Below are 72,089 nucleotides of genomic sequence, written 5' to 3'. Positions count from 1 at the left end.
CAAAGCTTTATTCAAACGTATTGTTCTAACAAACCATCACACATTTACAGACGGTGAAGCCCACATCTGCTGCCATCTCAACACAGCTGTGCCAATTCTGTGGCTTTATGTTGATGAAGCAGTTGACCACCGGGAACACCTTCTCCTGTCCTAGCCGTCCATCATGTCCCTCCTGTCCCTTCTGAACTCCACAACCTTGAAGCAAGAGTGTGAGAACATGTGCGGGACAATCTCTGACTGCTGATGTCTGCTCCAAACATCCATCTGCCTGCTCTCCATCAGCATGACTACTTAAAACCTTTTACAATTCATGTTGTCAGCATCCCATTTCTTGCCATATTTGATTTAATATTTTTACAATTACATGCTATTTGTATTGTAGCTTTATGACTTTTGTGGTGTAGTGGGCTAAAGCACTGAACTGATAAGCAGAAGGTTTCTGCTTGGATCTCCGCAGCCGTCACCACCAGTGTGTCCTTGAGCAAGGCTCAACCACAGAAGCTCTGCAGCAAATGCACAGACATCAAGAATCAGAAAAGTGCTAAAATAACTCTGTTTGAAATTAAAATAAAATACAACTTAAGATTTAAATTGATGTTTTATTCATTTCTGTAGTATACTCAAAGCCTTTGATGACAGGCTTCCTTCATCACCCTCTCTCCAGTCTCCACCAGATAAACACACACATGCTCTTCTGCCTCTGTAACATCAGACAACTTTCATGTTACCTGTATCTTAAACAACACCTTGATAAAAGCATAAAAGTTTATGTGCTCAATACTACATTTAAATGTTGAGGTAGTTGCTGATGTGTTAATGTTCCTCAATTCATTAACAGTATAATGGACAAATAAAAAAGATAACTTATGTTTAGTTACTTTATGTAGATCTATTAACATTACTGACGTTCATGTAAAGCAGTGTTGACCACAGTGAACTCTACATTATAGCACACACACATCACTCTGATCAGATGTCTATTTCATGCTGTGATGTCATCTGCAATACTTAACGAAAATGTTCCAGTCAGATGTTAAATAAACATTTAGTAAGCATTTTTATATGGTTTATGTAAATCCACTTTGGAGACGTGTGTGTGTTACTGGAGCTCATACATAATAAAACGTGTTTTTACAGCCCAATCACAACTACACTATACTGTCTGTCGTCTTTACACTTTCAACAATTCAACAGTTTAACGTTACTCTACAGTAGTCCAACAAATGCGATTTTAACACAAGGAACCGTGATTTTGGTTTGTAATACTCACATTTGATTGGCTTTTCTCCGCCTGACGTATCCTTTCCTGTGGCCTCATGGGAAGGCAGAGATAGAAAAGTATCCGACGGTGGGTGCTTCACAATCTGGGCGGAATCAGTAGGCCATCCGGGAACTTCTCGCCTACTTTTTTATGATTACTGAGGTTTCGAACATACTACTCCTTTCATGTACTGTTTTCGCCTACTATATAGTAGGTAAGTTGGCATATTCGAACGCAACATCAGTATACGCACGTCCGAATCTCGCGAGAAATAGTCCAAAACCCTGGTAGTTCTCACCTACTCTTTTATGAATACTATGGATTCGGATATACTATTCTCTCGCCTACTGCTTTTTACATACTATATAGTAGAGAAGTATGCGGTTTCGAACGCAGCCTGAGTCACTGTCCGGTATCGTTTGCACATGACCCTACATGCTTGGTTCCTCGGACTCACCTGACTACTTACCTGATCTCCAACGAACCCTTAGTGTCTCCTCGTCTCGTCCTGTCTCCTGGTCCTCGACTCCTTCGATCCATTGTTCCTGTGTTCAAGATCCCAAGACGTATTGTATTACCAACCATTCCAGCATTACCAGATACTCTCACTCAGACTCTCACCGCACCTGCTCACTTTCTGGTTCCGAAATAAACTCTGCTTTCACCTGCCTCTGTTATCCATGTCTAACTCTGTTTGTAACAGTGACACTGCCTTAACCCTTTGTTCCAAAAAAAAAAAACACTGCTGTTTTAAAATATGACAACATGGAAGAGGGGGTGATATGGAACATAAACCCTTACAAAGAGAATATGATCTGAAGTCATTATATCCTGTAGGCATGAATTAATTAGTTATGAACAGTTTTTTGTGAATTATTTTGACAAATTTTTGTACATGGATTATATTTTTTAACTATGTTTAGTTTTTTTGTGGGGAATATGTATATTATTTATATTTGTATGTATATGTGTACATAATTGTATGCATTTATACATTTAAGGTTATTTATGGATTTAACAGTATAAATATGACTTGTTTATAGCCTATATGTAATAATGACATTGTTCTAGTATTTATTGTGCTGCATATATTAGGATGTCTACGGTGTTTGTGCACTTTAAATGGACACAGATGTGTATCTTGCGTCACTGATGACAAGTTAATCTCGAAAACACTTTGCACTGCACTTAGAACTTTATAGCACCTATAGTATTTCCCACTACGGGTTGTTGTGATTAGGGCTATTAGCTCCTCTTGTGATGGGCACCCTTCGCAGTAACACACGTGATTGGACTATGTTCCCCATAGCGCCATCGATGAGAGGCCAATACAAGCTGTGTCCCAATTCAGAGGCTGCATCCTTCAAAGGACACGAAGGTTGGACCAAGCGTTGTTAAATGGGACGGTCTAGTCCACAGAGGACTGTTCAGGTCACGGAACCGAGGTTATGTCAGTAACTGGAGACGTTATCATGTAAACTTTTATATGTGAATAACCTGTAATAAATAAATGATCAGTGATCCATAAAATAAATGACGCATTTAAACACACTTATGCAATGCTAATTCGCTGAACTTTCCCTTAAATGTTAGATGCTGAATAATTGTGTTCATGTTTGGAAAAAGAGTTTGTTTGATACGGTATAAATTACCACCATGTGCATTATTTTTCAGATATGTACAGTCAATTTGCTCATAATGTTTTGAATGTATGCAGCTTGAAAACACCTAGGCTATCTGAAAATGATTTCTTTATTCATCATTACCTTATATTTTTGATAACCAACTTAATAACGTAAACTCTTTTTTGGGCCATTCTAAAGAATTGGTTCAAAGTCAATGTTGGAAACATCTTGAGGAAAATAAAAATAAAAATTTCACAAATGTTGTATGTATGCAAATCGCAAAATATCCAAGGTACACATTTCTAGTAACTGTGCAGTTAGTTCTCATATTGTATTTTCAGAAAGTTTTGTAATATTTTTCCTCTCCCCACAAACACAATATTATATAAATTAATATGAAGGGTTATATTAGGATTTTGTTTACATCTACCTTGTAAATATATTTTTTTATATTTTATTAATACGTTTTCACAGGAAAATCAATAACAGTTACAAATATTTCAAGTGTAATTTTGAATCCAATCTTTTAGTAAAAGTCATAAAGTTTATCATACTGATTTCAAAGTTAAGGATTCATTAGTTTGACTATACATGGAACCAAACACTGTCATAACATCTTAGTGGACAATTCAATATACTTTATTTTTGACAAAACATAATTGTGTGCCAATGTGTGTGTGGTTAAGTTTTCTTCTGTTCATTGTGATTCCTGTCAGAATTAAAGACTATTTCATTTGACTCCTTCGTCGTGAGCTTCATCTTCAGCCACAACCCATGACAATATTAAGCTTCCTGAAATATTACTGTGGGTTTCAATAGATAATAGAAGGATCTTAGTACACATCTAAGATTTGAATACTTTTTAAATGTTTTTGGTTGTGAGACAGCAGTTTGCACCAATTCTATAGTTTATATTAGTATGTTTAATATTGTGTTTTCGTATATTTTTTTTTATAATTGTAGTTATTAATATTTTTGTGGACCACACAACATATGTGCAGGATTTTATTCTCTAAGGAGACAGGGTCTCTTCAAAACTTTGGATAAGAAAATAAGTGCAAAAATGAAACATACAAACAAAATAACCTGATATGATGGCACCTGATTGTGTTGTCATGGCATCATATCACTGACATAATTAATGTACTCTTATAGTTCATTTAATGGTCAGATTTTTATTATAGCTCAACATCTTTACTCTTATACAACAGCAGTTACTTTGCTAGAGCTATCCCTATTTATTTAGTTTTATTAATAGACAACATTATGTAATTACGAATGGAAGTTAAATCAGGGCACAAAAAGGAGATAAGCTAGCATATCACACTGTTCCTAATGTTGAAAAATTCTAGATAAATCCACTGTATTTTGCCATGTTGGGTAATATTATGCATTTAGGATCAACAATCATGATTTGTAACTAAATGCTTGTTAGCCATTTTTACCTGTCACATACCTGTTTTTCTCATCATAGTCGTGATGTTGTCCATCACACTTCGGTACAGGCAGAAGCACAGATCTGTCTTTGTGTGTGTGTGATGGAGGGATTTCTGCCGCTGTTTTGACTCCTTTACACATTTTATAAGCTCTTCACGAGTTCTCAGCCGGTCAAAATACCATCATATGCAGGATACGCACATACAGCGAGGGCATTTAGCCCAACACACAGCAAAAGCCGACCATTCAGGTTCTGAACATATCCCTATGCCTTTAGGTTTGGTATCTTTAGGTTCAGTGTTAAAATGCCAATGTGAATGCTAAGTGGACCAGGACTAAATGTTTTTTTTTTGGTCCGGACAAGTGAACCGAACTACACATGTGAATACACCCTTAATGACTGTCATAATTTGTATCATTAGTTGGATTAAAGTTAAAAGATAAACCACACTGTTTTTTTGTCAAAGATGTTCTAATCTTTAACAAAATGTATGACAAATATTTGAAAAGCATACATGCACACAAAAGACACCAATGCACAGAAACAGACATCTATACAACATGATTAGTCTGAACAAACAAGTGTCCATGCCTCGACGGGTCAGGGCTGTTTTGGCAGTAAAAGGGGACCAACACAATATTAGTCATTATGTTATGCCTGATCAGTGAATCTATATGTATAGCATGTAGAAGTCTGTCATTATTATCATAGGTACACTTCAACTGTGAGAGACGGAAAAATCCAGAAAGTCACATTGTATGATTTAAAAAAAAATTATTTAAAATTAATTTTATATATATATATATATATATATATATATATATATATATATATATATATATATATATATATAATATATATATACACAGTGCCTTGTGAAAGTATTCGGCCCCCTTGAACTTTGCGACCTTTTGCCACATTTCAGGCTTCAAACAAAGATATTAAACAGTAATTTTTTGTGAAGAATCAACAACAAGTGGGACACAATCATGAAGTGGAACGAAATTTATTGGATATTTCAAACTTTTTTAACAAATCAAAAACTGAAAAATTGGGCGTGCAAAATTATTCGGCCCCCTTAAGTTAATACTTTGTAGCGCAACCTTTTGCTGCGATTACAGCTGTAAGTCACTTGGGGTATGTCTCTATCAGTTTTGCACATCGAGAGACTGACATTTTTGCCCATTCCTCCTTGCAAAACAGCTCGAGCTCAGTGAGGTTGGATGGAGAGCGTTTGTGAACAGCAGTTTTCAGTTCTTTCCACAGATTCTCGATTGGATTCAGGTCTGGACTTTGACTTGGCCATTCTAACACCTGGATATGTTTATTTTTGAACCATTCCATTGTAGATTTTGCTTTATGTTTTGGATCATTGTCTTGTTGGAAGACAAATCTCCGTCCCAGTCTCAGGTCTTTTGCAGACTCCATCAGGTTTTCTTCCAGAATGGTCCTGTATTTGGCTCCATCCATCTTCCCATCAATTTTAACCATCTTCCCTGTCCCTGCTGAAGAAAAGCAGGCCCAAACCATGATGCTGCCACCACCATGTTTGACAGTGGGGATGGTGTGTTCAGGGTGATGAGCTGTGTTGCTTTTACGCCAAACATAACGTTTTGCATTGTTGCCAAAAAGTTAAATTTTGGTTTCATCTGACCAGAGCACCTTCTTCCACATGTTTGGTGTGTCTCCCAGGTGGCTTGTGGCAAACTTTAAACAACACTTTTTATGGATATCTTTAAGAAATGGCTTTCTTCTTGCCACTCTTCCATAAAGGCCAGATTTGTGCCTACAGCCCCACCTGAGCTGTAGATCTCTGCAGTTCATCCAGAGTGATCATGGGCCTCTTGGCTGCATCTCTGATCAGTCTTCTCCTTGTATGAGCTGAAAGTTTAGAGGGACGGCCAGGTCTTGGTAGATTTGCAGTGGTCTGGTACTCCTTCCATTTCAATATTACCACTTGCACAGTGCTCCTTGGGATGTTTAAAGCTTGGGAAATCTTTTTGTATCCAAATCCGGCTTTAAACTTATCCACAACAGTATCTCGGACCTGCCTGGTGTGTTCCTTGTTCTTCATGATGCTCTCTGCGCTTTAAACGGACCTCTGAGACTATCACAGTGCAGGTGCATTTATACAGAGACTTGATTACACACAGGTGGATTCTATTTATCATCATTAGTCATTTAGGTCAACATTGGATCATTCAGAGATCCTCACTGAACTTCTGGAGAGAGTTTGCTGCACTGAAAGTAAAGGGGCCGAATAATTTTGCACGCCCAATTTTTCAGTTTTTGATTTGTTAAAAAAGTTTGAAATATCCAATACATTTCGTTCCACTTAATTATTGTGTCCCACTTGTTGTTGATTCTTCACAAAAAATTACAATTTCATATCTTTATGTTTGAAGCCTGAAATGTGGCAAAAGGTCGCAAAGTTCAAGGGGGCCGAATACTTTTGCAAGGCACTGTATATATATATATATATATATATATATATATATATATATATATATATATATATATATATATATATATATATATATATATATATATATATATATATATATATATATATATATATATATATATATACAGTGTTGGGGGTAACGCATTACAAGTAACTTGAGTTACGTAATAATATTAGTAACTAGTAAAGTAACGCATTACTTTTCAAATTTACAACAAAATATCTGAGTTACTTTTTGAAAAAAGTAACTCAAGTTACATTTTCACATTTATTTGTCTGACAGCTCTCCTGCCCCCATGTTGAGAAAAATTGAGAGTAAGTGTAGAGGCGTTGTGTGTAAATGTGTTATTGTAGTTCTAGACTAAATGTGAGCATTTTTTTCATCTCACTTGCACAATAAAGATTCAGTACTCCTCAAAATGATTAAAATCAGTCAAATGCAAAATCAGAATACTCTGCAAACCTCAAATATATAAATGTTAAATAAAACAAATATTTGTATGCATTTAATCTACCTTTATTGACCAATGTCTTGCTACTTACCTTCGATGATTCAGTTAAACCATGAGCAAATATTACTAGATTGTTTGTTTTTATTGGTAAAACTTTTTTGCTCCTGCGTTCTACTCTTCCATTATCCAGAATGGCAGCACATCTTTACCTCAGCCTGAGGCTTATTATTTCAATTTTGGTATGAAGAGGTCGCTATTAAAAAACAAAACAAAAAAACAAGCCCAGCCCAGGTGAGAAAAAGTAACGCAAAAGTAACGTAACGCATTACTTTTCTTAAAAAGTAACCAAGTAACTCAATTAGTTACTTTTTAAGGGAGTAACGCAATATTGTAATGCATTACTTTTCAAAGTAACTTTTCCCAACACTGTATATATATATATATATGATGTTGTCAAGCTGCATACATTCATAACATTATGTGCAAATTGATTGTACATATAAGAAAAATGATGCACATTGCAGTAATTTAAATCAACTGAACATCGTTTTTTCAATATGAACACAATTATTCATTATACAAGCAACTTGTAAGGGAAAGTTTAGCAAATTATCATTGTATAAGCACATTAATGTACGTCATTGATTTTACAGATCACTGATCATTTATTACAGGTCACTTTATGTGACCACTGTGGGGAGTTTTATTAAAGCCTTGCAAGCACACCTACAGTACATAACAGATATAACAATAATAAAAAAAGGAGAAAGCCGACAGATTTGATATCTTTGCTTTGTCAGATAATGCAGCATAAACACATTGATATTATGATCAATAAAGTTTAAAGGCAAAGTTCATTGACAAATGATTTTTTATGTAAGATTGCTGTTAATGGTAAAACGGATCAACGTTATGCAAAGGGACGTTGCTAGGTTTTAAAAACATCAGGGGCTGGGGGTGGGTGATAAGATAACATGATTTGCAAGAGCGTTTCTTTTTTTTTTTGGCAATATAGTAGTGTATATATATATATATATATATATATATATATATATATATATATATATATATTTTTTTTTTTTTTTACAAAAGGCTGGAAAAAAAGGCTGTCTGGATCAGATTCAGAACAATGATCAAAAATAGATGAAGTGCACTGAGTCCATCAACACCCCCAAATCTTCACAGTCCTAACCACTTCCTTGGTTGACATTTCATTCAGTAATATTAGGCCGTTTTTAATTATACTGTATGCTGTTTATTGTTGATGATCGCATTATAGCCTCAATCAAGCCCCGAATGATTGGTCCTAGCGACTCCCCATGTTATTTATTCCAGAGTCAATGTTTAGATTTTTTTCTCAAAGACCACATTTAAAGATTTAGACAAAACAAACAAACCAACCATTTGAACCTAGTGTTAAAAATAATAATGATGTAGGAAGGGGAAAAGATCAAAATAAATGTCATGCCATATTAGTAATGCTCCTGTGTCATTGTTCTATCATCAATACAAATAAATGTATTACATTACATTCATCTTATTGTTTTCTAAGACTGAAAAAGAATAATAATCCGGTTTTGTCATTATATGCTTATGACTTTAGTTATACTAGATGATAATCATCACTTTTAGTTTTCTTTTCAGTCCAATATATAAAGTATTGTCCAGGGCCAGCCCAGGCTCGGTTGGTGCCCTAGATGAGATTTAGATTGCAGCCCCCACAAGCCAACTAAACAAATTAAGTAAATAAATATGTTGATAAACAACAGCTAATAAATCTGGATAATAAGAATCACTTATGTCTCTTATGTCAAGGGCCGGCCCTGGTATTATCTAACAGAGCTCCCTGTATTTTTATTAGAGTTATTCAACATTTGCCACTATCAGAATCTCTTGTCTTGCTGCTATCTGCTTTTATTACAAATTGTACTTCTTTATCACTGGATATGGTGTTATTATTACATTATGAAAGCATGTTGTTTAATCAGCCGCAGTGAACTGTAAATGGGTTGTGATGGTGAGTGTGAAGACAACAATGAGGCCTTGTTGGATTGCTATACGAGCCAACCCCTTTTTTTTTTATTGCAAGAAAAGAAACAGCACTGTATTGGGTACATTAACATCAAATTAAAAGGCCAAAAAAAGAAAAGAGTATTTAAATTTTTTACAAAAAAAAAAAAGTATTGTTCTTATTGTTATCAATGAGCTTAAGAGATTTTACAATAATGGAAATATCTGGGATTAAGACATCAAATCTAGCCAAAGTCTTGAGAAGTTTAGTTTTGTGAATAAAAAATGTACACTGCAACACAAAGAAATGAACAACAAGATCAGTAGAATAGTCACTCCTAGAAAAACAAAGAATATAAGTCAATGAAAAGTTACATAACTTGGAGACAAAGCTTTCATAACAGAATAACTGCAGAGGAAAATTGTACAAAATCATAAATTCTCCTTAATCCAGTAAATTGCCATCATCATCACCCCATTTTGTCTAATAGACATTCTGAGATCTGTTCTTCCAAATAAAATTCAATAACATTTTGTCAATATCGTCACAAATTTTGTCACTAACAAATATAGACAGAGAAGAATAAACACAATGTGACAATCCCTCGGCTTTGCATATAAGAACTCTACCATAGATTGACAGATCTCGTTGTAGCCAACAATTAAATATCATTCTAGTTTTCATTATTTTAGGTGAATATTTTTATTTAGTTTAGGCTCGACCTCCTCTCTCAAGCGAAGTGCTTCATCTGGCATCCCAATCCAGAATTGTTGAATCTGCACATCTGGCCGCTCAGCCACATTGCCTTAGCACGTGGCTACCGTGTTAGCGTTTCACAGTGAAGTCAAAGGCCAGTTGTTTGACAGGAATGACCTGGTGGTCGGTTGAACCCCTCTCACACTTCTATGATCCCCACTTGGGACTTGGCCTTAGTACTCAAAGCACTGATGTGTTCGCCATTTGAGCTGCTCCAATTGGCTTCACTAAAAGTGCGCTCTTTTAAGACTGGCACTTATGTCAGTCAACGAATCAAGCATGGATTTTGGCCCGAGCGACTGGAGTCATCCTCAGACCGAGAGACGGTTAAGTTCTACTAAAGTGTTCTACTCGGAGAATATCAATCTAGAGGTTTCTTCACTAACTTCTTGTATTCTCTCGATGCAGTACGGCTAGTATTACAGTGCGTAACACCCTGCAAACTCTCAGCTGTCAGCTTGTCTGATGTGACAGTTGGTCAAGCACTAAACTGACTCGTCCATCAGATCGCCAGACAGAGAAGCCAGTGATTCGTCACTCCAGAGAACATGTCTCCACTGCTCTAGAGTCCAGTGGCATCGTGTTTTACACCACTGCATCTGATGCTTAGCATTGCACTTGAGGATGTAAGGCTTGGAGCTGCTCGGCCACAGAAACCCAAACCATTAAGCTCTCCATGCATCACTGTTCTTGAGCTAATCTGAAGGCCACACAAAGTTTGGAGGTCTGTAGCTATCGACTCGGCAGAAAGTTGGCAACTTCTACGCACTGTGCGCCTCAGAATGCTGCTCTTTGATTTTACGTGGTCTGTCACTTCCTGGCTGAGTTGATTATAATACATAGCATTGTATAATAATAATACTAACAGTTGACCGTGGAATATTTAGTAGTGAGGAAATTTCACAAATGGACTTGCACAGGTGGCAACCTCTCACGGTACCACGCTTGAGTTCACTGGTCTCCTGAGAGCGACCCATTCTTTCACAAATGTTTGTAGAAGCGTCTGCATGCCTAGTGCTTGATTTTATACACCTTTGGCCATGGAAGTGATTGGAACTCCTGAATTCAATGATTTGGAGGAGTGTCCCAATACTTTTTTCAATATAGCGTATCTTGTGCATAGCTTCATCTTTTGTATCATGACATTTTGATTATAAGATTTCAACAGGAAGAAAACTGAGTGTCCATATAGTAACAGTAAACTTTATATCCTGTATATAAAACTTAATGCGATGCACTGAATGCCTCATATGCGGCTATTCCAGTGAAAGACAAAATATATTTGTGCAGTTTTGTTATATTTTTATATAGTGGTGTGCCGTGGGAATTTGTACTTTTCAAAACTGCAGTGGCAAAAGGTTGGGAAACACTGCCTTAACCCTTTAACCCCCCCCCCCCCCCCCCCCCCATACAAATAATAATAAAAAAACACATTTGGAAAGTTTTGCTGTTTTAGAACAAATATGACAACATCGAAGAGGGGGTGATATTGAACATAAACCCTTACAAAGAGAATATAAATGGATTTTCGATCTGAAGTCATTATATCCTGTAGGTATGAATTAATTAGTTATGAACAGTTTTTTTGTGAATTATTTTGACACATTTTTGAACATGGATTATATTTTTGTACCTATGTTTTGTATATTGTTTTGTGGGGAATATGTATATTATTTATATCTGTATGTATATGTGTACATCATTTTATGCATTAATACATTTAAGGTTATTTATTATGGATTTAACAGTATAAATATGACTTGTTTATAGCCTATATGTAATGACATTGTTCTAGTATTTATTGTGCTGCATATATTAGGATGTCTACGGTGTTTGTGCACTTTAAAGGGGTGGTAAACCACGATTTCACTATTCTAACTTTAGCTAGCGTGTAATGTTGCTGTTTGAGCATAAACAACATCTGCAAAGTTTCAACGTTCAAAGTTTAAAGCAAAGGGAGATATCTGCTTTTAAAGAAATCAGTTTCTAAGAACTACAGCAAACGGCCAGTAGGCGACTACACACATTCCTCCAGGGTTGGTGACATCACCAGGCTCAATATTTACATAAACCCCTCCTCCGAGAATATTAAATAAGGGGGGTGAGGCCATTTTGTATCGCAGCGCTGTTGTGGTATAGTAGGCTGGAGTGTTGTTGCCGCGATGCCGAGGAAACGCTGTTATTTTCATCCGGATTGCAGGTCTGGGGTACTTGCTCTGTTCAGCAGTCCTTGGGATGGGGGTGCGTTGCAGAGCGTTTAACATACAGCATGTTATATGCACGTGTGTTTGAGACGGGGAACAGGCACGCGGGGCTCCCGCAGCACATCTCACGGAGGAAAACATCCACCGTCTTCGCAATTTCAATGCCAGATTTGCACAACGTCAGCTGCGTGAAAAAAACACTGCCGGTGCGTGGATGCACGACGCGCGCGCTGCACATTTCACGGAGGACAACACAAACTTCCACAAACTTTGCGAGTTCAATACAGGATATGCACAACGGCTTGTCCTGAAAGCTGGATTTACAAACAGAAGCTGTTCACGGGCCACAACCTGTAAGTCTGATTTATTTTTCATCGATGTGTTTTCCTGTAATAGGTTGTAGCAAGGAAGTAAACAGATGACAGCGCTGTTCTGCAAACCAGTCTGTTAAAAGCTCATTCATACTTAACGTTATCCGACGAACACCTAACGTTACAAACATTAACGTTAAAATCTCAACAGCGAACCTGGCATTAGTGTAAATGATTCTTTGAGTAGAGCTTTTATGTATTGTTTATCTACAGGCATGCTAAACATGGTTCTGTGTGTGATTTGGCTAACTTACTAGTTAAAGCCAGTGCTTAGTGTTCGTTTTGGGTTAGTTCTTGCGACAGATATTTGGCTATAATCGTTCTAAAAATACAAAAGTTAAAGTGCCATTCAGTAGCGATCATTATAGATCCGCAGTCTTTACTCTCGAGGACTGAACAGGTTCTGCTCGATCATCTTCACTCAAATGTTCTGGGTCTGATTCGGGCTCAGATTGGTGTGGTTTTATTGACGCCGTTGTTTCTAATGCTGCTTTCACGTGCTCTCGGAATTATCGTAAATACGAGTTTCCTAGGTAAACATTGCACATGAACGCCCTCACATTTTGAAACTTGAATGCTATGAGCTCGTAATCACGACTTCAGAAATCGGAATTATCAAATTTCCGATAGCACGTGAAGGCAGCATAATACTGAACAGCCTCCGGTAAGGGGCGTGACGTTTCCGACGTGCACTGCGGTTAGCGAATCACAACACACTGGGCCAGCTAACCAATCTGAGCCCATTGCGTATTTTTGAGGGACTGGCTTCATACAACCCGGAAAGCATCAGACCGTTTTACAAGGAGGGACAGAGCAGTGTAGAATAAAGGTCAAATATATGAAAAATAAGGCAATTTTTTTTTAAACGAAGCATGAACACATGTTACAATGCACCCCACAAACACAGTCAAGCCTTCAAAAGAATGTGTTTTACCACCCCTTTAAATGGACACAGATGTGTATCTGCAATCTTGCGTCACTGATGACAAGTTAATCTCGAAAACACTTTGCACTGCACTTAGAACTTTATAGCACCTATAGTATTTCCCACTACTGGTTGTTGTGATTAGGGCTATTAGCTCCTCTTGTGAGGGCACCCTTCGCAGTAACACACGTGATTGGACTATGTTCCCCATAGCGCCATCGATGAGAGGCCAATACAAGCTGCGTCCCAATTCAGAGGCTGCATCCATCAAAGGACACGAAGGTTGGACCAAGCGTTGTTAAATGGGACGGTCTAGTCCACAGAGGACTGTTCAGGTCACGGAAACAAGGTTATGTCAGTAACTGGAGACGTTATCATGTAAACTTTTATATGTGAATAACCTGTAATGAATAAATGATCAGTGATCCATAAAATAAATGACGCATTTAAACACACTTATGCAATGCTAATTCGCTGAACTTTCCCTTAAATGTTAGATGCTGAATAATTGTGTTCATGTTTGGAAAAAGAGTTTGTTTGATACGGTATAAATTACCACCATGTGCATTATTTTTCAGATATGTACAGTCAATTTGCTCATAATGTTTTGAATGTATGCAGCTTGAAAACACCTAGACTATCTGAAAATGATTTCTTTATTAATCATTACCTTATATTTTTGATAACCAACTTAATAACGTAAACAGTTTTTTGGGCCATTCTACAGAATTGGTTCAGTAAGTTGGAAACATCTTGAGAAAACCAAACACTGTCATAACATCTTAGTGGACAATTCAATATACTTTATTTTTGACAAAACCTAATTTTGTGCCAATGTGTGTGTGGTTAAGTTAAGTTTTCTTCTGTTCATTGTGATTCCTGTTAGAATTAAAGACTATTTCATTTGACTCCTTCGTCGTGAGCTTCATCTCCAGCCACAACCCGTGACAATATTAAAGGAACTGTATGTAAGAAATGTATTTCAATTAATCATAAAATGGCCCTGATATGTCACTAGACATTAAGAAATCATGTTAATTTCAAATACTTATATCACTGACAACGGTTGTCCGGCCAAGATATTGTCATTTTAAAAGTGAAGTTGCAGCCCTCAACTTATGTTGATGTTGACATGTGTTTTGGCCTGAAGCGCCACCCTCCACCTATCTACCAATCACGAAGTCAGTAGTGTTGCGGCATCCGGGTTGCCAGCTCTGCTCTAGTTACCACAGCTGCAGCTACAAACTTTTTGGATAAACAATGTCTAACTTTACGAAACCTAAACGACCTCGTTATGAATCAGAAAAACGTTGTGACAGTGTCCGAAATAAAACAAGGATTTGTATAAGAGATGCCTTTGAAAGATGGAGACGGCTGAAAACGGAGAATAATTTGAAGACTGATGCCAACGTTGCTAATTTTCTCCTGGACAGGTAAGGTTCATTTATGCTTGGCTAACTTGTACTTAATGTAAATGGACATTTCAAATATGCTTGGCTAACTTGTACTTAATGTAAATGGACATTTCAAATATTCATGACAGTCGAACAAAGTTATGCATGTTCGTGCAAAATAATGTTAGGTTAGCGCAGATGGAGGAGGTGGGTCATTGAATTGAAAAGGTAACGTTAAGGAATTGTTTGGTAAATAAAAACGGCGAGTCGTCATTGCTAACATTAGTGATGCATTATCAGAGCCCGTTTCTCTGTCATTATGCTGGGACGCTGAGGAAAACAACATTAGCACGCCTATTATGGCAATGTGAAAACGTATTTGAGACAGTAGCCTAACGTTACCTCGGTAAAAATTATTCCTCATTCGTTCTTCGCATATATAGTGGACAAAACATGCTGCAAGTTGACCTGTATGACCATTGCTAATGTTATTTAGCTTTGCTGTAATTTTACTATAATATACTATAGTATTTTTTCATGTAGGAATGTACTGTCACATATGAACGTTCATATTTACGATTATATTTGGCTAATCGCCATTAGTACATTTTTGCAATTCATAATTACTTCACAAAACATCGCTCTTGAAGCATAAACATAATTAACAGAAAGAAAAAAACGTACTGTGTAGGACTCGTCACTTGCCATTGAAAGCTCCTTGTAGCAGCCTACGTTCCTGCTGGATCCTGCAGCCTATCTGGCAACCTCGAGTCAGGGGGAGGGGGAGAGGGGATACACCGCTCTACAGTAAATTGAAAGTGATTGCAGTACCAGTTTTGGCCACAGTCCTATATACAGCTCCTTTAAAGCTTCCTGATATTTGAAATATTACTGTGGGTTTCAATAGATAATAGAAGGATCTTAGTACACATCTAAGATTTGAATACTTGAATGTTTTTAAAAGTTTTTTTTTTGTTTTGGGACAGCAGTTTGCACCAATTCTATACTTTAAATTATTATGTTTAATATTGTGTTTTCTTATATTTTTTAATAATTGTTGTAATTAATATTTTTGTGGACCACACAACATATGTGCAGGATTTCTCTAAGGAGACAGGGTCTCTTCAAAAATGTGGATGAGAAAATAAGTGCAAAAATGAAACATACAAACAAAATAACCTGATATGATGGCACCTGATTGTGTTGTCATGGCATCATATCACTGACATATTTAATGTACTCTTACGGCGCATTCACACGGGGCGTCGGCGTTAACGCTTCTCGTTTACTTTGAATGGGTGACGTCATGCGTTGACGAACTGAATTGTGGGTTCCGTCGCGGCGCTTCACTCGCGTTGCAAGCAGCAAAAGTTGAAGTTTTCTCAACTTTTCAAGCGCCAACGCAGGCGTCATCCAATCAGGTCACCCTATGCAAATATCCTAGCGCTAGCCAATAGCGTTCGTTTAAAACACCGGTGAATGAAGAGAGTGAATGAAGAGAAGAACGATCTAAAATGGAGGAAAAACTAATAATTGCGGTTTGTTAATCACCCGGTCCTTTACGACCAATCTTTGTTTACATACCGGGACACAAACCGGAGAGACCAGGCCTGGAAGGAGGTGGCAGAGACGGTTGGAGAATCTGGTATGTATCATGCTTGTATTCTGTGTATCATTGAATGACAGGCAGCATATCATATCATGTGTGGTTCAAATAGGCGCTATCCCCCAGCCAAATGAGGTATAAAATATTAAAGTGATCAGTTTTCATACACAAAATAATGAATTACATTTGAGTGGAAGGTGAATTGGACCGTTTATCTGTCAGTTGGCTGGTAGATGATAAACACTTAACAAAATAAATATATTATGAACTGTATTATGAACCTTGCATTATAGAAATCTATTCCAGAACCTGTTTTGTTTGGCATGTTTAATTCAGTTTTTATTTTAATAAATAAACAAGTTTAAACACTTGAGCAACACTTGTTGTATTTTAATGAATTGTTTATTTAAATTTTTGCATGTCAGAGAATACATGTAGGACCCGTTGGAAGTCATTGAGGGACAGATTTAGGAAGGAGAAGAGAAAAGAAAGGGAAATGACAAGGAGTGGGGCAGGGTCATCTGGGACCCAACCCTGGCATTTCATGGCGGTGTTGGGATTTCTCACACCATTCCTCACCGACCGTGAGACGTCCAGCAACATCCCCAGGCGACCTCTGCCCCCTTCACATCAGTCCATCAGTCCAGAGCCAGAGGAGGACAGCCAAGTCAGAGAAGACAGCCAGGCCATCACCCAGCAAGCCCCTTCAAGCAGAGGAGATGAGGCAGGCAGAACCTAACAAAGCTCTCAAATACATTATTATTTCAGCACTATCAAGGAGGGTTAAGTCATTTAGAAAATCAATGTCAATCTGTGTAGAGCTGAACCATATGCTGCAAAGTTTAGGCCACACATGTTGCACAACCGTTGACACCTAATGCGTAATAACATTATATAATAAATTACTTCAAAGAATGATTTGACATTAAAATCATGCCATGTTCATTGATTATCAATTGTTGCTGTAACTATGCAGACAGACAGACAGAGCAGGAGGAAACTTTCGAGAGCAATGACAAGGGTAGGAAGAGGAAAAAAAAGGAAATGTCTTCTTTTGAGAGAGGACTGTTGGCAGCAATTGAGCCCCTGACGCAGATGACCACACTGCCACATCCACCACCACCACCACCGCCGCCTCCAACACCAGATGAAGATGAGGTTTTCTTTCAAAGCCTCTTGCCATCCCTTCGTAGGCTTTCTGTGCTGAGGAGGGCCAGGCTTCGGTTTGATATACATCGTCTGGTTTTCCAGGCTGAAGAGGAGGCTGCTGAGGGTCTCCCGTGAATTAATTAATTTTTTTTTAACTTTTTTTTCTACACATACTGATCTACATTTTACTTTTTACACTCACAACTACACACACACACACACACACACACACACACACACACACACACACACACACACACACACACACACACACACACACACACACACACACACACACACAGCACTAAAATAAACATATTAAAATAATCGTATGGCTGTATTGCTTTCTCATGTTCATATAGAATAATACAGTAAGTATTTTAAATTTGTCGTATCATACAGCGCTGTCGACGCAATACAATCACTTAAAGGGATAGTTCTCCCAAAAAATTTAATTCTGTCATCATTTACTCACCCTCAAGTTGTTCCAAACCTGTATGAGTTTCTTTGTTCTGTTAAGGCTTTTGTATTTTCTCTCCAGTGAAAATCTGCTCAAATCATGAATGTATTAGTTGAAAACAGGGCTGAAAGGGCAAAGGCTATGTACATTATAACATGGTAATGAAATATAAAACAAACATGTTAATGTAATGTAAAAAATTATTTTTATGACACTTGGAATCTGCACTTCAGAAAAATATAGGTAGCTCTTAAAAGAGCTTTTGGGTTTTGTGGCTCTGAAAAGAGCCTTTAGCGTATTCTATGAACTGGGCTGCCATGGCACTGCACCGTCCTGGTTGAAGTAGGCACAGTACGTCTCTCGGAGTTGGATAGCTCTACGGGTGGCATTGTTGGAGCACATCCTTGGTGCATCTCGCAGGGCCTCAGGAGCTGAAGATGGCTCAATGGTGGGTTCAGCTCTGTGTGCGCATCTTCTCCCCCTTTCCAGTGTCTTCATGCGCAGGAAGTTGTGCAACACACATGTGGCCTTCACACACACCTCTGCAACCTCTGGACTGGTTGCAATGACGCGGCGGTACATCCGCCACCGAGCTGAGAGGATGCCAAAGGCGCACTCAACTACCAACCTAGCCCGGCTGAGGCGGTAATTGAACACCCTTTTCTCTGGTGGGATGTGATGTCCAGGGTATGGCCGCAAGAGGTTGGTCATCAGTGGAAAGCCCTCATCCCCCACAAACACATATGGGAGAGGCCCATGCTGCTCTGCTCCTGGGACAGCAGCATCTGGTGGTAAACCGAGTGTGCCATCTCTGAGGCCTTCTCCAAATGCCGAGTTGTGGAGAGTTCCACTGTCACTGGTCTTGCCATAGCCCCCAACATCCACAACCCTAAAAAGATAATTGGCATCGACAATGGCCAGAAGAACCAGCGAGTAAGTTGACTTGTAATTAAAAAACAGGGACCCAGAATTTGAAGGCGCTAGTAGAACTACATGTTTCCCATCGATGGCACCAAGACAATTTGGAAAATTCCAACGCACAGAGAACTGGTCAGCGATGGCCCTCCAGTCATCCATGTTGGGAACTGGCATAGTCTCCTCCACCAGGGCTGTCCAGATGGCACTGGCCTCCCTCACAATGCCTGAGACGGTAGAGTGCCCAACACGGTAACTGAAGGCAATTGTTCGGAAGGAATCTCCAGTGGCCAGGTACCTGGTGGAAAAAAAGAATGAACAAAATTCATAAAATTTAAAGTGTATGTATTAGGGGTGTCGCAATATACCGGTATTGACGATAACCGTGATATTCAAAGCAAGAAAAATAGACATCGTGTTAATTTAGGGTGTGGCAATGTACCGGTATTGGCGATAACCACAATATTTAAAATGAACAGGACTGGTATGATATGATAACATGACGCGTAAATACTCCGGTGTCCCGAGTCTACTGTAGCTGTGTTTTTTCCTCCCTCTCTATTACACACTGTTGCAACCATAAAAATGGTTCAGCCTTCTTTGTAATGTCAAATTTGTTATATTTCCTTTCGTTTCTTTATTAAGTTAATTTAGAAAAAATGTTTGGGGCAATTTCTGTTGGTTAAATTAAAGTTTTTGTTTTTTCCTAATGACCAAGCGGCCAGCGGCCGACAGTGAGTTAACCGCATGTTTGATCAATTTATCCTCTCAAATCAACACTTGACTTGTCCTGCCTATAATAAAATCCATATATATAAAACACTTCAAGCAAATCACAATGTAAGTTTAAATGTTTACTATCAAAACCACAGTAAAAACGCATTTTTCAGGCAGGCTCGCACGCAACGGCGCCTTGCAAACGAAACGGGCTACACAATCTAAACTATAAAAATAAAAACATGCATTGTCTTATCTTATACCTCTCCGCAAAATGAATATAAATCCAATCTTCAATTTCCACTCTATAGGCTATGCAAATTCAGTTCACGACAACGAAAGCAACAGATATGAGTTGTATTTTATTTATCGGCTCATTTCAAGTTAAAAAATCGTAATAGGAGAACGAGCGACCTGAGCACTGGTAAGAGCATTTAGTCTCATTCGTTTTAATGGAGATTATTGTGTTTTTGAGCATCTGATTCTGAGCCTTGGGCTACTTTCAGTTACACTGGCGGCCGTTTGCGTCTTTTCTTGCATCTTCTTGTTGCCTAGTCCCCTCAGCACTCGGTGCTGGGTGGGAGCGGTGGATCTGCGTGATCGGATTTAAATCCGCCTCGAAAGAATTTCGGAAGACATTTACTCCTGATCTCTTCACAATATTATAGATATATGATCAGAGAAAACGAATGAAGTGAGCAGGTGTAAAAAGGCCATAACTCTTGCAGCTGTGCTGAAGGAACGCGGCGGTCAGAGTCACAAGTCAGAGCCAGTCGATGGTCGCGTCTCAGTTTCTTTTAATTAATGAATAATGTCTATTCTTGTATTTGTATTTGTATTTGCAATCTAGTCATGGCCAATAACATTTATGTTAATATTTATTCATCATCATACTGTTGAACTTGACTCTTGTACTCTTGTTATTTCATAGGAGCTTCAAAGACAATTTATCAGTAACAGAGTACATTACCCTGTGTTTATCATTATCCAATTATGTTTGTTGGGTAAAAAATAAAACTAAATGAACAAATTAATTGGTAACACTTTACAATAAGGTTCCTTAATTAACATTAGTTACATTAGTTAACATGAACTAATAATGAACTGCACTGATTAATCTTTGTTAATGTTAATTTCAACATTTACTAATGCATTATTAAAATCTTGCTAAAATGCACTGTGAACTAACATGAACAAACCATGAACAGCTCTATATTAACTAACATTAACAAAGAAGATTAACTAATGCTGAACAGCTGTTGTTCATGGTTAGTTCGTTAACTAATGTTAACTAATACAACCTTATTGTAAAGTGTTACCAATTCATTTGATAACTTTCTCCCCCAAGGTTTCCATAGATATCGCGATATATCGATATCGTGATTTTTTTTGGCCACAATAACCGTGGTGTGAAAAATCGAATATCGTGACAGCCTGTCACATGTCTGTCTTGTCCTGTGTAGCACATGGTGTTTTGGTTTATTTCTGTCCTGTGTGCGCCTGTCATCTGTCTTGACCCCACCCCTCGTTATCTGATTATTAGTTAATTTGCTCCACCTGTTGTCCCTTGTTACCTGCCTTGTTTGTCTGCTATTTAGTCTCCTTCCATTTTCAGTCCTGTGCGGTTATGTTGTCTATGTTACGTGTGGAGGTATTCTGGTTCCTGATTCTTGTCCCTGATCTCGGTCCCTGATCTCGGTCCCTGGTTTGTCTCTGTTTGATGTTTGATTTTTACCCCATAGTGGGTTTTTGTTTTGTGTTTATGTTTCTTTGGTTAATAAAATTCATGTTCACCTGCATTTGAGTCCTCACCCCTTTTTTCACCATAGCGCTCGTGACAGAACATAACCGCCAGTAGAGGACTCAGCAGTTGTTTTTTGCCCTTTTTTCTGTTTCTCTCCATGGAACCTGTCACCCACCTAGAGGCTATGTGGTATGTGAACTCCCGTTATCTACGTCAGCAGGGAGCTGATGTGAGGAGGTTTGCTCGGGTCTTCCTCATTGAGATCGATCACTTGGACCTTAGTGAGGCAGAGACCAAGGAGGTTTTTAATCTTTGTCTGGACATGCCCCTCACTCCGGAGGAGATGGGGAGGATGGGGGTTTTTGGCTTCTGGGAGTTCATAGACTATCTTGACCCCAGCCCTCCAATGACCATTGTCCCTGTTCCGCTGGTCCCTGTTCCGCTGGTCCCTGTTCCGCTGGTCCCTGTTTCGGTGGTCCCAAAACGGAGGAGGAGGAGGAGAAAGGCTCCCTCCATGCCTGTTCCGGTGGATCGTGGTCCGGTGGTCCCAGGTCCGGTGGGTCGTGTTCCGGTGGTCCCAGGTTCGGTGGATCGTGGTCCGGTGTACCTTATTCCGGTGGTCTGTGTTTCGATGCTCCATGTTCCGGTTGTCCCTGTTCCGAAACGGAGGTGGAAGGCTGTTCTGGTGGTCCGTGTTCCATCCACGCCGACCCGGCGCCCTGCTCTGTCTGCGCCGCCCAGACACCCTGCTCTGCCCGCGCCGACCCGGCGCCCTGCTCTGCCCGCTCCGACCCGGCGCCCTGCTCTGCCCGCTCCGACCCGGCGCCCTGCTCTGCCCGCTCCGACCCGGCCGCCTGAACTCTGCGGGCCGTCTTCCCGGCCGCCTGAACTCTGCGGGCCACCTGAACTCTGCGGGCCGTCTGAACTCTGCGGGCCGCCTTCCCGGCCACCTGAACTCTGCGGGCCGTCTCCCCGGCCGCCTGAACTCTGCGGGCCGCCTTCCCGGCCACCTGAACTCTGTGGGCCGCCTGAACTCTGCGGGCCGCCTGAACTCTGCGGGCCGCCTCCCCGGCCGCCTGAACTCTGCGGGCCGCCTGAACTCTGCGGGCCGCCTGAAATCTGCGGGCCGCCTGAACCCTGTGGGCCGCCTCCACGGCCGCCTGAACCCTGTGGGCCGCCTCCCCGGCCACCTGAACTCTGCGGGCCGCCTGAACTCTGCGGGCCGCCTCCCCGGCCGCCTGAACTCTGCCGGCCGCCTCCCCGGCCGCCTGAACGCTGCAGGCCGCCTCCCCGGCCGCCTGAACTCTGCGGACCGCCTCCCCGGCCGCCTGAACTCTGTGGGCCGCCTGAACTCTGTGGGCCGCCCCCCCGGCCGTCTGTCCCTCCCGTCCCGCCCTGGTCTGTCCCTCTTTGGGTTCTGATGGAGCGTCTGGAAGCCGCTCCTTGGAGAGGGGGTAGTGTCACATGTCTGTCTTGTCCTGTGTAGCACATGGTGTTTTGGTTTATTTCTGTCCTGTGTGCGCCTGTCATCTGTCTTGACCCCACCCCTCGTTATCTGATTATTAGTTAATTTGCTCCACCTGTTGTCCCTTGTTACCTGCCTTGTTTGTCTGCTATTTAGTCTCCTTCCATTTTCAGTCCTGTGCGGTTATGTTGTCTATGTTACGTGTGGAGGTATTCTGGTTCCTGATTCTTGTCCCTGATCTCGGTCCCTGGTTTGTCTCTGTTTGATGTTTGATTTTTACCCCATAGTGGGTTTTTGTTTTGTGTTTATGTTTCTTTGGTTAATAAAATTCATGTTCACCTGCATTTGAGTCCTCACCCCTTTTTTCACCATAGCGCTCGTGACACAGCCCTATGTACTGTGTATTTTACTATGAGCATGTGATAATCAGATTGTCTATGGTCATCATATCTAATCTCCTTTTACTGGTTACCATACAGGCTAGAAAAACAAACGGGTCATGTGTACAGTATGTATGTGTAGTGCACATATAGCATTACATAATTTTTCACAAGCTCAAATAAGCTGTTAATGAGTTAATGCTTGTAGTAAAAACACTGCTTCTAACCAAATAAAAAAGTATGACTTTTAAAACACTTAACCACAGAAGTATTATGTTCTATAAATATAGATTAAAAAATAGGGTCTGAAGAGGTGTGGGGGGAGGGTTTTCCTATATTATCTTATTATATTAGTGGAGTGGTGGTGGTGATGGTAATGAAGATGGTAATAAATAATAAATAGTTACTTTGCTTATGCATACACCCACCCACACACACCTATACATTTACACACTTTTATTTCACTTATGGAATTATGGAATTACTAGATTGTTCGTTACTGCACTATTTTGGTATGTCTGTCTGTTAAATAAAACAAATAATAATAATAAAAAAAAAGATCCTTACCGTAGGCAGATAGCGAGTCGCTCGGCAGGTCCAATTGCCAACCGCATCACTGTGTCAGCCTTGGTGATGAGCGGACCCAGGGTCGTAGGAACGACTTTGACTTTGGGGGGGACATTTTGGCCACTATGAATCAACGTCCATCCCACCATAATAGTAATATACAGTATGGTGACATGGTACAACATGTATGTTTTGCTCATGTGACAATGTAACGGGAAAACAACATTCTGTATATTGAAATAAGTGCTCATTTATTTCACCCCCATTTCCTTTAAAAAAAATCTATTTTGCACTAGGTACACAAAATACTTCCTCTCAGCGCCTTTTGGACAAAAATGTCCCCATTGGAACCCACATAATTTTTAATCCCATTGCCATTTAACTATAAAATGATGCAATCTTTGTTAATAGGCTTTTATTCTGTTGGCAGAAAATAGGCTAAAACAAACTTGCCCTCAAATAGAATAGATAGACAAAACAGCATATTAATAGCCTAATAGAGATTGAACAGGCTACTCCAAACTGCGATTATTCTGGTTAAAATGTGTTTTTTGTTGTTGTTTTTTACAAATGAAAAATGTATGCATATAACATTTTATATATTAATGTTTATATATTAATGAGAGTAATAATAATTATTATATTTGATAAATACAAATATTTAACAAAATTTGAAATATTACTATTACAATAACATTTTAATTATTTAAAAAAATTGAGTATTTAAGAATAAATAAACAATATAATAATATTAACATTTATATTTTACAGAAAACTGCTGGGTTACCTGTTAATATGCAGACAGCATATGACTAAATATCATTAGAAAGGTCTAAGGATTTAATGTAAAAAAATAAATGAAATTCTGTGCTTTTTATCTGTGATATCAATTTCTTAAAGTATATGTATTTAATATGCAATATGAGCCTCTAATGCATCCACTGTGGGGGAAAAACTGTACATTGGAGGAAAACATGGATTGACATATAGATTTATTTAGAGATAAGTATTATTTGTCTTATTTGTTACCCAAACGTTTAATTCATACTGGAAGCAAGAGGGCGCCCTTGAGCAGAAACTCCACATTTGCCTCAGAGAAGTAATCCTAAAGCTAGCGATGTAGGCTAAACAGAAGATAGAAACGCTTTGACTGATGAAATAAACAAGACAATAAACACGACTGCATCAAGCTATGGTGTAATTGAGTTCTTCAAGCCTTCACTATTTTCATAATAATAAGGTATGCAGTGGTGATTGAGTGCAGACTTTATTACTGTATAGAATAATATAAAACAATGCTTGTCTGCCTCATTCTGTCCAACAAAATACAACCTTATTAATCGTAGACGTATTTTGCGGGCAGGTAATTGCCTTTATCACGAGGATTTGTGGTTTTATCACCGCATACGTGTACCAACACCAATATCCCCCAGAAAGAACTACAACACAGCGAACGAACGCTCTGAGGGCGGTGTAGCAAAGACTCTAGACCTCCGCTTTGTAGTTTACCATTTTGCTACTGTGTAACGTTAATAACTTTCTGCGGCCAGCGTTTTTGGAAATGAACAAAGATAAATAAAAAAAAGGTTTTAGACCGAATGAAATTTAAGACCTCGGATGAAAATTTGGCCGTTTTTAAGACATTTTAAAGCCTTAAATTAAATTTTTTTTTTTTTTTTTAGACATTTTAAGACCCCGCGGGAACCCTGTAATTTCAACCGCTTGACTGAGACTAATTTACCTCATACAAAGTCGAGTCGTATTCCATTTAAAAGCTGGTGCGCACCGGTAACGTATTTGTATGTTCCTAGTGTAATGTTAACTTCTCTCTGCCAATCAGATGCTCCGAGTCCGACTATAGGTGAAAACTGAAGAATATGAAGCTGGTGGGCGAATGGTGATTATTCAAATACTGTATAGCATGAAATGGGACCTATCAATCTGGCTTTGACTTGCTGGCAAAACCGAATATCATCTTTGTCGCACTCGCGCTTTCAAAATAAAAGTTCCAAATGTCCAGTTTTTGTCCCTGCGGTATAGGCTAATTTTTGGGTGGGACACATGCAGCATTTTCAAATATTGAGGGGGACACGTCCCCCCCGGTTCCTACGCCAATGAGTGGACCCACCTTGCCGAGCAACTCGTCTCACACAGACTAGCTGTCAAAAAAGGCGCGTTGTGGTCCAAGCGGCAAGTAATGTGATTGGCTGTTGTCACTATGATGGTCGCATCAGCACCAAGCTTCAGCCACGCCCTCCGTCAAGCGTTGACGCCGAAGCCCCGTGTGAATGCGGCGTTATAGTTCATTTAATGGTCAGATTTTATTATAGCTCAACATCTTTACTCTTATACAACAGCATAGTTACAGTTACTTTGCTAGAGCTATCCCAATTTATTTCGTTTTATTAATAGACAACATTTATGTAATTACAAATGGAAGTTAAATCAGGGCACAAAAATGAGATAAGCTAGCATATCACACTGTTCCTAATGTGGAATAATTCTAGATAAATCCACTGTATTTTCCATGTTGGTAATATTATGCAATTAGGATCAACAATCACGATTTGCAACTTAATGCTTGTTAGCCATTTGAATTAACTAATAAATCAAAGGGCCCAGATTTAGGGCCCTATTATTTTGCCAATGTGTAAAATGTGTATGGAAGTAAATCTTTAGCATGAAATTCTGATGTAGCCATTGTCCTCATTCTTTAATCGTCGAACATCAAGATGTGTGATTTAAAACCTTTGCTAGTTCTCACATTTTAGTATCAGGCTAAAAATAAAGCACAGGTTGACAAGACAAGGCAGGTTCCGAATGAACTGATCGTAAGAAGTATGAAAGGTTTTATCACTGATGTTTGTGGAACGTTTTTTTTCAGGTTTTAATAACATATTCCGTACTTTTGAATAGTAGATATCTGTCCTTCTCTCTTCCTCTCACTTATGTTTTGTTAACACTTTACAAAAACATTTTTATGAGGGTTATGCGTTGTAATATATTTTCTGTCAGTGCAAAAATATATTATTGAAATCACATTTTGTTACTGAATTTATTCAAATTAATTTGAATGAACCTGGTTGCTACCATCTGTTGTACATTAGGTGGTGATGTAATGCCACTGTCTCACTTCATACAAACCTTATCCATTATCTGAGAATTATGTCTGGAGAGAAATACTAATATACTTTTTATTATTGTGCAATGCTTTACATAATTTCATTAGATTTATTATTAACACGTGGAAAATATATAAAGTATGATTACGGCAATGAGTGTGTTCTGACGTGTTGACTAACTTCCAATAGAGTGTTATATCCTGGGCTTTCTTCCCCCTTTTCTCTGTCTCCCTCTTGTGGTCACTCACACAATCACGCACACTCATCCTCTCCTCCGCTCATTATCTCTTACAGCGGTTTCCCCTTCCGTTCCCATTTCCTCACCTGTTCCCTTTTCTCCCTTGATTGTCTCAGCTTCTTATTCCCACTCCTTCTCTGTCTTGCTGTCGAATTATTCATTCACTACATATGAGAGACGTCCGTGACTTCACCCTGTCCTGTCTGCTTGACGATATACTATTTGTTCAAACAGTGAGTTACACTGCCATCAGACTGTGTGTTATCCAGCTGTGCCTGTTTGCAGAGTCCCTGGTCAGCGCCTGCTCGTGGCGGTTCACCCTCTCTGCTGCCAAAGCTTTCCCTAACTGGCTGTAGGCATCTCTGGGATCCTGGCCTCCGTCCTCATGGGAGTTTGTGTTATCATTATCCAGCAGTTTCGGTTCTGGCTCTGATTGACGCCTGTTATTTATGTTCTGATTTTGCATTGAGGACGATATCATTTGTTTATTAAAGACTGTGAATTGCACCCCACCCTGGTCTTCCATCATCCTTACTTATAACATAGAGTTTATAATGTGATAAACGCATCTTTTTCAGTATCTTTATGGATAATTAAAATCACCAAACAATTAAGACTTGATCTGCAGCCAGTACTAACTCGGATAGAAAATCAATAAATGCTTTTCATGAAGCCTGTTTAGACATTGGTATCCGTGTCAGCCATTGAAAAATCAGCTTAAGCAGCTGAGAGCTTCATAGGTAAATAGTAACCTGTGAAAATCATGTCACTCTAGTACAAAGTGCTTGAATACCAATTTTGCAAGATAAGGTTTGTTGGATAAGATTTAATATCATTGCGTGCACTGGATCTATCTTCTCTGATCTCTCTTGTGTGTTTGATAGGCATCATTTATGAATGTCACAATTACGTCAAAGAAATTTGTTTCACATGTTTTGTACAAATGGAAAGGTTGGATTTCTTTTAAGATTAATGCATTGAATGTTTAAGTGAGGACAAACACTTGGCATGTCTGGTTGGATTAAAACAAACCCTGGTGCGATTGCACTTGACCTTGTCTCGGTCCAAATGAACTCTGGTGCAGTTCGAATTACGTATGAATGCAACACAGACCAAAGACATGTAAACAACCCAAAAACAGGAAATTATGTCACAAGATGCGACCCTAAAAAAGACAGAATTCTCAAGCATACCTGTTTTTCCTCATCATAGTCGTGATGTTGTCCATCACAGTTCGGTACAGGCAGAAGCACAGATCTTTCTTTGTGTGTGTGACAGAGGATTCCTGCCGCTGTTTTGACCCCGTAACACATTTTATAAGCTCTTCACGAGTTCTTCATGATCTGTCTTTGTGTGTGTGTGATGGAGCGATTTCTGCTGCTGTTTTGACCCCGTAACACATTTTATAAGCTCTTCGCGAGTTCTCAGCTGGTCAAAATACCATCATATGCAGGCTACGCACATACAGCGAGGGCATTTAGCCCAACACACAGCAAAAGCCGACCATTCAGGTTGTGAGCATATCCCTATGCCTTTAGGTTTGGTGTATATATATATATGTATATATATACATCCCCCACAATGTATTAAACATTGATTGCATTAAACACATTGCAAGTAGCCTAAACCAAACAGAACAGTGTTTTAGTAAGCCTACAACTGTATGCTTATACTAAATATTTTAGCGGATATATTTTCACTCTGCATTTAAATGCCACTCTTCTGAAACTGCAGTGTAAATGTTCTCTTTTTACCAGCATGAAAAAAAGGCTAAAACTTATATTCATATTGTAAATAGATTAAATACAGAAAGCAAGCAAAGCACGCTCCCTTTAATATAATCACTATAGCTGTCAATCAGATGCAGCGCGACTGGCTTTGATTGTCTTGTAGTTTTAGAGTAAAACATGTTTTGTAAAATACATATTATTATAAAACATATTTTTTACATTTTCTTTTCTTAAACTTTTTATACCTGTTTTTCTATTTTACTTTCATAATTTATTTCACCCTTATTTCAATAATCTGTCAAGTGTCTTCTTTAAAACAAGACCAACAATAGGTCTATATTCCAAAGCATTCCTGAATAACAGCCATTTAAGTTGGGAAGTGCATTTTCATATCTATGCGAGAGAAAAAAGGGGGTGACGGTTATTTAAACCCGTTTTTCTCAAAATTCCATTCCTAAAAACCATATCGATCAGCCAACTTCAGATAACCATAACTTTTGTTTCAGACAAGCCATGAAAGAAATACAAATATATTTGTTATATGATATCAAAATCTGTAAGATGTCAAATTTCACCATGTGATGGGTTTTCGTAGATCACATGTTTTTTTTGGTCCGGACAAGCGAACCGAACTAAACATGTGAACACACCCTTAATGACTGCCATAATTTGTATCATTAGTTGGATTAAAGTTAAAAGATAAACCACACTATTGTATAACTGATATGACTGTATAATTTACACTCTTGTATAACTCTGTAACTGATTGTTAAACTGACACTCTTGTATAACTCTATATCTGATTGTATAACTGACCTTCTTGTATAACTGTATAGCTGGTTTTATAACTGACAGCAGTGGTGGTTATAAAGCGCTTTCACACTCTCCCCACTCACAACTGTCATGATGAAGGTCTTAGAGGGATTTCTTTCTCTAAGTTTGTTGGCTGTTTGTTGGAGCACCAGTAATACAGGGCGGCAGAAGTTCAGGACTCCTGTCCATCAGAAATCAGCTTCTGCAATCTCATACCAGAAGGTGTGGGAGAAATTCAGAAGTCAAACAGAAGCTGAGCGTGATGAGTTTCTGAGTGGCTCGTTCCCAGTTGATTTTGAATGGTCCGTTTCCAGTGAGAGTTTCAAAGTGGAGGGTGGATGGGCTGAACACCGGAAGGGTGAGACCATATGGGATCGTTTTAGCCATGAGGGTCATGTCTCTGACAGCCAGACCACTGATTTAGCCTGTGATAGTTATCACAAGGTGGACTATGATGTGTATCTGCTTAGGGGCATGATGGCACCTAATTATCAGTTCTCAATTTCCTGGGCTCGCATTTTCCCCACTGGACGCAGAGAAAGTTTGGTTGACGAGGGGGTTGCTTATTATGACAAGATGATTAACACACTTCTTCAATCAGGCATCGAGCCCACTGTTACTCTGCATCATTGGGACCTTCCCCAAGCTCTGCAAGACTCAGGAGGCTGGGTTAATGACTCTATTGTGGAAGCTTTCAAAGAATTTTCTGACTTTTGCTTCTCTCATTATGGAGACAGAGTCAAAACATGGATCACTTTCGGAAGCCCTTGGGTAGTGAGCAACTTTGGGTATGGAACAGGGGAACATCCCCCAAGTGTGAAAAACCCAGTAATAGCCTCTTACAAGGTGTGTTTGTCAATCAGAAAAAGTACAATCTGTTTTATGATTTCATAAAGTGTATATTGTCAATTATTTGCTTGTTTTTGCAGGTGACGCACAATATTCTCAAATCTCACGCTGAAGCCTGGCATATTTATAATGATAATTACAGGAAACTGTACAATGGAAAAGTGGGCATTGCTCTTAACTCTGATTGGGCAGAGCCGAGGAATCCCTTAAGTGAACAGGATGTAGCAGCAGCTGAGCGTTATCTGAACTTCATGCTGGGCTGGTTTGCTCATCCAATATTTGTAGATGGAGACTATCCAGCCGTGCTGAAGAAACAAATAGAGAAAAAGAAAGCTGAGTGTGGTAAAGAGCTGGCAAGACTCCCCGTCTTCACTGAGGCAGAGAAACAAAGAATCCGAGGCACAGCTGATTTCTTCGGACTGAATCACTACACTTCCCGACTGATTAGTGAGAGCTTGGGTAGATGTGATGCTGGACCCAATAGTGTTGGGGAATTCGACGCTTATACTGACCCCACATGGCCCTCCACAGCTTCTGACCAGATCCAGTCTGTTCCGTGGGGGCTTCGGCGGTTACTGAACTACATCTATGTAGAGTACACATCCATCACAAAGGTGCCCATCTATATCACAGGAAATGGAATGCCAACTGAGTACTTTGGTGATCTGCTCAATGACATTCAGCGTGTCGACTATCTCAAAGCTTACATTAATGAAGCAATGAAAGGCAAGTATTTTAAAGAAATATTCACTCAAAAATTAAAATTAGCCCATTATTAACTCACCCTCAAGTCATCCTAGGAGTATATGACTTTCTTCTTTCAGATGGATACAATCGGAGTTATATTTAAAAAATGTCCTGCTATTCCAAACTTTATAATGGCTGTTTCTGTTTTGAAGTCCATAAAAAAAAAATCCATCATAAAAGTAAAAAAAAAAATCCATCATATAATTAATCCACACGGCTCCGGGGATGGGGGTAATAAAGGCCTTCTGAAGTGAAGCAATGCATTTGTGTAAGAAAAATATCCATATTTAAAACTTTACAAACTGCAATCTCTAACTGTTGTCCGCGGAAGACTGGCGTTCCAGCGAATGGAAGAGCCAGGACATTTTTTATATATAACTCTGATTATATTCGGCTGAAAGAAGAATGTCATATACACCTAGGATGACTTGAGGGTGAGTAAATCATGGGCTAATTTTCATTTTTGGGTGAACTATCCCTTTAAGGATAGGATCATATTAATATTTTAGTGGTAACAGGTCAGTCTGTGTGAAATTGGAGAGTTAGTGACCTAAATCCAAGATTTGTAAGGTATTCCTTGGAGATTCTAACATTCTTATATTTAGTGTATTCATTATTTTGAAGCCAAAAACCCCTTATATGGGAAGCCGTGTATAGGGAATCTGATCTCTCAAAAAGTTTGTTTGCCATACTTTCATATCAAGAGAGCCTGGAACAAATGTCTTTTGCATGAAAACTTCCAAGCCACTTTCAAGATTCTCCTAGTTAGTCAACACTGATGAATGTGTCTCATATTGTATTGTCCTTTTGATTATAATCATAACAGGGACTTAAATGTTTGAGCTTTTAAGTTTTGTCCTTGGTCTTTTCATTGATGTAATTAAGGCTCCAATGTCAGCCACATCTACAAATCTTTCATTTATCACAACTTTATGGGCCACGTCTGAAAATATTTTCACCCTGAGGAGACTTTTAACAGTGCACCCTTGAAGAAATCAAACTTTTATCTGTTCAAAAATCAATAATACACTAAACATGAGTTCCCAAACAAGATGTTTATTGACTTGGAAATAATTAATTCTTCAGGGGGCTGAAAATATATGAAAATGTTAGACTAGCAATAATTTTACGGATCTTAGTTTTAGATCACCAACAACATCAGATTTGACACAGACTGACTTTAAAACAATCTTCTACCAATGTAACAAAACCCTTGCCAAACCTTAACATCAGACTATATATAGTAATACAAGACCACTATATATTAACTACTTCTTTCTACTACAGCTGTGCATTTAGATAATGTTGCTGTCAAGAGGTTTACAGTCCAGTCTCTTATGGATGGTTTTGAAGGTCCTCAAGGCTACAGTCAACGATTTGGATTGCATTATGTGAACTTTGATGATCCTGACAGGCCAAGAATCCCCAAAACATCAGCATATTACTATTCAAAGGTGATTGAGAGTAATGGATTTGCTGAGACTCCATCAAGCCCTAAGATGCAAATCTATGGAAATAAAATTGAGAGCGCAAAACTTCCTAGTCTGCCACCATCTGAAATTCCTTCAAAATCCAAGGTTGTTTGGGAAAAGTTCTCCCCTCAGACCAAGTTTGAGAGACAGCTTTATCATTATGGAAGATTTCCAGAGGGATTCCAATGGGGTGTCTCATCTTCAGCATATCAGGTTGAAGGTGGCTGGAATGCAGATGGAAAAGGACCAAGTGTTTGGGATACTTTTACTCAAAAACCTGGTATCATCCCGAACAATGAAAATGGTGACATTGCTTGTGACAGCTACAATAAAATAGATGAGGATCTATACATGTTGCGAGCCTTAAAATTGAAGACTTATAGATTCTCCTTGTCATGGTCTCGAATTTTTCCCAGTGGAAAAAAATCTTCTCTTAACCAGAAGGGGGTGGACTACTACAACAGGCTCATTGATGGTCTCATAGCCAACAATATCACACCCACGGTGACGCTCTACCACTGGGACCTGCCACAGGCTTTACAGAACATCAACGGTTGGGACAATCCTGAATTAATTAACATATTCAATGAATATTGTGACTTCTGTTATGCAACATTTGGAGACAGGGTGAAGTTTTGGATCACATTTAATGAACCCCAGACAATTGCATGGTCCGGATATGGACTAGGTCAGATTCCACCTAACGTGAAGCAACCCGGAGATGCTCCATACAGGGTTGCACACAACCTCCTGAAAGCTCACGCACAAGCGTATCACACCTATGATGAGAAATACAGGGCATCTCAAGGAGGTCTGGTGTCCATTAGTCTAAATGCTGAATGGGCAGAGCCCCTGGACGTCAACATCCCTCGAGAGGTGGTGGCAGCTGATCGAGCCCTTCAGTTCCAACTAGGCTGGTTTGCACATCCCATATTTAAAAATGGTGACTACCCTGATGCCATGAAGTGGCAGGTTGGCAACAAGAGTGAACTTCAACGTTTGACAGAATCCCGCCTGCCTTCTTTTACTGATGAAGACAAAGCCTTTATTCAAGGAACAGCTGATGTATTCTGCATTAACACATACACAACCAAAGTTGTGAGCCATGTGACCAGTGCACTTGATGTTGAGTCTTATCTGACTGACCAGGACGTTGAGAAGAACTTTCCAGAAGGCTCTGAAAATACTTATGTTGAGGACCAGAAGGCTGTATCTTGGGGACTCAGGAGACTTCTTAACTGGTTAAAGGAAGAGTATGGAGACCCTGAGATTTATATAACAGAAAATGGTGTGGCTACAGGATCTCCCATAACGGTTGATGACACTGATCGAATATTCTATCTTAAGACCTATGTTGATGAGGCTCTTAAAGGTATGTTAACAATGGTTCTCATTCACTTACAGTGCTAAAACACGTATTTGTCTGCTTATAAAACATTTTTATGCAGAAATCATGATTCATCAATACATTTGCACTAAAAGTCTTTTAAATTTTGAATCAACTATAAATATGGAAAAAATAATATAAATAGAAAATAACACACATATACAGTATATAAAAAATATTATGATTCAGTGTATATATTTTAAAAACCCGTTTTTGGACTTTGGACTGTTTGTGCGTGTGTTATGCATACAGCTAGCTGTGTGAATGTGCTCCCTCATTTAGAATAATCCAGTTTCAGCAACATTAATAATGCAGTTATTAATCATGTGGACATTTTGCATGGAATTCTTTGCTTATGAACACACAAACTGTACAAAATGAATTAGTGAACCTGGCTTAATGTTTGTAATAGTGTTAAATTGTGCATTTGACACATTTACATATATTGTCTTTTTAGCGCACAACCTGGATGGAGTACGCATTAAGGGTTATATTGCGAGCTCTCTGATGGATTCCTTTGAGTGGCTAAATGGCTACATTGTTGGCTATGGACTTCACCATGTGAACTTTTTACTTCCAAATCGGCCAAGAACGCCAAAACGCTCAGCTCACCTCTATTATGATATAATTAGAAATAATGGCTTTCCACTCACAGAGGAGGAAGAAATGTTGTATGGACATTTCCCAGAGGGATTTATGTGGAGCACAGCAACAGCTGCATATCAGGTACAATCCATTTCAACAAATTCATTTTTTGTCACATTTATGTATTTTTTAATCTGATTAAAATGATTATATTTGTTTCGGGTTATGCTCCAACACCACAGATAGAGGGAGCCTGGAGAACAGATGGAAAAGGTCTCAGTATTTGGGACAAATATGCACACACTCCTTCAAAAATAGCGAAAAACGACAATGGTGACATTGCCTGTGACAGCTACAACAGGATCGATGATGATGTCGAAATTGTCAAAAAACTGAAGGTCGGCCACTACCGGATGTCTGTTTCATGGCCCAGAATTATGCCAGATGGAACAAACAGGAAAATTAATGAAGCTGGACTCAACTACTATAATAGGCTTGTAGATGCACTTTTGGCAGCCAATATCCAACCACAGGTAAACTGTTTTTAAAATAATTTGCATGCTAAGAATGCACCCTGGTAGCCTAAAAGAATGTGACTATATTTCTGTTCATCACTTTGATCTGACAGGTGACCTTGTACCACTGGGATCTCCCACAAGCACTCCAGGACGTTGGTGGCTGGGAGAATGACACTGTTGTCGATAGGTTCAGAGACTTTGCTGATGTTGTATTTAACAGTCTGGGGGACAGAGTCAAGTTCTGGATCACTTTAAATGAACCCCTCAATGTTGCTTTGGCAGGATATGGCTATGGAAATGCAGCACCAGGTATCATTCGCCATTAAAAATGTTATTGTAAAATATGATTTAGCCTACCAGTTTCAGTGTTAGCAGTTAATACATGGAAAATAAGATTATTGATGGTCTATCTGTGTCCAGGTATAAATTCCAGACCGGCCACTGCCCCATATGTTGTGGCACACAACCTCATCAAGGCTCATGCTGAGGCCTGGCATCTGTATAATGACAAGTATCGTGCAAAACAAGGTGGCCTTATCAGCATCACTCTAAACTCTGACTGGGCACAACCAAGAAACCCATACAAGCAGGAAGATGTGGATGCTGCCGTGCGTTATCTCCAGGTACAGATTTGTGGTTTAATCATATGAACAGTGTGTAACGATAACAATAAAAATAAACAAGAATCCACACCTCTTCTTGAAACAGTTCATGCTGGGTTGGTTTGCTCATCCTGTGTTCAATGGAGATTACAGCAATATAATGAAAGACAGAATACGAGAGAGAAGTTTAGCGGCTGGCCGACCTCAATCGAGGTAATTCAAATGTTATCTTGTGTGTGAGGAATTTAAAGCTTCGTATTCAAAAGTGTCAGTGCCTAAAATGCGTTTACATTTCACATCTATCAGGCTTCCGGAATTTACCCCTGCAGAAGTTGCGAGGATTAAGGGTACTCATGATTATTTTGGATTCAACCACTACACCTCTGTCTTAACCCATTACTTGGACTACAAAGACTTCGAGGACTATGATGCAGACAGGTAGCCCTTTAGTTTTATTCCACATAGTCATTCTGTTTCAGCTCCAATTTGTTTGACACCTCTATCAATATTTATTATGTATGTCAAGTTATATTTTGTTGTATAGCGCTTTCACAATACACATTGTTTCAAAGCAGCTTTACAGAAAATCATGGTGTTAATGAATATAATATCTTAATATCTTCATGCGTTATAATCACATTTAGAAGATTAGTGCTGTGCAATAATATAGTTTACATTTTGTATAGATACAATCACACAGTTGAATTTTCCTATATACTGTATACATGCATGCAGATAAAGTATTGACATACTTATATTTCCAACTTTTTGTAAAGAGTTTCTTTTTGTAAATAAATGATGTTGCCATCTATTCCAGGGGTGTAGGAGTTGTATCAGATCGTACATGGCTGGAATCTGGATCCTTCTGGTTGAAAGTAAATCCTGCGGGATTCCGAAAAATTCTGAAGTTTATTAAAGATGAATATGGAGACCCTCCTGTTTACATTACAGAGAATGGTGTATCAGAACGAGGGCCAATTGCTCTGAATGATGTCCACCGTATCCACTACTATAATACCTACATCAATGAGGCCCTGAAAGGTAAAAAGATCGAGAAGGGTAGAATTACATAGATTTCTGTGAAGCTTTTTCGTGCTTTATTAGTATTATTGATTGTTTTCATTTTATTCCTAAGCGTATTTGCTGGATGGTGTGGACGTTCGTGGCTACACTGCTTGGTCTCTAATGGACAATGTGGAATGGGGGGCTGGTTTTGAAGAAAGATTTGGCTTTTTCTATGTAAATCGATCAGATCCCACTTTACCACGTATTCCTAAGGAATCTGTCTGGAGCTATGCTAAAATAGTTACCTGCAATGGCTTCATTAGCCCAGGAGAAAGTCCCAATGAATGTCAGAATCTTGAACCTGAAGGTAAAATAAATGTATCTATCCATCCATCATCCATCCATCCACCCATCCATCCATCTAACTGAGTCTTTTCTGGTTTACAGGGAATACTCCTCCACGAAATCCTGGTGAAGAGCTGGTACAAGAAATAAAAAACTAGTAGAGGAACAAATTGACCTTGATAAAACACAATTTCTGAACATAATATGTGCTTTACAAGTATTGTATAGTGCTATATATAATTCATAAAACTGAAGAAAACGAATTATTAACGTAATAAAATATTAATGGTAACACGTAACAATAAAGGTACATGAATAATAATGTATAAATACCTGAAATAACTCATGATTAGTGAAGATATGAACTACAGATATGAACTAATCATGAACCCATGATGAGCTATCCTTAATTATCCTTGATTATTTAGCCATTAAATACACAGATCCGGGTATATCTTTATTTTAAGGGGAAGTAGTTAATATGTTACTACATTTACTTAATATAGTAATAACAGTAAGTTATGCATAATTACAAGTAACTAACCCTAAACCAAACCCTAACTCTATAGTAAGTACATGTAGTTAATTAATATTACTCAGTAATTATTTAAGTAAGTACAATGTAACTACATCACCTTTTCTGATTTTTATTGTTCATTAATGTTAAGTCAGCTACTTTTCTTCCTGGGACTTCAGTAGGGTTTGTTTCTGGTGGGACGCTCATTTGTGGCTCTCGCTCGGCATGTTAGTTGTGTTGCTACGGTAATGCTGTCATTTAATCTAATTAATGTTGATTGCTTTGGTAAACTGAATAATTAAAGACGTTTGTACGTATGTTGTATTGGGGTTTTGTCAGGAAGTTATGTAAAGTAAATACATTTTTGCTGTTGTTTAAATGTATATGATTTGACTAGCTTATGGACGTGTCCTATTTTACATGTAAATGTGTCTTTACAGGTATGTTTGGGCTTTCTTTTGAGTCCATATTTGTTTAATTAAATAAATACAAATAAAAGAACTACAAATCATTTTTATCTTTGTTTTTTGTACTGGTGGTGTAAAGGAATAAGGATGGCACTCTTAGTGTATGTTTATTAATTGATGTAGCACATATTAGTTGATGATTTGTAAGTGCATCATTGTGTCATGACATTACTATAAGGGGAAACATCATTAATAACTCATCATTAACTAACCATAGACTAACATCAGCTCATGTCTTGTGTTTGTTTTATATTAATGTTATTGTGCTATGAAGTATTCATACCATCAAAGAATATATGGGAAAATTATACGGACCATGCCGTTTATTCAAAGAAAGAGCTTCATTTATAAGCATACAGCTGTTCATTCAAAGAAAGGGCTTCATTTATAAAACACAGCTGTTTATTCAAAGAAAGAGCTTTATTGTTAAACACACAACTATGTACAGTGCAGCAGTAATGTCTCGTAATGTAATGTAAAGTTCGGCGTGCTCCAGGCTGCGAGAGGGCGGTGGCCGCACAATCCATCCAGACACCCCGTCAACAAAGCCGTCTTCCTCGTCAGATATGAGTTCAATGGTCGCGGACTTCCAAATGTCCACCTCATCCAGCACACTCTCGCTTCCAGCAACTGTAATACAATCCATAAAGACAATAAGCAACCTGAAAAATACTCACATTGACAAAAAACGGATCTAATATAATAAATCTTACCCTTTTTCTTCTTGATCGACTCCGAGCTAAACTTCGCAGTTTCCGCCTGCTATGCAAGTTCAGGTTGTTTGTATCTGAAGCTGCGGCGTGTCGATTCATAATACGTCTTACAGGCAGCTGGAAAACAATTACATGAGACTGGTATTAATAAAAACAGTCACGGTAAAATTAAACAAGGAATGAGAAACACATTAGAAGTTACTTACACACAATTTCGTCGTGATCAGCGGTTAAATCTGGACTCACGGAAATCGCTCCAAGCAGATAAAAGCTCACGGCTTCGTTATGAGGCGAGGATAGTCTGTGTAAACAAAATGTGCAGTTTTAAGCTTGGATCTATTAACGCATCCATTTCCTTATACAGCTGAATAAAAGCATATTCTTTAAATCGTAACGTTACATTACCCATGCCCTTGTTCATAGCGCCTGCAGTTTGCCTCAGAGTTGTGAAGACGAAGACAGCCTCCTGAAAATGAGTCGAAAAAGTTGGTCGCGTCCATGCAGAGTTGAAGACGGCGTCCTGTCATAGTTGATCACGAAAAAGGAAAGCAGCAAAAAACATAGGAAATATAAAAAAAAAAAAAAGTTTAAAGCTCGTCTTCTACGCGTCATGGCCATGACCTCGCACGTCATTGGACTAGGGCTCTACTATGGAACGCGCCCGGGGCCAAATCTCTTTATACGAAACGCGTGACTTATGACTTGTTTTTTACGGTCTATGGTTTCAACACGCACTGTTTTCCGTGTCAACGCAGCAATTTTTTACGTGTTTCATTTGTATGTGTAGACACGCACATTCTGGTCGTGTAACAGGCATACACGCACAGTCGACGCACAGTTTTTAACATGTTAAGAAGACACATTTGAACGTGTTTCTTAACGTGCACATTCTGTACATTTCGAAGTGTAATATATATTTTTTTTAAAGCAGACTTGCCTTTAGATGTAGCCTAGGCTACATACATATTAATGTAAGATATTAATTAATTGCTTAACTGACTACTGTGCTAGAGTAAAGTAGCCTAATGTTACAATGTATATTAAGTAAATGCTTAATATTATACAATTATTATAATTTATCTATATGGGTTATTGTTTGTTTTTTAAAGTTAGGCTATATATAATTTCTAAAAGTATATATAGGCTAATTTACACAGCACATATTTATAACTGAAACACACACACACACACACACACACACACACACACACACACACACACACACACACACACACACACACACACACACACACACCTTTATTCACTTTCACATAATAATGTTTTTGTAATTTGGTGTTTATTTTGTTGTATAGTTTGTTTATACTGTTCTGTCTCTGTTTTGTTTCCAGGAACATCTGATGAGTGCTATAATAAAATGACTTCATTATATTTAAAATATGTTTTGATATACATTTTATTTATATTATTAATATTTTATTTACCCATAAACGTGTCTTTAGGAAGCCATAAGTTATAGAGACAAGAATAACTTTTACCATTTAAATGCCACATTAATTTACTGAGGACCCATACAGCCAATGATCATGTGTGAAAACACTTATACATAAATTGATCACTTAGAAATCAAAACTAAGGTTTGAGAAAGAAAGAATATGCATACAACAAAATATATTGTTTCATAGCAGCTTCAGTAACAAGTTCAAAACAAATTCTGCTGTAAACCGGCTCTAACAAGCCAATATAGTGTCAATATTCTGCTCGAGTGACTTCAGTGTTGATTCAGTTCAGGTGATTTCAGATCAACTGTAAATTCCTCAGTTGTGCATATTTGTGTGTAGTTAGATATATGCAAAAACAACATTTTTGGAAGAGTTAAAATAGTTTTGCACAAAGTGTTGCTTTTGCAAGCGATGTCTGATGTTTTGCATGTTGTGTGTTTTGTGTGTAGAGTTACAAGAAATGGAGCCATATTTTCAGAAATTGTGTGTAAGCAATTAGATAAAACTGTAAATGAATCCAGTTTATTTTAGTTCAGGACTCATAGTCCAGGTGTTAGTAATCTGTGCTTAATCTTTGTTCCAGGCAACAATTTTTTAACTCGCGATTTACTAGATTAGGCCTACTCTTGGCATAATTTAAACCCTGTCCAGGAAACCACCTCTTGAAAATCTGCATTGATAATTCATAAAATGTGGTGTGAGCTCAATTTAAATGACAATTACAGAAAAACACAATCTGACTTAACTATAAACACACAAACTTATACTTTTCACATTTATAATCATAAGCCATTTAAAAAATCATTCACAGTGCAGGGTGGAAAAATTAATTTTGGTATGTAAACTGTATGCTTTACTTGATTTATTTGTGTGCTTTGGTTCATTGTCTTGTTGCATCACATAACCTCTCTAAAGGTTGAAGACATGAACTGCTGTCCTGTATTTTTTTTTTTTTTTTTTTTTATATAACATTGGTTATTGCTAATGACATACAGAGTAATTAATCTACACTGTGAGCCCGGACAAGTTGAATCTACTTAAAAAATTGGAGCAAACTGGTTGCCCTAAAAATTTAGTAATGTGAACTAAAACGAGTACATTTAACTTAAATTTAAGTTAACATTTTAACTTAAACTTTAAACTTGTTTTAGTTAAAAAAATTCAGAACCTAGATAAAACTCCCCCTGCTGCTACTCTGATTTGCATTTGTGTAGCTCACAGCATGTTCATTTACATGTTAAAGCCTCCCCTAGAATTAAGGGGAGGGGGGGTCATGGGGGGACAACTGCCAAGCAAGGCCCACGTCAATTTCCGACAATTTACGGCAGTTTTCGGTGTTGCCTGCAAATTGCCGTGCACAGTCGTAAACCTGAAGTTCCACGGCAATCTACAGTGCCACATACTGACGAAAATCCCACTTTTCATGCAGTGTTTACTTGAGGGGGTACATCATAATTAACTCATTATTAACTAACCATACACTCACATCAAGATGAGAATCACAGACCAGGGGCCTCATTTATAAAACTTTCCGTAGATTTCATCCTAAAAGTGTATGTACTCACAAAAGCTAGATTTTGCATAAACAAAAAAAAAAGTCAGATTTATAAAACAATGTGTACGCCAGAACCTGCGCAAAAATCCCTTTATAAATCACAGCCAGCAGAAGATTGTGCAAACGTGCATCTCCACCCTGCCTCCTCCCTGAAATCACCATATATGGAGCTTACAATGCCTAGTTTTACTATGCATAACCTCATCTGCATATCATTTCCTTGCATATTCCCATCCACGTGACACCATGTTTAACACTGTCGAAGGTACAGGACATTGACAAATATTAGATACGGACTATAAATGCCATTTGTGCCTTAAACAGTACATTGCTGAAAATCATGCAATATCCTTTTAATGTTTTAGAATAAATATATCAAAATATCAATGAAAGCAAAATTGTATAAAATACTTCTCAGATAATTTGTTTAGAATAAAATAGATTCATTCATTTCCACGGGCCAAATGGTATTTTAATTCAAAATATTTAGTTCATTTTAAAGCTACACTGTGTAACTTTTTTAGTCTATTCTTAGCTAAAAACACTTAGTTCTTTCAAAAATATATGTGCTCATTAATGTATATTTACTTCTTTCAAGTAATAAAGTATTCTCGTAAGTTTATTGAAAATACATAAGGTAATGGGATCTAACGATGTTCCCTTTCGTTCAGTCACTACGACGTACGTTAGTGACTAACGAATGGGGGTTTCGCTTAGAAGCCAATTACCGCCGAGAATTCAACAGCGCCCAATGGCAGTGCCAATGCCATGGGCATGCGGAATTTGCATGCGTAACTCCGCCCCACCTCGTGGGTATATAAGGAAGTACGCTGGCAACATCGCATTATGTTTCTGCTTTGGAGCCAAGAGTATCTCTTCACTCCTTCAAGCCTGATCTGAGTCTTCGACAAGCCTTCGAGACGAGCAGCTTTCCAGAGACGTTGGTGTTACGGCGCGTTCCAGTGATCATCATACTGCCTGCCTGCTGATCTGCGCAGTGGTCCGCTAGACAGCTGGTGTGTGGTCCCTGGGCGCTTCGGCGTTCTCTGCGAAGCTTCCTCTCACAAAAGAGCTTACACGTGACGCGTCCTTTTCTGGATGTCTCGTCAGTGTACTTCTGGGTGTGGCCGGTTGTTATCTTCTTCTAATGGGCACAAACACTGTCTGGTATGTTTGGGCTTTCAGCATGCCCAGGCAGTGTTTGTGGATGAGTCATGTTCCCACTGCGGGAACATGACCATCGCGGTGTTGCGGTCAAGACTCCATGACCTTCGTAATGAAGTGAGAGTCCCCTCTACCACACCCCGATCTACTGAGTCCCAGAGGCCCAGTACTTCGGCTGGTGGTCAGGGTGACCTGACGGTTACGGTGTGGAACAAAGCCCCGACGCTCATGCCTCGGGCCACACCCCCGTCTTGCACACTGCAACCTGCGAGTGTCCAGACGCAGATCGCGGGGCCGGCTCCTGCCCCCCCGCGCATCTCGTTTGGCGCTCCGGAGGAAGATGCGATGTCGGTCACCGCATCACAAGGTGGGCTTGAGTCCTCTGAGGATGATGACTCGGCTGTGCTGCCGCCTTCGGGCGCTCCAGCATTGCCCGAGTCGGACCCAGAGCTGACAGCCATGTTGTCTCGGCCGCGAGCTTAGGGATAGAGTGGAACCCTCCGCCCTGTCCCGAACGCTCCAGGCTCGATGATTGGTTTTTGGGAGCGCGCGCTGACAACCGTCAGTCCCCGCCCCCAATGCCTTTCTTTCCCGAGCTTCATGAGGAACTCGCGCGGTCCTGGAAGTCCCCGTTGTCTTCCCGTGACCGTTCGGCGACTTCCTCCGCCTTCTCCGTCCTCGATGGGGCGGCGGTCAATGGGTACACTGGGGTCCCCCCAGTTGAACATTCTGTTGAGATGCAACGGTGTCCTCAGAGCGCTTCAACCTGGCGCGGTGATCCTAAGCACCCCTCCAAAGCCTGTCGATTCACATCAACCTTGGTGGCGAAATCGCACAGAGCCGCGGGGCAGGCTGCTGCTTCTTTGCATGCCATGACGATCCTTCAGGTCTACCAGGCAAGGATCCTCAAGGACATGCACGAGGGTGGAGTTGATCCGGGGCTCTTAAATGAGCTGCGTGCCGCCACCGACCTCGCTCTCCGGGCGACGAAGGTGACCGCACGCTCCCTGGGTCAAGTGATGTCCACAAACGTGGTCCAGGAGCGTCACTTATGGCTGAACCTGGCTGATATGCGGGACACCGAGCGGACCCGGTTCCTCGATGCCCCCATATCCCAGGCCGGCCTCTTCGGCGGGGCGGTTGAGGACTTTGCCCAACAGTTCTCAATCGCCCAGAAGCAGACTGAGGCTATAAAACATGTACTGCCCCGGCGGCCAGCAGCTGCCTCCACCCAGCCGCCGGCACAGTCGCCTCAGTCTGCTCCACGCCGAGGACGCCCTCCTAAGGCTCCCGCCCCTCCCGCCCGGCCCAAGCAGCAGCCTTCACCCGGGCCGGGTGGCAGAGGTCGCCGAAGGAAGGCGTCACAATCCGCTCAGCCCGCCCGCGCCCCGCTAAACGCCAGGCCAAGCGGCGTTCCTGAGACGGATGGCTCAGGGATGGAGTATTCTTTCCAGGAGATGGTAGCAGGATCACTCCTTCCCCCGGTGGAGGGCCGGGGGAGAATCCTTTGTTCAACTGCTGGCCCACGGGTCAGCAGCACCCTAATTTGGTCAAAGAAAGAATTAACACTCCCATCCCTGAGCCCACAGAGTCCGGTGATGACGGTGCACGCCACCCACGGGTCCCGCCACTCGCATCCCACTCTGTCGCCAGCCTCCTGGCAGAGCAGACCCCAGGGGAACGTGCGTCCTTCCCTGGTCTCCTCTGTCAGGACGCAGCAGTCAACCGTGCCCCCGCACCGGGACGCCCCTCAGCCTCCCATGTCCGGGCCGGTGACGCTGCATCGCTGCAAGCCCACACCGGGTACGTCTGTACTCCGTATGACCCCGCTGGCACAGTTTCTGGGAGTCTGGATTCAGCTTCCAGGGCTGTCCCGCTGGGTCGCGCGGCTACGCGATTCAGTTCGCGCAGGTTCCTCCCTGCTTCCGGGGAGTCCGTTCCACTATGATCGGGGCCAATGCCCCCGTCATGCGAGCGGAGATTGCCACCCTACTGGCGAAGGGTGCGATCGAACCTGTCCCTCCAGCCGAGATGAATTCCGGGTTTTACAGCCCGTACTTCATTGTACCCAAAAAGACCGGTGGGCTACGACCGATCCTGGACCTGCGCGTCTTGAACCGTTACCTTCACCGGTTTCCGTTCAAGATGTTGACAGCGAAACGCCTTTTCGAATGCGTTCGTCCAGACGATTGGTTTGCAGCGATCGACCTGAAGGACGCCTACTTCCATGTCTCCATTCTACCTCGACACAGACCGTTCCTACGGTTTGCTTTCGAGGGGCGGGCATATCAGTACGCAGTTCTACCATTCGGGCTATCTCTGTCCCCTCGCATCTTTACGAAGATTGCCGAGGCAGCCCTTGCGCCCCTTCGGCAGCACGGGGTTCGCATCCTGAACTACCTCGACGACTGGCTCATACTGGGTCACTCTCGAGAGCAGGTTTGCGGACACAGAGATTTGGTGCTCCATCACCTAGCCCGTCTGGGCCTTCGGGTCAACTGGGAGAAGAGCAAACTTTGTCCCGCGCAGAGGATCTCTTTTCTCGGTATGGATATCGACTCTATCGCCATGTGCGCGCAGCTTTCGAACGAGCGCGCGCAGTCTCTGCTGACTTCCCTTCGTCAAATCGAGGGCAAGAGTGCGGTTCCACTGAAACTATTTCAGAGGCTCCTGGGGCATATGGCATCTGCAGCCGCGGTGACGCCGCTCGGATTGCTTCATATGAGACCGCTTCAGCACTGGCTACGCGATCGAGTCCCGAGATGGGCATGGCGGTCAGGCACGCTCCGAGTACAAGTGACTCGGGCCTGCTTACAGACTCTCATCCCCCGTGGTCGAACCTCAGCTTTCTACGGACCGGAGTGTCCTTAGAACGAGTTTCCAGGCATGTTGTTGTATCAACAGATGCATCATCCACGGGCTGGGGTGCCATGTGCAATGGACAAGCAGCCGCGGGCTCCTGGATAGGACCCCAGCGCCTTCTGCATGTCAATTGCCTCGAGTTACTGGCAGTACGGTTCGCCCTGCACCGCTTCCGAGCGTTGCTGAGGGGTCAACATGTTCTAGTCAGGACAGACAACACGGCCGTAGTAGCGTACATCAACCACCAGGGCGGTCTACGCTCCCGCCGTATGTCTCAACTCGCCCGCCATCTCGTTTTGTGGAGTCAGAAGCGCCTGAGGTCCCTTCGTGCTGTCCACATCCCGGGAGACCTGAACCGTGCAGCCGACGAGCTCTCACGGATTCAGCCTTTCCCCGGAGAGTGGAGACTCCACCCCCAGACGGTCCAGCTGATATGGGAACGGTTCGGCGACGCACAGGTAGATCTGTTTGCCTCCCAGGACTCTTCCCATTGCTCCCTGTATTATTCCCTGACCAAGGGCACCCTTGGCACGGATGCACTGGCGCACAACTGGCCGCCAGGGCTACGCAAGTATGCATTTCCCCCAGTGAGCCTCCTTGCACGGGTACTGTGCAAGATCAGGGAGGACAAGGAGCAGGTCATGTTGGTCGCCCCGTATTGGCACGGCCAGACCTGGTTTCCAGAACTTCTACTCCTTGCGACAGCCCCTCCCTGGCCTATTCCTCTGAGACCGGACCTCCTCACTCAGAGACGGGGCACCTTTTGGCACCCGCGTCCAGCGTTCTGGAAGCTCCACGTGTGGCTTCTGGACGGGACGCGGCAGGTTTGAGTAGTCTTCCACCTGCGGTGGTTGCTACCATCACTTCCGCTAGAGCTGAGTCTTCGCGACGTCTCTATGCGTTGAAGTGGAACCTCTTCGTCACATGGTGTTCTTCCCGCCAAGAAGACCCCTGGAAATGCCCGATCGGGTCCGTGCTATCGTTTCTCCAGGAGGGGGTGGAGCGAAGGCTGTCTCCTTCCACCCTTAAAGTGTATGTGGCCGCAATATCTGCCTACCACGATCTCCTGGGAGACAAAAAGGTAAGTCAGCACGACCTGATCATCAGGTTCCTGAGGGGGGCGAGGAGACTGAATCCTCCTCACTCTCCTCTCGTTCCCTCTTGGGACCTCTCAGTAGTCTTAAGTGCTCTGCAGAGGCCTCCCTTTGAGCCTTTGCGGTCGGCTTGAGATTAAGTTCTTGTCTATGAAGATGGCTCTGCTGACCGCATTGGCCTCGCTTAAGAGGGTCGGGGACTTGCAAGCATTTTCGGTTGACGAAGCGTGCCTTGAGTTCGGGCCGGCTAACTCTCACGTGATCCTGATCCGGATATGTGCCCAAGGTTCCCACCACTCCGTTCCGAGATCAGGTGGTGAACCTGCAAGCGCTGACTTTGGAGGAGGCAGACCCAGCCTTGGCATTGCTCTGTCCAGTACGCGCTCTCCGCGCCTATGTAGACAGTACGCGATGTTTCAGGACCTCAGACCAGCTCTTTGTCTGTTATGGTGGAGAGCGGAAGGGAAATGCTCTCTCAAAGCAGAGGTTGTCTCACTGGATAGTGGACACCATTGTTTTGGCTTACCAACAGCAAGGTCGACCATGTCCCCTTGGTGTGAGGGCACACTCCACCCGGAGTGTGGCCTCCTCTTGGGCTCTAGTGCATGGCGCCTCGCTAACAGACATCTGCAGAGCTGCAGGCTGGGCGACACCCAACACATTCGCCAGATTCTACAATCTCCGAGTGGAGCCAGTGTCCGACTATGTACTCGCCCCCCCGAGGGGCCGGTAATGGACCAGGCTCTAGGTGTCTTCGCTTGCTCGCCACTCCACTCCACGGACTGGATACGTGTGATATTTTCCTCAGGTGAGCTCCCAGAGAGCCCTGAGCTCCTCCAGCACTGTCGACGCCGACATCAGTTCAGTCTGCCCTTTCGAGCCCAGACCCTCATGTCCGGCCAGGTGCCCCGTGTGCATGGTTCCCTCCGGCGACCCCCACACGAGTATTTCCACCGTAAGCCTCCTCAGTGAGCAGGTGTCTTTCCCTTGGCAAGCCCCTGCCACCCCTAGGGTTAAAAATCCACCTTCGGCTGGTACCCTAGAGATCTTCCATATGCAGCCCTTAGCGGGTCATATGTTAGTTCTTAAGCCCTCCCTACGGGTAGGTATCTTGGCATTCCCTCACTGGGATATGCTTCCCAGTGTATCTTGGTAATCCTGTGATAAGTGGGAGTCCTTCGTCCGTACTAGTCTTACGACAGGGTACTCACACTTACGCAGGGCACTGGATGACAGCTGAGTGGCGTTGTTGTATTGGAACCCCCATTCGTTAGTCACTAACGTACGTCGTAGTGACTGAACGAAAGGGAACGTATGTATGTAACCCTCGTTCCCTGAGGAGGGAACGGAGACGTACGTTTCCTTTGCCACGTCAGCTGTGCTGCCTGGAACGCGGAGTTCAGTCTTGGCTCCTGCAGCAGTAACATAATGCGATGTTGCCAGCGTACTTCCTTATATACCCACGAGGTGGGGAAGAGTTACGCATGCAAATTCCGCATGCCCATGGCATTGGCACTGCCATTGGGCGCTGTTGAATTCTCGGAGATAATTGGCTTCTAAGCGAAACCCCCATTCGTTAGTCACTAACGTACGTCTCCGTTCCCTCCTCAGGGAACGAGGGTTACATACGTAACCGAGACGGTCGCCATGTTGCCCCTAGCCAAAGAGGGACATACCAGTAAATTCAAGCTTCGCCTTTCGCGTTTTAACCGGTTTTAACACTGTGCGCGTCAACTTGTTCAGACTTGTCTGGTGCATGCGCAGAGAGTTTTCATCTCAGCAGCCCAGTAACAGAGTTATACGGAGTTTTCCTGGCTTGTTTATTCCTGGCTCCGTAAGTAATAATAGTTATTGTCATTGTAGATGTGTTTCAGAGTGTGTCATCGCGTAATTCAGTTGATGTCACCTCAGAAGTATTTTTGTGTCAACATACAATAGTGTAATGCTCACCTATTTGAATAATCATTCAGTTATTTTGTTATCAACAATGTTTATTCGTTTATAGAAAATATTTGTTTGTAATGTATGTTGATGGAAATATGTATCAGGTCTGATCAGCATATTAACAATTGTTATACAGAGCGCACTGCAGTGCTAACGTTAAAGCGGCGCACACACTTTTGTAATCCGACACCGCTTGTTAGCAGCAGCAGCGGCAGCTCCGCTCCTTTTAATGCAGCTGCATTTAGCGCCTATATATTAGGGGTGTGCATTGGCACTGCCCTCACAATTCGATTCGATTACGATTCACCAGGTAACGATTCGATTCAATTCGATTCTGCGATGCATCAAAATTCTACTGCACACAACAAGGCAAATTTTTAATCAGTCATGAGGCAATACAAGCAGTCAGATATTGAACAACAGATTTTATTGGCTGCTATGTGTGTATTATCATTCTCCTGTATCTTTGACATAAATGTCATTAAATAAAATAAAATTGAATGGTACAGGGTATTGGATATGGCATTTTCAAACCTGAAAAAGAAAACATAAATCACTGCTTTCAGTGCTTTGAATGAGAAATGTTTCTCTTCTCTCTGCTTTAGAACCATTTGAAATTATATAGAGCAATAATAACCAACTAAGCCAACTTTTTCCAGCAGTGAACATAAGTGTTTTTTTTTTACACACAGTAAAAAGCTCTAAGACAGGGCACTTCATGAACTCCTGTGCAAATATTAATCCGTAATTACAGTCACACTATTGTAACAACAACCACCACCCAGGCACCCAGCAATAAAAATATTCAGTGCAACACACACAGTAACGTTGACACTAGCGACTCGTCAATTCTTGGCTGGGATGTGTCGACTTTTTGTGTTGTTCTTGTTGAAGCCAACTCAGGATGCCAACGATAAACATGGTTCGTGAAGTTAGTTGTATTGCCAACGTGCTTGATTTTAGTGTGGCAGGCGCGTTAGCAGGGCGTAAGCAGTGCATATTTTTCGGCACGGCAAAAATACAGTGGTGGCACGGCAGCGCATCACAGGAGCAGAAGCAGCAGTGCCGCGATCGTTTCGGCGCCGAGTCTATTTTTGCCGCGCTGCTCACGCTGATTTAAAGCCACAGTGATCAAAACTGACCAGATTAACATGGAAAATAACAAATATCACCATGAAATCATGTAACGTTAGTGAAGTGCCCCGTGTGTTTCACAATCACCATGACATCCAGAGCTGTTAAAAAAATTAAAAACACAACACTGCCAGAAGTTTTTGCCCAAACTTCAAAAGCCTGTTTAAATGACTAAAACTAGAAGCATATATTCACTTTAATGTTAACTTACATTTATCATGTGAACTACTTATATATAACAAGTTATATGCATGTGTGTTTGGGACAGAGGGGAACATGGTCGCATTTGCAGCATATGCTGCCCATCATAAATCAAAGCACGAGACAGACGGGTCTCGGAGGAGAAGACCGGAAAATGTGACAATGTACAATATTTGTCTGTATTTGCAATATACGAGCTGTGCCCAGATGTCCGCTTTCCAAGCTTTGGGTGCGTTTTTAATTACCCGTCTATCGCGGTCATCTCCCTCGGCCTCAGCCATCTTGATTGTTGTTGTTATGACCCTGGAAGTAATTGAAACTTCACAACTTTATTGTCCAACTCAAGGCCAGAAAATAAACGGTGACATAATCGATTATGGCACTTTGCCGCATCGATGCTGAATCGTGCATGCCCCGCATTGCGATGCATCGCTGAATCGATTATTGTTGACACCACTACTATATATGGTACAATAAGCTCTGGTTTACGGTTACATTATACAAATGTAACTTATAAGTATAGTTATACAGTTCCTAACTGTGTATCTTCTGTCATGTTATTATCATGTATATTTACCATCCTTATTTGTTCTCTCACAGAAACCACATTTATGTACATATCCACGCAAACCTGTTTATGCCTTGCAATTGGATGACTGAATAAACATTACTATCATCAAAGTTCACTCTGGATTAGCTGCAGTTCTTTCTAGCCGAATAATTAGGCCAGTTGAGTTCCAACCATCCCACTGCGCACAGAATATCCCACAGGCACCATGTCGAATGTGGACGAGGTCGAACTGGAAGCCATGTTAATCTTGGATTAATTCGGCCACCGTAGGAGTTGAAACGAAATCGGAATTGTGAGGAACAGAAACTAAAATTCACTGGATGGTCATATACCTTTTCACCACTAGATGGGGGAAAATATCACACAGTGTAGCTTTAAACAATTCAAATCAAATCAAATTCATGCAGTTTTGCTGGCAATGTGACAATATGATGTTTAGTCTATTTTAATGGAAACAGATAGGCCTACTTATGTATTGCAGTGTAAATACAATTGTCTGACTCGGCGCGTCATTGAAAAAGGAAACGTGCAAATCTTAACTTTTTCTTCCTTCAAATACAGTGGTAGGATATTATTTATAATTTTGTGATGCCTTTACACTTCGGTTGTACAGTAAACTATTAACTTATTCATTCATATCCTCCTGGGATCCAGAGAAAAAAGTTTTTTGAATTGAGTATTTTTTCATGTCATTACATTGTTTAGTGCATAAGAAACAAATGAAAAAAGAAAAAAAAAACGTTTTTGAAAAATGATATTTTATTCATGTTATGATATGTCCTCTGTAGTTGACACCAGGGGCCTGTTTCAGAAAGGAGGTTCAACCAACTCTGAGTTTAAACCTGAACTCTGAGTTGACTTACTCTGAGATGGGAAACTCTGAGTTTTGGGTTTCAGAACAGCTGAATTGAGGTAGTTCAACCAACTCTGAGTAGACTGACTCTGAGTTAAGCTCATGCACTCCAACTATGAAAAGCCACGATCAATGGAGCTCCGAAATTACGATTCACCATGGCAACAGCACCCAACAAAAAGACGTTTGCATACTTCCGGGTCAATACACAAGTTTAATTCTTAATTATTTTAATTAAGTTTAATTTTCATGGTATCCAAAAGGCAAACAAAGAATGTGGCTGCAGCTAAAAAAAATAGATTAAAAAAACATAATTCAATCAGGAAAAGCTTTAAGCATAAAATGTTCATGGGTGTAGGTTTAATGACTTTACAAACATTTGACATATTAAATAAATATCATTCAGTGTCCAATGTGCAGCAGCTTTTCCCACATAGACCCTTTTCACAGTGATGACGTGTTTTAATGGTCATCAATATCGTAAATCCTGCAACGTTTTTTGTATTTTTTTTTAATGTATGTACATTTATAACACTAATACTTTGTATTATATTACTTTTGCATCAAATTACAAAAATCAAGTTACCGCTGCTGTGAGAGTGTTTCTAATACAGCGTCTATGGGAGTGATAGTTAAAATTAACAACTTTCTCTCTTTTCACTGCAGTTATCAATCTCACTGTAATTTTTCCATCTTTTTGAAAGTTTTGAAATCACTATTGTGGAGTTTTTCTTTTGCTATTTGAGCAAATGGAGACACAAAAATATATATATTTAATGTATTCTCTCATTCACCGCTATAAGAGTTAACCCAACTATGACGACTTCAGCTTCGGAAACCCAGAAATGTGAAAAGGGTCTATGCTCTTTTCTCATAATGAAATGTTCTCTGATCCCACCTGTTACATTTATTAATCAGGGGAATGACATTATTGACTTCTACTCAGGCCAGCCAAACACCAGCACCACTGACAGATGAAGAGGAGATGGAGGAAGAATATTAACACCAAACAGGAAAAAGAATAAAGTATTTGTAGGAAATAAAGATGACTATAAAAATGTAAATAAATGTATTTAACAGCTGTTATACCAGCTGTTAACCAGTGGTGGTTATGGCATATATCTCGTACTACCATCTGGCAGCATCCTTCCATTCCATACAATAATCCGTTTTCAGAAAGTGTGATGATGGGTATATGAGTGTCATAAATGCGTCCAACCACTGGAAATCCTAAAGGAAATTCGAATTATTAGGTTACTTCTAGAGGATTATCAAGTGAACGTCAGGATCCTGTATGAAAGGACATGCCATTTTTGTCAGTTTGACAGTGTCCTCATGATGAAAATATGAGCAATGAATGTTCCTGCAAAGAATGCTTTTCTTACTTAGTATTTTTGTCAAATGGCAGAAAATGTAATTTGTTTTAAGTAAACTTTGCTTACTTTAGATTTAGATTTTTATATTTATACTTGAAATACGACCAAAATACTCAGTAAGAAAAGCATTTGTGGCGTTTGAATGAATGAATAAAGTATTAAACACTGCTGATGCTTTAAAAAGCTGGAGAACGAAAGAAACTCTGGGTTTACCAAAGAAAACCTGCTCCTGACCAGGTTAGGTTCACAGAGTAAGTTACCCTGGTAACTGACTCTGAGTATAAGTTACCTCTCTTTCAGAAACGGGCTTGACTTACCCTGCTTTCTCGGGTTTGACATACCTCCCATTCTGAAACCGAAAACCCAGAGTTTCCCTTATTTCAGGGTTAACCTACTCAGAGTTTTCACTTAACCTCCTTTCTGAAACGGGCCCCAGGACTCAGTTGTTTACAAAATAAAATGACATGAAATTGCATGTATAGGCAAAAACAATGGTATTTATTTTGAATGCATCAATCAATTTTTAGGTTTCAAACTTTGTTTAAAGATGATTCTGAACTATGTTATGAAAGATATAACGAAATGCATTGATATATACCATTTTACTTTATGCAATATGTGGGTAAAATGGCCATACTTGGATTTTCCCATTCAGTATAATGCATCTAATTTGCATATTAATGTGTTCTTGGTGCAACATGTAATGAAAAAATAAGTGTAATAATGGGAGTAATAATTGGCAACATTTTCATAATAATATCTTATATTTCATAGGAATATTGATATGCAATTTCTTTCCCTATTCACTTGTAATGTCTCCAAAATGCCTGATAAACATGATTTAAATCCTGGCGTCCACTACAGTGGACATTTATGAAATCAATGCCGTTTTGTAACAGAAAGTCATATTTTGATTAGAAACCCCCTTAACATTTTCCTGAGATGTTGTTTATAACAAACAATTTGAAAATTAATCAGATTTAAATTATAATTAAAACATTATCATATTTTATTATAAGTTGTTGTTGTCCTGGTGGAACCTCCAAACATTTGGTATCTCTGCAAAGCCCCGAATGTTCTCTTAACAGGACATCCAGACTGTGACATGTATGATGTCAGAGAAATTCACTAAAATATACAGTATAATTTTTCCCTTCAAATGAAATTTCTGTACTGGAGTACAGAGACAAAATAACAGAAATCATGGCAAATGTCCAAATAGATATGGACCTAACTGTAGATGTTAATTCTCACTTCGGTAATCTTAACCTAATGAAAATGTTTGGGAAACATACATGTGCTTTTAATCTGTGCTTCAATGTATTAACCTTAAAGGATTAATCAACTCCAAAACTAATTTTCCTGATAATTTACTCACTCCCAATCTGAAACAATTTTCATAGCATTTCATTTTCTCCATAGGAACAATCAATAAATTACCCTTGCACATCTGCAGGTAATAGATAAGTGCATTAGAGAAAAAACTAATGTCAAAAAAATAAAAATATCTTTTATTGACAACGTTTCGGTCCCATGACCTTGTATATGCCTAATGAAGGTCATGGGCCCGAAACGTTGTCAATAAAGGACATTTTTTTATACGTATGCAAGTACTGATAGTGTGTGGGATCTTTTCATTTTTGATTTTTGACTTATAAACTATTAAAGACTGACCTACTGTAACTATCCAAGGTTGTTTTTAAAAAAAGAGAATACTTATATTTTTATTTATTAGTTATATTTATTACAATTATATTTTACTTATTTGTAATAGGCTACTAATATTTATTATATTATACTTTTTTAAAATAAAAACAAACACATATCTGACAAACATTTAAATTGGCTCCTGCCATGGTGTTTTATTATCTTATTATTATATCTCCTGAACTTGACAAAGCTTTGAGCAAGCATCCCAATCGCTGTTTTGTGCATTATTTGATAACTGGACTTATTCAATGATTCTTGGCTGGGTTAACACTCCCAAAAACTTAATTTTTAATAATCTTCAGTCAGCTCTCAAAGAGCCTGAAGTAGTAGATAGATTATTAGCAAAAGAAGTAGAGAAAGGGTATATGATTGGTCCCTTTGATAGTTCCCCCTTTTCAGTATTTCGTATTAATCCTTTAGGAGTAGCTACAAGGAAGTATACTGGGAAAAAAAACGTTTAATAATAGATCTGTCAGCTCCTCATGACAATGTTCATGTACCTAGCATTAACAGTTTGATTCCGCTCCCTAATTTTTCGTTGTTTTATGCTTCAGTAGATCATGCCATTCAGTTCAAATCAGCTGGTAAGGGCACTTGGCTGGGCAAAGCCGACATCGTCAATACTTTTAAAATGATGCCGGTTCACCCTTATCAGTGGTACCTCTTCGGAGTTCAATGGCGTAAAAAAATTTTTTTTTCTCTGTTAGACTTACGTTCAGCTGCCGCAGCAGCAGCCCTCGTATTTTCGATACTTTATCGGAAGCGCTCTGTTGGATTATTTTATTAACAAGGTTCGGGAGAAGCACGTTCAGATAATTGACACAGGTGGAGAGCACTCAGTCAAACAACAATAGAGGTGTATATAGATACGCAGCAGTCCTACTTCCGTTTTTTGACAGTTATCAGCAACCCTCCACCACCCCTTCTCCACACTTTTTACTCTAAACCACTTACCCTTAGCCTAATTCCGAGCTCGAAGCCCTCCCCCCGGACAGCACGCCAAATACGCATTAAATTACTCTATAAATTATATGCAAGTGCAAACTCGTGAAATAACTGTAAGCTGCCTTTTGTGCTTCATTTGTTAGACGATTTCTTGGTCGTGGACTATCCAAATTCTAAACCTGAGCGATGTATTAATATTCTGAAAGAAACTTTTAATAAGCTAGGTATACCCCTCTCAGAAGAAAAAACTGTGGGGCCATCAAATACTATCGAATTCCTCTGTATTAGACAGCAATCTCATGCAAGCTTCATTACCTCTAAATAAACTTGATTGCATCAGGGAGGTTATACTTTTTTTTAAAAAAAGCATTTCAATCACAAAGAAAGAACTACTCTCTCTGTTAGGGCATTTAAATTTCCCGATGCGAATCATTCAGCAAGGTTGCTTTATCATTTCTAGACTTATTTCTAGACTTACTTCTAGACTTATTTCTAGACTTCTAGACTTCAAAACAGTCGAGAAATTGCACGATTTTATCAAATTAGATTCAGGTTGCAAATCCGAGCTGCATTTTTGGTCTCTTCTATTTGAAGGGTGGAACGGGATTTCTTTTTTTTTATAACGATTTAGTAGAGACTTCTATCAACCTCAAGTTCTTTACCAATGCCGCTGCTCCTATCAGATTCTGAGGTTTTTTCAACAATAATTGGTTTGCTAGCACTTGGCCAAAGGACTTGTTGAATCTTCCTACAAACACACTATCAACAGCGCTGTTAGAATTATATCCTGTAGTCGTAGCCTGCATTCTTCGGGGCAATCAATGGTCCAGAAAACAAATTCTAGTTTACTGCGACAATGCAGCAACGGCTCACATTATTAATAAAGGGCACTCAACATTTCCCTTCATTAATACATTTTTTAAGGCATCTTAAGTGGACATGCATTATCTGTAAATTTTATGCTCCGCGCTAATCACATACCCGGCCTCAATAACAAAATAGCTGGCTGTCGGTCTTATTTTAAATTTCAGGAGTTCAAAGCTATGTGCCCAGATGCCTCTCCTTCGAGCCTGCCTTGTCCAGCATTCGCCCTGACTGTTCTCGAATAAACATCACTCTGCAGTTTTATCTTTCCGCAGCTTCTCTGTACATGAGATCAGGTCTAGCCAAATCTATATTTAAAGTGTATGACTCGGCTTGGATTCTATATTTTACCTTTTGCTCCACCTTTTCAGGTCCTATTTTGCCTGTTAACATTGCTATCGTATGTTCATATATAACACATTGTCATTTAGCACAAGAAATGCAGCCCTCCACCTTTAAAAGTCAGGTTTCAGGCATTCAGTTTCATCTATGATGCTTGGATCCATCCGTCTGCAGTATTTTGGGGCATCCATCCATCCGTATGCTCCTCGATGGCATCAAAAAAGAAGTGCCAAAAGGCAAAGACAAAATCCTTCCTCCTGCATTCTTTCTCGTAAAAAAAAACAAAACATGGTTGTTAAACTGAGACAGGGGTGCTTCAGTCCTTACGTGGATTCACTTTTAGAAGCCGCTTTCCTCAGTGCTTTTTACGGTTTTCTCAGGGTGGGTGTGAATACACTACACCCAATAACAATTTTGACCTCTCTCATGATCTCACGTGTCTGATATCACCTTTGATGAACTTTTTTTTTCTCCATATTCCTTAAACATTCAAAGTCTGACAAATAGGGTAAAGGTATTCCTGTTGCCATTGCTCATACTAATACAGTTTTTTGCCCTTTTTATTCCATGTCCCGGTAGTTTTCGTCCTCATGCTCATCCTGATGAACCTCTATTTGTCACTAAGGAGAAAAAAGCCATGTCCAGATCCAGGTTTGCAGCTCGTCTCCGTTTGGTCGGCAAAACCTGTGGCCTCTCGCCAGAGCAATACACGACTCACTCCTTTAGCATTGGAGCAGCTACATCGGCGGCCTCCGTCACAACGATTCCACACTGTGAAAGCTGATATCTTTTGTTGCATGTGAACGTTACGTTCGTCCTGGACTCAAGGACATTTTAGATGCTCAAAAATGTATGGGATCTGTCTAATCTAGGTAAAGGGTTCTCTGCAATGAATTGTCTTTTTCTCTCCCTACTTCAATGTTTTGTTTGATTTTATCGTTGTTACGTCGTTCTATTCATCGGATGCAATTGCGAACATTAATTCAAAATAATTCCAAAGGGTGTATGCTTCCCCCTTTACGATCACAGTTGCTTAGCTGCTCAAAGCAACATGCTTTTGCAGGTCGCTTGGGGTGATGCTTCCCCCCCATAAATAGATTATAAGTCCTGCATTGACCATTCTATTGTTCAGTTGTGGTGGGGGGTATCAGCATATGGTTGTTTTGGGGGTTGCCTTGCTGCTCTCCCCGCTCTGTCCGGGCATGGGTGCATGGACAGGCGTGGAGAGTTCTTGCCCAGAACAGAACCATACCGCCAACGCTAACTGTATGCTTTTATTGTCAACAACAATAATAAACAGTATACTTGACGAAGTGGTCCTGACGGAAGTATATTTATTGTAAATATCAACTTAAACAACATTAATGTAATCAAATTAAATATAAAACCAAAGCTATTTGTCAGGATATTAATGTTTTGTCTAGTTTGTTATAGAAAAACAAGCTAAGCTATGGCATAATTTGTTACACAAAATTAAATGTATTTATCAATTCCTCCGACTTTACATTTACTTACTCCTCTGCAACAAGCCAGTTACTAACAAACACAAGCTCATTTACATTTTCAGATGATAAAGAAAGTCTCTTCTTCTGTACAATATGACCAGCAAGAGAAAACAGCCTTTCACAGGATGCAGCCAATAGGGCTAACTTTCTCTTTGGTGGCTTTGATGTTGTTGCTTCCACAGGTTTCCCTGCAACAACCCTCGGTTCCTTGAGTAAGTTGTTGACTGAGGCCCACACCTCACCCCTCTCAGCTCTGGGTATAGTGTACACTTGAGGTCCTTGAATCTCGGGTCCAATGCAGCAGCATTGAGACATTGAGAATGAATGGGGGAAAGTCACGTGAGAGAAGGCAATGTCTCCATCACGCTATGATTGGATATGATTGGTTTGTGAGATAAATCCCACCTCTTGTTTCCGTGTGCGTTCTCGTTAATGGGAAGACTAATTAAAAAGTAAATAAACAACTCAGCCAGTGAGAGATAGGCTTGGGGAAATTAAAGGTACATCTTCATGTCTGTGACCAGTGTGTACAAGCTTGATGACTGCTGAAAATAAGATGACTATTAAAAAGAAAAGCTTAACATTATTTCAAAAATAATATGAATTGTTTAAATTGTTACTGCCTTTAGTTGTTATTTTGGAATAAGTGTAAAAATGCATGAAATAAAAAATAAAGTGGAAAATTAAAAAAAAAAAATCGAGGGATCGACAAAGGCACAATAAAGACTTAATCTGACGCACGTCAATCGAAAGCGATCCACTGAGGGAGTTGAACTTTTCCGACATCATAAGGGATTTTTCGTCCTGAAAAAGCTTAAAGGGATAGTTCACCCAAAAATGAAAATTACTCACCCCCAAGTCATCCTAGGTGTATATGACTTTCGACCGACCGCATTCCATGGAAAAGTGTTGAATGTTGAAAGTGAAACTCAAGATGCGTACGTGACGTCATGACGAGCGTACCTGGTCTTGTTAGTCTTTCGATCGGCAGGGTAACTTTCAACAATTTTTCCATAAATTGAACAGGGAAGGCGGTCGGTCGAAAGTTTACTTGATGAAGTTTTAAATATGGATATTTTTCTTACACAAACGCATCGATTCGCTTCAGAAGGCCTTTATTAACACCCCAGAGCCGCGTGGAGCAGTTATTTGATGTTCAGATGCACTTTTTATGGACTTCAAAAACAGAGCAACTATGAATCCAATTCTAATGTTTGGATTAGCCTGGACTTTTGTAATATAACTAATATAAGAAAGAAGAATGTCATATACACCTAGGATGACTTGAGGGTGAAGCCATTGTATTGTAGACCCCATGATCTGATTAAATTTTCAGCATTATAAAAAAGATTTTCAGAAATGAATGTTTGTATGAAATTTTAAAATAAAAATGAGTGAAAGTTTGTATATGAAAGGTTTATTGCATTTTTGCAAAACAAAAGGCTTATTTTATAGGAAGACGGCGCTGATGTAGGCAGTAGTTCTAAGTAGCCTGTGCAATACTATGTTCCAATATGTAGTTCATGCAGTAATATATGTGTATATTTTATATGTCAGGTATACCTATAGGTTTGGATGTTTTGTTAATGCCATTTATTATTCCTGCAAAATAAAAGGCTGATAACTTGCGCTTTGTGATTAAGAAGATTGAGTGAATGTAGATAATAGTGCTGGTGGATGAAGGGCCCCTCAGGAGGTAAAGCCCAAGGGCCTCTAAAAGTCTTAATGCAGCCCTGCCGTTGAGGAAGAGAAGTGTGGGTCGTAAATGTATCTTCGGTTGTTCCAACGCTTGTGTTTTATTTTTTCCTACCATACGTTGGTTAAGTACAAAACGGCTTGAATTCATACACTTAAGAAGGAGGTATTTGTGCTAGCTCATGACTTGTAGGGCCCTATGATTTCCGCGATCACCGAATCGCGGACGGAATTGCGGAATTGGCATATTAACGCGGAATCTATTGTTAACGCGGAATTTCCCGGAATTTGACATATTTGGAATGAAATGCGGTTTTGTGTGGGAGAAGAACGTATGTCTGGGGAAATGCAGACCGGGGGAAGCAAATTTGGGCAACACAACCCCTCCCGTCATTTCAGCTCCTCCTTCAAAACACTGAAAGTATGGCGAAGCGGCTCCACGGCTCTGCTTTCGTCGGCGAAAAAGTTAAGAAACTCAACGATAAGCCCTCAGTACCGAGCCGAGCAGTTCCCTCAGGGAGTGCTTGCTGTATTTTGCCTTGTTTTTAATGCACTTTATTGTACTGTATGGGAAATAATGCCTTAAATGAACTTGAGAGGAAATGAGATGCGCAGGTCAGCGCGTCTTATGTTGCCTTCACGTGCTCTCGGAATTATCGTAATATACAAGTTTCCTAGGTAAACATTGCACATGAACGCCCTCACATTTTGAAACTTGAATGCAATGCGCTCGTAATCACGACTTCAGAAGTCGGAATCATCAAATTTCCGATAGCACGTGAAGGCAGCATTATCCACACCATGTTTGGCTGAGGTAGCTCTTAAAGTGACAGTAGCACTGATAATGTCTGTCATTAATGTTCAAAGAACAACGGGAACAGAAGATTGTAGCTTTAATGATGATTAATCTATATTTCACTTATTATTTATGCAGTTAAGAAAGGTGTTGATAACTTTATTCAATTTCTGTGTAGACTATGTCTGAGAGGGAAGGCCACAGGCAAATATAACATTTATTATAATAGATTTATGTAAAGATTGTTTTAAGTTCAATTAAATTAAAAGTTAAAAGTTTTTTTAAAGCCTAATAAATGTTGAAATTGGTAGCTTTCGGTTATACTGTAATGTAACGTCATCAATGTTTCATATAGACATTAATATCAGTGATACTGGCCTTCATTCATAAAAAGATGCCATTACAACACACATTTAAAATATGCTGTCTTTAAATTGTTTCTAAATTAATTTGGAGAGTAACTGAAATTATTACAATATCAAAATATAAAAAACTCCAATGTTTTTAATTGCAATTAATCATGATTAATTACAGAAACAATTTGATTAATTCTTTTATTTTCTTATTATCAATTCACAGCACTAATATCTAGTTGTGACTTGAAGTGCTTAGAGTGCAGTATTATGTTGCAGTATTTGTCCTGAAAAGTAAATGTGATGTTTGTTACCTCAATAAATTTAAGGTCATTCCTATTTTATGTTTTATGTTCTATTATATTAACATTAAAAACACTCTTTTTACGACTAAAATAACAGTTAAGGGTAAAAAAAACTGAATTCCCAAAAATTAAAACGAAAAAAAAAAAGGAATTAGCAAAAATTAAAACGGAAAAAACGGAATTTGGGAAAAAATAAAATGGAATTTGGGAAAAAATAAAACGGATTTCATAGGGCCCTAGACTTGATAGGCATTTCTCTGATGATTGTTTCACCAATTTCGGGATGGTGGCCACGGGGTTTGCGAGCAACCTTCAGTTAGCAGAGATGGCAGTTCCTATCCTTTACACTGTTGGGACATCGTTTATGCGACAATTATTTAATGACATTTAACAAAAGATACATTTTATAACATGACATTAACATAACTTGTAATTAGATATTAGCAAGTGACTAGAGAAGTTGAATGTCAGTGTGACCTGTTACGAAACTGCAGAAGTGTTTAGGAGTAGAGGTATGCTTTAATATAAAACCTCATAATTGAAGTATTGCCCTGTGTATTTTAAACAATTCATAGTTTTCAAGTGACATCCCACCATTATAGGAACACAAGGCTTTCCTCCATTGCCCGCCAGTCATTTTTACCAGGTTTTTTAATATACACCTTATTGTTGGTGCATACTTTGTACAGACAAGCAAATTAACGCAGAATATTAATGCAACACAAGGTTCCTTGTTAAGTGTTTTTCCCATCGAAAAACCATTATAAAGAAAATGCGTTGCGTCCATATTCTTGGCTCATCTACTCGCCTGTATAGAATATGCACCATCAAAAAGGTGTAAACTGAATTGTATCTTTTACTGTCACTGTTTTAGTACATTAAGGCACTTTAAGGGTGGGCTGCACTACTGATTATTTAGCCTGGTGTTGGTTCATCCCGATAAGCCCTTTAATTCTAACAGTCTTATGGTCTACATAGTTCTGTGTTTAAAATGAAGTGGTGCAACACCACTTGATTTAAAATAAAACCCAGATCAACAAAACCTTGATTAGCGTTAAACTTTGCTTAATTTAATTCATATTGGTGCAACTCACCCTATAAGTGTTTTTCACATTAAGCGTTTTAAAAACATCCTGCTGTTTTTAGTGATTGAAATTACATTTACATTTATGCATTTGGCAGACGCTTTTATCCAAAGCGACTTACATTGCATTCAAGGTACACATTTTACATTTTTTTTTGTCAGTTCTTGCTTTCCCTGGGAATCGAACCCATGACCTTGGCGTTGCTAGCGCCATGCTCTACTGTTTGAGCTATAGGAAAGCTGTATATGCTGTATATGGATCACAAGTGCCCAAAACGTGCATCTTGTTCACATATTTTAGTTTTTAAGATGGGCAGCCTGAGCTAAATTATACCTACCCTGAGCTAAAGGCCAACCACCCACCCCCCGTCAGCATCCAGAAACCCATTTTATGTCCGATTTTACCCACTAAAGTGGGCAAATTACCTGTTGACCCCTGACAACCGGCGCTGCCTTCCACCCCACCGCCCGGAGCCCCGCCCCGCCCCGCCCCCATCCACAAACCCAGTATTTGTCTGATTACGTATCCTGATGGGCACGTGGAGCACCCCCTAGTGTGTCTGTTTGTTTTTTGATTTGCGCTCTCCATATGCCGTTTAAGGGCACAATTCGAAAGAGCCAGGAGCTTGGGCGGACACGTGGAGTTTTGCCAACGTGGTTTGCCCGCAAGTTCGTCAGGGCGCCGCCATTTCAAATTGCAAATTTTTGGCTAATAACTCTGAAAACACACAAAATTATATTTTGTGTAGTGTACGTGGGACCGGTTCGAAAGAGCCCAGTCTCGGGCGAATCTGTGGAGTATTTCCAACATATAGGGAATATTTGTTTTTAAAAGTAGATTTTATATGATTCATTTTTATTTGCACTGAAATGACTTGAAAGTTAGATAAATGTGTCCGGCTGAGTGTGATTAGTACAGTAGAGCTGGTTTAATCAATAAAAATGATAGCAAAAGTGAAATGTCATCTAAAAATGCAGTGCCTGTAGACACACTTTTCCCCCAGGCCAGTTTCCCATCCCTTTGTACACGCCCCTTTGTTTTAGAAGGCTGCCGATTGGTCGAGACCCCACCTTTGCACTCTTGACGGTCCAAAAGGGTATAAATAACCACTGCACACTATTTGTCACTCATTTACATTTTCTGCGTTCACTCTCACTCTCATACATCATCACTTTACACACACATACATTGCATCTGGTTCCGGACAAGTTTCTCACTTTTGTTTGTATTTTTATTAATTTGTTTTCTTTCTTCGTGATTTTTCCAGGATGGGTTGCGAGGCTTGCCCGATCTGTTTTCGCGGCTACCACCAGGTGAGCCAGCTCCTAACCCTGACCCACGGTGTGAAAAACAAGGCGGAACGTAAGCTGCCCCTCTCACTTCAGTCGGGACGGGTGGATGTTCGCAAGGGCACCTGCCCTGTGCCCGGCTGCGGCAGGTCCACTACCTGGATGGGCCGCCATCTGATGGGGCACCCCCTGAGCCGCCACGGTCCCCCGGACCCCCTGATCCGCCATGGTCTCCCAGACCCCCTGAGCCATCATGGTCCCCTGGACTCTCTGAGCCGCTGTGGCCCCCCTCCCCGGTTGGTCTTTCTACGGCTCGAGGACACGCCTACCGGGAGGGGGGAGTAATGTCACATGTTTAGTCTGTTTTGGTTGTGAGCAGTGTTGGAAATTGCCGTTTCCTCCCCAGTTCTTTGGTTTGTCAATAAGTAGACGCAAGAGATTCAGTAAAAGTATAAAAGTAACTTGGAAGTTTAATAAAGCAAAATCAGATCAGCTTCTGAGCTCAGGATTACAGAACAGCAATATCAGTAATGCCATACAGGCCGTCTGTAATGTCTCTCAAGGCTAAGTATGCAGTTTATATTCTTGTGTTGGTGACGCCTTTCTCCTGGTCCGATGGACACCTTCCAATGGCCTTTGATCCTCTCGACCTCCCCTATTTGGCATCTGCACACAAAATTATACCAAGCATAGCCGCTCTCCCACTGCTAGTTCAAGGTTTCAAATACTTTCGCTATCAGAGTGTGCCTCAAGTTAATTCATATGGTGACTGGCTTTAGTCACCATAGGCCTCTGCTGTAAGTGGTTACACAAGCATATTAAAAGATTCCAAACATATTGTAATATACCAAACATAGTTAACCTTTTTAGATAACACATAATTGTCCCATAAAACATAATTATCCCACAATTCCCTCTCTTGATCTCAACGAGATCACATCTCCTCCACATGACTTTCCATATCATCCCCCCTTTGGGACTTTAGGCGAGTCCCATACCTATGCCCTCTGGTTAAGTCCTGTCCCCATAAGTTCAGCCCTTTCTTTCAACATTCAAGTCATGGCTGAATCCAGCCAGTCATCATTCTCAATCACTTCCCTCATGTGGACAAGACTTAACTGGAGTATGAGGTCAAACATCTCCCCCCCTTTTTTTGGCTAGAGAGGAGTAAAAGACCCCACCTCCCTAATCTAATGGATCTGTTAGGGGATGACAACCACACATCAAATTTCAGTGCATTACATTCACTACAATTCGATTATTATACCAGGGTATCACTACTTCAGTAGATTCATTTTCAGTGACTCATACTATTAATCAGTAGGTTATATATGTCTCATGATGCCAGAGGAACTCACAGACGCTTCCGGTGGCCTGGAGCGCTATCTGGGTTGCTCCACCGTTGCCAAGTGTACTCAGTCTTGCTTTGAGTGCTACTTGGTGTTGGGGCTGACAGCGGGTTTTTAAACCACCAGTAGAGTCAACCCAGTTGCTAAGCACTGATGTGCTCGTCGATCCTCTTCCTCTTTGGCTTGCATAGAACTTCACATCATATTTCAAAATTCCAATATAAACTTTCATATATGCTTTTTCCCTCATTCATGTGATCTAGAAAATATATAACCTTTCAAATCATTCCCTTTAAATCTTGTTGTATTATCTCGTAACATGGATAATGACCTGCTTCTGACTCTCAAATGTCCCCTCTTATTTACATTTGAAAATGTTATGAGTAAAATAATAAGAAATGAAAATAATATATAAAAATAATTAAACATTGTGTGGGAAGGGGCTCTTTTTTATAAAAATAACAAACAAAACATCCTCCTATTCTTTCTGCCTACACTACCCATTCTAACCACAAATTGCTGTCATAATATCCTGTTTCCATGGTCAGCACATCTAATGGTGTTAATCTGCTATAATCAATGCTTTTAATTGTTTTGCTAGGGCCTTTGGTTAGGTTTTTACTTGTTGGTTCTGAGGTGGGTTCTGGTTCCTGGAGTTCTATCATTATCATTCCCAAGGGATCTCTTCCCGAGACATCTACACCTAGAGTTATGTATGTTTCTTTTTGATCATTTCCATGTTTCAATGAGATCCTTAACGTGTTTTTCCAATTTCCCCAACTACGCTGGTACCCTCGAAATAATTTCAGCCTATGCTGTATGTGATCTGGTTTGGTCAAAGGGCTGTTAGTGAGAACTGTCTTGGTATACCCTGGTTTTGTCATCCAATTTACATCATGCCATGTATGGCACCATGGTACTGGTGTGGCAGAGGAGGATGGCCATAAACATCCGTATATGTCATAACCCCTCCATCTCATCTGATCTTTGCCACAATCTATCACTTGGCAGAGGTCAAACTCCCACAGTCCGTCCTTTCCCGTCACCCTCTCTAGAGTTAGTTTTGCTCCATTTTTTCCTCCTTGTTTTACCAGACTGTTACCTCTCTTATGTCTATTTTGCTGTTCCCCTATTCCCCACAGTATTACTCCTACACAGATCAACACACCCACCGTCCAACATGTCACCACCCCATGTATTTTCCTCATTTTGAGATTACCACCACCTGTACTTCTTTATCATGAAACACCCTCTCTAGTATTTCTGCTACCTTTTCAAACTGTAGTTTGTCCAGCCCACACCCAATTTTTGGAACTGCAATCACTCTTTCGTTATTCTTCGTGCATTGGTGTTTTAGTTGTTCTAGGCTGTTCTCTAAGTCTTGGTAAGTGGGCAGGTCCCTGCACCACCTCTTGGTTACTAGATGATATATTACTTTAGTACCGTGTTGAGTTCTGACACACTGTCCTGGCTGGCTTATGGTCGTGTCTAATTCTTCAGTACCAAATTTTTCACGAATCTTTTTTGCAACTCCTGCTCCTAAGGCGTAATCAGCGCTGATGCAATGAGCTATGGGTACATCTGCTGGTGTATTCAACAGATCACCTTTCCTAAATAGGAGGGCAGAGTGTCCTCCAAGCGTTTTCTGGTAGAGCTGAGTGTGCGATGTTTCAGTTTCTGTTCGGGTGTCTGCTTGGCTGTCCTGTGTGTCTCTCTGTTCCTCCTGGATTTCCTCCGTCACCTCCTCTCCCTCTCTTTGACCTTCCACAAGGTCAATTCTGGTTGCAGCGAGCGACCTGCCAGGAGGGGGACAGAACATTCAAGCAGACAAATGATACCATGTTTTTCCTTTACCTGCCAGTTGGACACAGTGTGAGGTTCTAGCAGTGACTCTCATTGGATCACTCCATCTTGGAGTCGACCATTTTCTCTTAATTTGTTTCAGCCTCACCCACAGTTCGGTTGTAGTAGGTTCAATCTCCGGGGTATCGTCCTGTGGCCAACTTTTCTGTGGACAAAACATGTTAACCACTGCACTTACTTTGTCATAATATCGAGCAGGAGCATCCAGGGCCCACGTAGTATCAAACTTTGCCCATGGGCCTGGAAATTGTCTCCCTGACATTATTTCGAAGGGGGTGAACCCAGTGGTTCTGTTTATGGAACATCTGACTGACATGAGCGCGAGTGGAAGTGCATCAACCCAGTTGAGGTTTGTGGTGGAACAAATTTTCCCGAGTTTGTTTTTTAACGTCAGATTCAATCGTTCAACCTTTCCCTGACTACTATGCCGAATCTTAGTATATGTTTACTCTCTTGTTTTTTTTGCCCAAGTGCAAGGCGCTGATTAGTGCTAATAATTCAGCTCGCTGAGCAGAAGGGCGGTCTTTAAGGGAGCATGCTTCTATGGTTTGATAGTCTGACCCTATTTGCTGGACTATAGCGTAGCTGGCTGACAGAGTTCCCAAATCTGTCCTAAAGCAGCAACCATCACAGTAGAGGATTATGTCTGGATCTGTCAGTGGTACTGAACTCAACCCCTCCCTGAGTTGCTCGTCCTTCAGAGATCTTGGTGCACATTCGTGTGGTTCTCCCTCCCCCACCAAATCGGCCATGTTGACTCCTTGGTGGCTGTGTACTATGTGTGGGGCGGTGAGTGTTTTTATCAACTTACTCTGTCTTTGTGCTGAAAAAGTGAATGCAGATGACTGAATGAACGACACTACAGAATGTGTAGAGAGGATGTGCAATGGGTGTTTCATGACTATGTGTTCCGTTTTTTCTATCATCTTAGACAGCCCAGCTGCATATCTGGCGCACGGGGTTGTTTTTGTTCTATTTTGTCCAGTTGTGCACTGACATAGCTTAACACTCTTCTCTGTTGGTGTTGTTTTTGATACAGTATCCCTGTCCGTTCTGAGTAATCTTGGACATATTGTCTACTGTATCCAACCAAACCTAAGAATGACAACATGTCCTTGACTTTAGTTAGTTTTGGATAAGACAGAATGGCTTGTTTTGTTTCATTTGACATACCAGTCCCAGCCCTTCCTATCACTTTTCCCAGGAACATTACCTCAGGCCTACTGACCTGTAATTTGTCCTTGCTGACTTTTAGGCCTGCTGTTGACAATACCTGAAGCACTTTTTCGGTATCAAGTAGACACCGCTCGTTTGATTCTGAAGCTATTAGCAGATCGTCTACATACTGCACCAGTATGGATCCCTCACACAATTCACATGTTTCTAACAGCACCCTTAGCTCTTGATTAAATATCCCAGGACTCAGGATAAACCCTTGAGCGAGGCGGTTGTAGGTATATTGACAACCTTCATGGCGGAAAGCAAACAGGTTCTTACAGTGGTCTGCCAAAGGAACACAGAAAAATGCATTCGCCAGATCTATACAGGTGAAATGGGTGTGCTCAGGTGTCAACTTAGCCAAAATGGTGTATGGGTTCGGGGTGGGTAGAGTGGGGGTGGTCACAATCTCATTAATGCGTCTCAAATCATGTACCATCCGGTACTTCCCTGTCGACTTTTTTAGTACAGGCAGTATGGGGGTGTTCCAATCAGAAACTGTACGACATAGAACTCCTGCATTTTCTAGCTCTCGTATTGTTTCTCTAATGCCCCCTGAGGCTTCCCTGCTGATTGGATATTGCCTAACATTTACTACTCTTCCTTTTTCTATCTCAAATGATACAGGTTCTATGTTCCAGTTCCCTACATCTCCAGATCCTGACGACCATAGTGTGTTTGGTAGGTCTCTTAACATTCGCTCGGTCCCTTCACCGTCTGGTTGAGTTATGATAACAGTTCGAGTTACTATTTGCGTTTGGTATACTGCTTCGACGTGTTCCTGAAACTGGAATTTATAACTATCCGCGGCTCTAGACATCTCCCAACCGTCTCCTATTGGTTCCCAATCAGTGGTTTGTTGTAGTCGTTTTACCATGGGGCCTAATGCTCGCGCCTCGTGGGTTGGATTGAGCAGCAGGGACACGTGTGGGGAGGATGTGTCTCCCTCTTCAAAATACCCCTGCTGTTCTTCTGTTAACTGAACTGCTACGGCTACTCCTTCTTCTCCTATGAATAAAGTTGTACAATTGACTTGTGTCAGTCTACCTTTCAGTTCATTGTTGTACTCTCTCTCATAATGCTCATCGTCTGCGGTGTCATAATACAAGGTACAGTGCCAGGGGTCTGGAGGGACTTCAACATTGTGCACAGACTTTATCCATTCGTCCCATTCAGAAATTGGTTTTGTCAATTTGGAACACTCAGTTAACCTCATCCAATAAACTTTGTCAACAACCTTTTTTTCGACCTGTATCACGTACTGACCCCTCCCCAGATTGTCCTGAGCTTCGTAGGAACAATTTGTGGTCAGTCAATTTGGAAATATCAGTGTAATCCCCTTTGGACTGCAGAGAATTTTAGCCCCTAATTTAATCAAAAGATCCCTCCCCAGTAATGCAGAGGGCGTGTTAGCCGAGCATAAGAATGAATGGAGTAGTTTCTGTCCTGCCACCTTCACTTGTAGTGGTTTGGTCAGTGGCCATTTTTCAGTTTCCCCAGAGAACCCCCTCACTTCCTCACTTTGTGTGGACAGTGAGCCCTTCTCCACCCTTTGTAGCTGTATAGTGGAGAAGGTGGCCCCATTGTCCACTAGGGCCTCAACTGGCTGGTCATCCACCAGTATTGTTAGGAGGGGCTCAGCCAACGCCACCTCACTGGTTCTCTGTGGGTCTCGTCAATAGGTCGCACGGTCTGACGGGCCCCAGACTGGGCTTTGTCTGGGCACCTGTTGGTTGCCATACCATGAACCTCTTTCCATTGGGGTACCCCTACCTCTTCCCCTCTGAGGTCCCCCTCTAACAGGAGCCCGTCCCTGTGCAAGGGGTGGTCCCCTTGGCCTTCTGGCATTTTGTGGGCATTCACGCCTCCAATGATCCAAAGCTCCACATTTAAAACACCCCTGCTCACTAGAGAGCAATTCCCTCAAATTTTGATATGGTGGTGGCCAGTCTGGAGTTGGGTCAGGGACAGGATACCCAGGGAACCCTTGTGGGCTGTATGGCCCAGTAACAGGATGCACATTGTGTGCAGGTGATCGAGCCTTCTCCTGGACCCCTGCCACTGGAAAAACTGGCAACTGGGAATTCTCTTTCGGTTTTTTCTTATTTTTGTCTTTTTCCACCTCTATCTGCATTTTTAACAGCTGAGTTTTAAGCTTCTCTAACTCAGTGTCCTCCTTTCCTCGTTTATCTATGGCTCTATCTACATGGTACACAAAATGTCTCGTCCAGGTAGCATTATCCCCTCCTACCATATCGGGACTGTTTTCCATTGCCTCGACTCCAACATCTGGAACCCCCTTCATTACTGCCTGTCTAAAAAACTCCTGGTATATTTCTTTATCATCCGGAGTTTCCCCTGTTCTTCCCTCCCACTCCGCCTCACACCTATGTAGGTATGCTGAGGCTGACTCTCCGTTTTGAAGCTTGAACTTAATGCTTTGATAAGTCCATCTGGGCATTGGATATAATGTATCCAACGCCTTCCCTATTTCAGTAATGTGCTGCTGTAGGGGTGTATGGTTGGACTCATTGACTGTATCGGCTTGTTTTTCGATTTGCTCTACCTGAGTCAGGGTCATTAGGTTTCCCCACAATGCCCTAACATCTCCTAATGCCAAGGTTGTTCCATAGGTTAATGTTATGACTTTTGCCAACCACATTTTTCCTCCCTTTGTTATATCAGGGAGTTTACTCAAAACTGCATTCATGTCTGAATGTCCCCATGGTTTGTACTCATTACCTACCCCGCCCCTGGCTTGAATTAAAGGGCACATCATTTGACATTTTTGACCTTCACCCCCTCTGAATGTCTGTAAGATATTCCCGTTCTTTCTATCTGTTTTAGACCTGGTGTTGTATCTGGGGCCGCTGTTTTCCAGTTTATCTTCTTCCTCCTCATTTTTATTCTTTTTGTTTCCGTATTCTACGTCTAGTTCATACCCTCTTACCGTAACTTGATCTCTATCGTCTCCATACTGGCTACCAGTATGGCTCCCAATTGACCCCCCCCCCCTGCTCCTAAAGTTTCTCTCAGGTCAATCTCATTCCATTCAGCACTTTCCTTTGTGCTTTCTATTGTTGTCATGTTGGGGTCTAGTCTATCTCCTGCCTGTTTCTGAAACTGTTCTTTAACCATCTCTTTTAATTGTCTCTTAATCTCAGATGTATCATCTGGTTGATAACAACAGTTTCCCCATGCTATTTTAATAAAGCAAGTTCTTCTTTGCAGAATGCAGGAAATAGCAGCTTTTCAGTCTGTCTGGGTTGCCTTATATTCAGTCTCATATATACTGTAATGTTTTATCTCTCGTTTATATTGATTCCTATACTCTCTCAAACCCTGTTAGGATTAAATCAATGACTCTCATTATTTTAAAATGTGTATATTATGTCTGTTTAAAAATGTCTGTTTAACTTGGTCACCCAATTTTGCTCATCCAACAAAATGTAATTTGATTTTAATTAACATAATCCAAAGATTCTCTGAATATCTGCAATGGATACAATTTTTATTTCTCCCAGGGATAACGAGATAAAAAT

At 40.6% G+C, this 72,089-nt stretch overlaps 1 protein-coding gene across 1 annotated transcript; it reads left to right on the top strand.

Annotated features, from left to right (window-relative positions):
* Window positions 1–29,900: 29,900 nt before the first annotated feature.
* LOC307127187 (lactase/phlorizin hydrolase-like) lies at window positions 29,901–58,868 on the top strand (the record flags this gene model as incomplete). Its single annotated transcript, XM_079818295.1, has 12 exons — window positions 29,901–30,653; window positions 30,737–31,382; window positions 32,691–34,247; window positions 34,720–34,988; window positions 35,090–35,380; window positions 35,476–35,674; window positions 35,786–35,988; window positions 36,074–36,180; window positions 36,274–36,405; window positions 36,785–37,008; window positions 37,103–37,339; window positions 58,777–58,868. The coding sequence occupies 12 exons, from the start codon at window positions 29,901–29,903 to the stop codon at window positions 58,866–58,868; spliced, it is 4,710 nt and encodes a 1,569-aa protein (XP_079674421.1).
* Window positions 58,869–72,089: the final 13,221 nt, after the last annotated feature.

Source organism: Gobio gobio (assembly GCF_949357685.1).
Source record: "Gobio gobio genome assembly, chromosome: 5".
Classification (NCBI taxonomy): domain Eukaryota; kingdom Metazoa; phylum Chordata; class Actinopteri; order Cypriniformes; family Gobionidae; genus Gobio; species Gobio gobio.
Note: the sequence above shows the minus strand (reverse complement) of the source record. Positions and strands in the feature narration are given on the sequence as shown.